General features: G+C 35.7%; 1 protein-coding gene across 3 annotated transcripts; it reads right to left on the bottom strand.

Annotated features, from left to right (window-relative positions):
• Positions 1-4196: 4196 nt before the first annotated feature.
• STPG2 (sperm tail PG-rich repeat containing 2) lies at positions 4197-59015 on the bottom strand. Of its 3 annotated transcripts, none has more exons than XR_012042678.1 (6): positions 58920-59015; positions 36584-36695; positions 13066-13130; positions 10395-10449; positions 6596-6682; positions 4197-5065 (listed from the first exon to the last, which is right to left on the bottom strand). XR_012042678.1 is itself a non-coding variant. In XM_072862584.1 (6 exons), exons 1-4 carry the CDS (start codon positions 58187-58189, stop codon positions 10410-10412), a joined length of 255 nt encoding a protein of 84 aa, XP_072718685.1. In that variant the 5' UTR covers positions 58190-58287; the 3' UTR covers positions 4197-4947; positions 6596-6682; positions 10395-10409. The 3 variants fall into 3 exon arrangements, 2 of the variants coding, with proteins under 2 accessions (XP_072718685.1, XP_072718683.1); XM_072862584.1 differs by lacking the exon at positions 58920-59015 and adding an exon at positions 58152-58287 and having other exon boundaries at positions 4197-4947; XM_072862582.1 differs by lacking the exon at positions 58920-59015 and adding an exon at positions 58152-58287.
• Positions 59016-67833: the final 8818 nt, after the last annotated feature.

Raw genomic sequence — 67833 nt, forward strand, 5'->3', positions numbered from 1 at the left:
TACACAAAATAACCCAGCAAGTCTTAGCTCTTCATTTAACTGGGGCACATGGTGTGCCCTAGTTTTAATATGGCTCCAAAGTGGTTCTATTAACAATTCAGTATGAAAGCTACAATTCTGACAATATACTAAAAATTATTTAGCCTTTAAATAGAAGCCACTTAACTGCTTACGCAAGACATGCTTACAGAGAGAACAGAGCTAGAAGCAATCCAGTTACTAAATCACTCAAAATGCTAGAGACTTTCTATTCTCCTTGGTTTTAATACTCTAACTTTTCACGTGCATTCACCTGAAAATGAAATAAAGTTCAAATTACAGAACAGTTATTTTTAATAAAACAAGGATTTTACTACCATAAAAAAAGTAGTAACACCACTAAAAAACCATAGCGTTTTCAGGATTGTATTTACTACCATTTTGCACGTACATATTTCACACTCAGAATGGTTAAAATCTTCCCATATTGCCACAGGAAAAACATTTTTAAAAACAGTGCTTGGCATTCTGTTTCTCCATTAGTAAAAGAGCTGAAATTCCAAATGACAAAAAATTCAACAATATTTTACATTCCACCTATGTTCTTGATCATTATTAGCACCATTCCTACACCTGCCTTCTTTCAGATTCATAATTAAATATGATCCAAACAGTGCTACTAAAATCATGTAACTCTGTTTTTCATCACTTGATTCCTTCCTGTTTTTCAGTAAATCAAGTCCAATTTTTTTCCTGACTTCCTTTTCTTTCTTCTTCTCCAATCTCATTTCATCCCTAAGGCTGAGTCTTGTATTAAGCTATTCTACATGTCTAGAATATTTCCTCACTAGACACTCTTCTCTCTTTCTCCTTTAAAACCCTTTATCAGCCTTTGCTTTGTTTCTGGTAATTTGTTCTGTCACTTTTTTATTTTATCCCTTATTTATTTGCACAAGAGAGTTTAGCATGCTGCTTGATTTAATCAAGCACTCTAAAATCAGAGTTCTGCAAAACTATGTTCTTCTGCATTTTCATAGACTTCAACTCCGCTACTAATTCAGAGTATCCTCTAGAGCGCTTCGGTTCCTACTGTTGCTTAATTCAAATCAGGCCGCTAGCTCCATAAAGTGGTAGCTAGAATGTTATTTTTCCACTACATTTAAAAAAAAAGTGCGTTGACAGTATTTTCAAATACTAATTACAGTTTTGTTACATCATACACTGTCATACCTAAAGTTATCTTGTTAGTTTCTCTAACTAAAGTAGTTCTAAGATAAAGTCAACCAAAGACAATGAAAAAATGACAGTTGGTTTTAAGATGCTAAAGAAATCTTACTAGAGGATTACTCAGAAAGAGAATACAAAGCTTCAAGACATTTCTGAGCAGCTGGGATCCCTATTTCAATTATCTGGATTTCTAGATGGCGCTCTCTGGAAAAGATCTTAGCATTAAAAAGCTTTATTAGGACTGATGCACATGTTTAGTAGTGATCAGTCTTACCATACCCCTCACATTTAGATAACTCAGATGTTTATTTCACAATTCCCTGAAGGCAGACTTCCAGCAGTGAGAAATGCAACACTTGAATACATTAAAATAAAGTTTTCAGTGTTGATGAAAATATAAAATTGTGTGTTATCAAAAGAAGAATAGGCATATCTAAATAACATCATGTAAGATTTAATTTTAAGGGACAATACAATACAAAGCAGTTTTTATCGTTCAGTTTATAGGGCCTTCTAAAAGTAAAGAAATAAAATAGTTTCAAATTAGGTATAACACCTTGTAAATGCTTTTAATGTTTACTATCTAAAACATATATAGAAAGTCACTACTGAATTCTGTTACTTTTTTTTCCATTTCCTGTAAGTTTTAGTCTATCAAGGATAGAGAGGGAGGATTTGGGTTTGATTTTTTTTTTTCCTCATTTCAGTGAAATAGAAAAGGAATCATGGAGGATACTGTAAAAGGCAAGTGAGAGTCTTATTCCCTACCTCCCAAAAACATTAACATCAGCTACACAGAAAAAATGTAAATGCATATCTTCAGCCTATTAACACATCTTCATATTGTGTTACATAGATTTGACAGACATTTAGACATATAAACAATAAAATGTATCCACATCATTGAAACAAAATAACTCTATGGATTTAAATGTTTTAACACTTTCTAAAGAATTTATTTTACTTTTTTTCTAATCCAAGCAATTTTTATTAATCAATCTCAGTACATTTCAGGTGCATGGAAATTGAAAGATTAAAGGACAGAATCAGCAGTACACTATACTGGTGTATTAGTGGCCATAAAAGACTATATTTAATTAAGTCCTCTTTAGGAGTACTGCATACTATGAATAGCTTAATGGCAGTCTACCAGCAGTTTATATGATTACAGCTTCATAGTGGATTAAACCTGCCATCTTCAGCTTATTTTATAGTTCATACTTTACAGAAGCTTTCTTCTTATCCATGGTAGATTTTAATAACTGGATTAATTTTTAGTTTGCTGAAAGCATTGTGAAGAGAACTGTCCTTTCTAAATAGCTCCAAAATAGACAGAGAGATAAAAAGCACGCATGTTTCCATAGACACAGGTATGATGCATTGAACAGTCACAAATGTATTCTCTTTCTACAGGTTACATCCAGTTATAAGCTAAACTATAATTATCTCACTTGCCCTGTAAGCTAGTGGATGCAAGTATGCCCATGACATATGAAGGAAGGATGTGATTCAGTTTCAGAAGGCAACATGATTCACAAAAAATTTGCAACTGATGAAACTTAGAAGTAGATTATTGGCAAAGAGTAACACGCAGACCCTGAAGTCCTATCCAAGAGAGGCCTTCAGTGTGCTTCACTTTATGAGTAATCCTATTCATTTTAATAGCCTATGCACTCAATAGGCTTAGCATTCTGTTGGGACCACAACATTCATACAAAGAGCTCCTTTTACTAGAGTCGTTCATTTAAACTGGAGAAATGAGGTGAGTTTTCAGGTACAAAAGTAATTCTTAATGGGACCATCCTGGAAAAATATTTCTTTAAACGTCACCTGAAGAAGGGCTCAAGCTCTCAAAAGCTTTTGTTCCCCCTTTCATATCTCCTCACACACATATATACTCTATATCTGTTGTTCTAACAAAAATAATTTTCCTCCTCTTACAAACGTGGCCTCATATATAATCTTAGACAAGTATAACTTGTATCTACAATGCAGATACTTGCTGAGTGAAGGCCCTGCAGCACAAATCCCCACAGCTGTTATAACTCATCCCTACGATTTACATTATTTGGCTGAAAATGAGAAGTAACATTTCCATGTGTCATCCTCAAAGGCTATCTGCATATACAGGGTTATATATTTTCATAATACATAAGAATATGTAGGAGATCACTTGATTAAAAAAAAAAAAACAAAACAAAAACAAAAACACAAGGATCATGTTTGAAGTAGATATGCTGAATTTAAAAGGAGATTTAGAGAATATTTTGATATATCACAGAGTAATTTTGCATTATATTATTTTAATTACATTTGGCATTATTTGCTCCACTGACCCTTCAAAAGAACAAGAATAATATTTTATTAATTTCTTTTTGTATGTGCATACCAGTAATGACAGGGTGAAATAATGTTCTGAAATATTATTGCTCATTCTTCACATTCCTTCCTTCACAAATATCCACATCCACAAATATCCATTCCTTCACAAAATAATGTAATAAAGAATAATTTATCAATGAGGATTACTAACATGTATACTTATTTTAAACTGTTATTATTATAGTGATTTCTTTATTGACATTGGTTTTTAAACATGATTTTATTAAAAAATATTATTGTTGCAACACTGAACTTCATTATATAGACCTGATATACTATGAGATGGCAGTAATACCAACAAAATTATCCACTGCGTATGGCCAAATGTGGTGGGTTTGACCCTGGCTGGACACCAGGTGCCCACCAAAGCCGCTCTATCACTCCCCCTCCTCAGCTGGACAGGGGAGAGAACATATAACGAAACACTCGTGGGTCAAGGTAAGACAGGGAGATTACTCACCGATTACCATCACGGGCAAAACAGGCTTGAAATTAGTTTAAATTTATTGCCAATCAAATCAGAGTAGGGTAATGAGAAATAAAACCAAATGTTAAAACGCCCTCCCCCCACCTTCCCTTCTTCCCAGACTTAACTTCACTCCCGATTTCTCTACCTCCTCCCCCTCAAGCGGCGCAGGGGGACGGGGAATAGGGGTTGTGGACAGCTCATCACATGTTGTCTCTGATGCTCCTTCCACCTCACACTCTTCCCCTGCGCCAGCGTGGGGTCCCTCCCACAGGAGACAGCCCTCCACGAACTTCTCCAACATGGGTCCTTCCTACAAGCTGCAGTTCTTCACAAACTGCTCCAGCGTGGGTCTTTTCCACGCGTCCTTTCCACAGGGTGCAGTCCTTCAGGAACAGACTGCTCCAGCGTGAGCCCCCCATGGGGTCACAAGTCCTGCCAGGAAACCTGCTCCAGCGTGGGCTCCTTTCTCCATGGGGCCACAGGTCCTGCCAGGAGCCTGCTCCAGCGTGGGCTTTCCACAGGGTCACAGCCTTCTTCGGGCATCCACCTGCTCCGGCGTGGGGTCTTCCATGGGCTGCAGGTGGATATCTGCTCCACCCTTAACCTCCATGGGCTGCAGGGGGACAGCCTGCCTCACCATGGTCTTCACCACGGGCTGCAGGGGAATCTCTGCTCTGGTGCCTGGAGCACCTCCTCCTTCTCCTTCTTCACTGGCCTTGGTGTCTGCAGAGCTGTTCCTCTCACACATTCTCACTCCTCTCTCTGGCTGCAGTTGCGCAGTTTTCTTTTTCCCCTTCTAAAATATATTACCCTAGAGGTGCTACCAGCGTCGCTGATGGGCTCGGCCTTGGCCAGCAGCAGGTCCCTCTTGGAGCTGGCTGGCATTGGCTCTGTCGGACATGGGGGAAGCTTCTAGCAGCTCTCACAGAAGCCACCCCTGTAGCCCACCCGCTACCAAAACCTTGCCTCGCAAACCCAGTACACTGCAGACACTTCATTTTTATGCAGCTGTTCAAAATATAAATACAAGTAAGCTGTCTGTTAAAGGTCTGGGATACAAAAAAAGTACTAGAATTTGTCACCCCTACAAAATGCAATCAATAATAAAATACAACACAAGAAAGTGATTCATTGTTTCTCATGCAGTAAAATAATTTTTCTGATTAATAAGCGAGTATACTGAAGCTGTCATATCCAAAATTAGTCAAAAAGGAAGCTAATCTTCCAGTTTCTTGGCTGGCAAACAGGTATGGCAGCGAGAAGTGAGAGAAAAATGCATTTCTATTGGTCTATTCAAAATATGCTTCCCCCCCACGCCCACCCCCAAAAGGCCAAGGTATTCTTCATCATTCTAAAATTATTTTGTTTCTCACTTTCACAGTAACAATCAAAATCTCACAGCAGAAATCTGTTTCCTTCCTGGAAAATATTTGCACAAAAATACACAGTTTTCATGATTAATATGATCTAAGTATTGACATATTTTAAGAAAAAAATAGCAACAGTGCTGCAGCTAGAGCATGTATTTGGATTCCAACTGATATTTGATTCAAATTACCAGAGCTATCTTTATTTTGTGATCAAAAATTTCAGTACTGCTGTTTATTAGAATAATTGGACAAATAACCTCACAGCAGCTACCCAAGGTAGACGTTGTTTCAGACAACAGGCAGCTGAGAATTTAAAAAACTTCAATTTCCCCAAGATGGCCTACTCTGCCCTGCTACATGGCTTCCTATTCCTTTCAGGAGAATAACAGTTGGGCCCCACAGGACCAGAACCAATGGTTCTTGCCCATAAAGCCTTCCCTAGAAACCTGAGTTTCCAGTGACCTACACATTCACAACTCATCCAAGTTTCCATTATTTCCTTCAGATATACCAATGACTTCTTATGATTCCTCACAACTAGTAATCTACCCACTATTACCTTTTCATATTTGCTATCCAGGACTGCTGATAGTGCAGAATATAAAGATACTTAATGTATTTTAATCATCTAGAACAGGAAAACAATTTGTAAGTGTTAGAAATAAAGACAATTCCATATTGAGAGGATGCTGAAGCAACCTGTAGAGATTAAGTGGAGACAGATGAAAAGACTGCAGAATGGAAGCCAATAACATGCTGTGTTAACAAATGCAATGCCATGCCAGAAGGTGCAACTACACAAGTGCAATGCTGCATTCTAAATCAATTGTAAGGAATCAATTGTTCGGAAAAGGACCTTATGATCCCACTGTTCTAAAAACCTGATCAGTGTGCAACAGTGGTTAAAAAAAAAAAAAACACACCACACCACATCACAAAAAATGAAAAAGAAAGTATTTTTAGAAGTACTTCACAGTTTCATGCATTTTGCAAGATGTTATTCTCACAGATATCGAGTAGATAACATAAAAAAGTGTTGGACATTCTTCAAGAATAATTGTTTAATTCAGCTGAGCTAAGATGCACAAGAATTTGTCCCCACCAACCTTTTTCATTCAATAATTTAAAAACCATAAAGGAATTACAGTAATCTGTGAAGTTTTCGTACCATGGCAATTGCTGTTGTTCTTTCTGTTATTGACAAGGCAGATACTGGCTTCTGTAGTTTTTCAGTATTTTCTTTGACCAGAAAGTTCTAGAGCACAGAGAAATGTTAGTCTTTTAAAAATAACTCATGTAAAATTGTCTTTTATAGTTTTAATTTATATAAATCCTGTTAACATTAGAACTAATGATCTAAAGTTAATTTCAAAGTATACTGCTGGTTTCACATACTCTCTACATATCAGGCAAGTTTTACATTATATTGTAAAATTAAGAGCACAAGTTATAGTAATAAAAAAATGAATAATAAAACTCCTGAAAATTAAAGCACTATGGTTATTACAGAAACAGCAACTTAGTTGTATTTCTCAACTTGTGTATTTTATAGAGAACATCTATGTAATAGTTGAAAAAGTAAACACCTACTACAAGAATCAGAAGAGGTCAAAAACTGGAGAGAAAAAACCTCCAAATTTCATTTTAACATTTGTACCTCCACTCTTTAAATTATTTAATGTTATACTAACAATACAAAAACAATTTATCTGAATTTCTGTGAAAGAATACAGAAGACATTTATTGCTGGTTATAATATGCATCTATCATACTTTGTAGCAATGTACAATATAAGCATTTTAAAACATGCACCCTAACAGTCATTTCCACTGAGTTTAACATTGGAAATGTATTTGATACCAGTTTCCTGCATCTTATGTGTTCAAGGAAACACATAAGAACATGTATAAGTCCCAATGACTTAAAACTCTGTTTGTGTTATTATCATGTGAGACTGTTGTGGTTTAGCCCCAGTTGGCAACTAAGCACCACACAGCCACTTGCTCACTCCCCCCTGGTGGGATGGGGAGAGAATCTGAAGAGCAAAAGTAAGAAAACTTGAGATAAGAACAGTTTAATAATTGAAATAAAATAATAATAAAAAATTGTAATGAAAAGGAAAACAACAAAAGACAGAGAGAGGGGAACAAAACCGGCGGGGGGGGGGGGGGGGGGGGAGGGGGGGACGGGACACACGACAAAAACACCACAAGTGATGCAACCGCTCACCACCCACCGACTGATGCCCAGCCAGTCCCCAAGCAGCAATCGCTGCCCCCCAGCCAACTCCCCCAGTTTCTATACTGAGCATGATGCCATATGGTATGGAATAGCCCTTTGGTCAGTTGGGGTCAGCTGTCCTGGCTGTGCCCCCTCACAGCTTCTTGTGCACCTGGCAGAGCATGGGAAGCTGAAAAGTCCTTGACTAGTGTAAGCACTGCTTAGCAACAGCCAAAACATCAGTGTGTTATCACATTATTCTCATGCTAAATGCAAAACACAGCACTATACCAGGTACTAGAAAGAAAATTAACTCTATCCCAGCTGAAACCAGGACAGAGGCTCAAACACCAAAAGGAAAATTGCGGAAGATGCACGCACTGAAATGCCAGCATATCACCATTATTCAGGAAAAGAAGCAGGCAGGCACTCAATTGTACGTACATTCTTCAATCTCAACTTCAGTGCTAAGTGAATATGAGCTTAACTCAACTGGGATGGCTTCCTGAATGAGGGTGTTAATGCACCTTTAACTGTCTTTAGATCTACATGATAACAGTAACACTGCAGGGCTTCCAATATCCAGTGCTACATGTATGTAATTTGTCACAAGAATTGGTATATGACATTAAAAGTTGCTCCTAGACACACACACACACAAAAAACCCACAATACCAAAACAAACAAAAACCCACCACCCAAAACACACCCCACCCAAAAAAACAAGGACAAAAAGAAGCCCTAGGATCAGGACAGAGAAGTCTAAGCAATTGGCTAGAGCCATGACTCTACAAACTCAGAAGTTCTTTCCAAAAAACCAGAACCCATGATGTTAGCAGAGAAAAGAGGAAGTACTCCTGTGGGTGCTAAACCAGCTAAACAGATATACAACTGCTGTAGGGAAGGGTGAAGTTGACTTAGAATAATGTATCCTTCCTTATTTATATTCTTCTACTACTCACAACTTTTATGCAACTTCTTTTTTCCTTCCAAGAAGGTTGTATACAAAGATCTTAATGAAGAAAGAACAAAAACCAGTAATCCTCAGATTACCTCTTGTAAAAAATACTTTTAAATTTTGAAATATTTTAATAATATTGAATAATATTTCCCAATATTGAAATTTTAAAATGTTAACTGCAGACATTTTATTCTTTTTAATTCTTTAGGCATGTTTTTGGCTTAAAGAGATTTTTACATTAAGGCTCAGAACTTCTTAGCAGTCTACTTCAATCAATCAGTAGAATCAGATATCTGTGTGTATGCACATTAGTTAGATGTGTATGCTCCGTTGTCCTGAAAGGCTAAGTAAAAATTTTCAAAATGAAGACAGGAATCATCAATCTTTGCTAGCAACTGGTTTTATTATATAGGCCTGCAAACATGAAGTATCTTCAGTGTACTGTTCCGCCCTTTATTAAACAAGTGTCATCTCTAAATATATCTACAATTAATTGCCATGATAATATAAGTGAGCAGTTTAGTTTGGCTGATTAACACCTGGGGGAACTCACTTATTTCCATTTTTGCAACGCTCAGAAAAATCTATCCCGGCAGCTAATCTATTTGGCAAAATGCAGCCTTTTGCCTTTTAGAAGGATTCTCGGATGGTCACATAATATATTTGATAACAAAGAATCTGTGAGAGAATGAATGGCAGAACACCTTAACCATCTGACAATCGAGGAAAATAGTAATTTTGTAATTTAATTCTTTTTATTTCTTAGCTAAATTTTACATCTTTATTTAAATAGTCATCAAATGTATTCTTCCTTCTGCAAAATGTTATAAAGTAAAATGTACAGAAAAGGGAGGAGTATATTTGAAAATTGATTTTATTGTGTCAAAAACATACTTGAATGAATAATAGAACATCTATAAATACCGTAAGCAGAAAGCAGTACCGAGGATTCTGTTAAACCAGAAGTATGGCATAAAATTACCAACTGTTAAATCAGACAATGTTGTATTACATTTTATCATTGTAAGTGGAGTTGAAAACGCCATGATTAATTATTTTTCTACAAATGGAGGTGGGATTATCACCTAGTGAAGTTTCTCTGAGTAGATGTGTAGAAGTATATTTCTATAAAATTGAAGGGAGTCCCTAGACGCACCTTCTGGCTGCAAAATAATGTACTCTTGACCAAGAACTTTTCAAAGAAAAGCACAGGTGACAATGCTAGCCACTGGTGTGTTCTGCAAGATTGTTACACTTTGCTTAGTTTCTTCTCTTCTCCTTAAAAATACTTTATGAGAAACACATTGAATCGTGTGTCAGGGTATTTGTAGCCATACTTTAAAATTGCAGAACGATTATTCTATGTTAAAATCTAAATGCATCATTTATTATAGGGAATCTGTAACAAAAAGATAAAACAGGAGGTAAAGGAATTTAATATATACCTAAAGAGGACTTAAATGCTAATCTTGAAACTGTGCTGTAAAGGGAAGTAAACTTTATTGTGGCTCTTTTTCTAACTTCGGCACCAGCACAAAAAATACAGCCTAACAGAGTAGACTCTTTTAGCTGAAGGAATAGGATCCTAGCTGCTAGATCTAGAGGTCAATATTCCAACAAGGGATATTTTGTTACACGTGCAAGCATATGAAAGCTAGTAAAAAGTTATACTGCAGTACCACAGAGAGCTAAATTACTAATACGAAGAACAACTCATTCAAGAAAAAAAATCTACACTGTGAGATACATGTGTTTCTACACTTTGGGGTCAAAGCACATTCCTTACCTGCACACTGATTCCTCATCCTGATGTGACTGGGCACAAACCACCATCTTGATTTCTGTGGATGGGAAAACCAGGTATGAAAGGGAACAATGGTCATGGTTTTCATGATCAGAGAATGAGATCCCCTCAGACATCAGCAGCGTAGCACAAACTTAGCCCCTAAACAATAAAGCATTTACTGATTAAGTGTGGTAAATGGAAAGGGACAGAACACCCTCCAACCTCCAGATTTATTCTTTTATAGCAGCTTAATCTTTGCAGGAAACAGATCTTTATGTTGAACATTGAGGTAAAAATTTGTGCTAGTTTTAAGGCTCTTCTTACTGCTAAAGAGGATACAGGGGATTATTGTAAATATATATGATGCTCTAGGTTTTTAAAAATTGTTAATTATGCAGTTACTGTGATCTTTATCTTACCTTCCTAACTCATCCACTTTCTAATCACATTTCTCACATTTTAGCATGTTAAACTACGTCTTTGTACTCTATACTTGAATCAAATTAGATTTAAGTATTCAAACAGGAGCAATGATGAATGACATGATTCTCTTAGAAGTCAGGGCAGAAGGACTAACAATTTAAGTTTATATATTTCAAAAACAATAGGCTATTAATCTGTGAATATAATCAGATGATAATATATTTTGCTTTCAGCTGTGATTCAACATAAACATGTAACTCTAGCAGTGGAACTTTACAATGCTTAGAATTAATCACGTTCTTAAATGCTTCCCTTCAGTAGATGATGATTTAGACAGAACCAGGTTGCAATATAAGACTCTATGACACATTAAAGCAAGTAGTGAATAACATATTTTAAACGGATTATTATTTTGAAGTAGAGATAGGGAAGTTGTGACAAAGAACAGAAAGACTATGCAACAAAAATATAAGTAGGAAAGCTGAAGAGCCTCAAAAATTGTTATTCCAAAAACAACTCATAAAATGTCTAATTCACCACCTTTTTTTTTTTTTTTTGCCATTTTTTCTCTAACGTTTACATAACTTCATAATCATAAGTTGTCCTTTTAACTGCACGAAAAAAACAGATTTAATACCTTGGTGCCTGAGATTTATCATTGGTATGGAGCACAACCCCTGGCCAACTGAATTTACTATAATTAGATGTAAACTAAGCAAAAAAAGTCTCACTGAACACCAATGTCCTCCTAAGTTACGTGACTTTTAAAATCCTATTCAAAACACATGATAAGAACTAATATTCCTCCATGAAAGCATTTTTTAGTCACCAATGCAAACATGAAATTTACCTACATTCACTTGTGCTCACCATCACAGAAAAAACAGGTAAAACAATTTAGGTATGCACACTTGGTTTTAGACTGTTTCATTTGAGTATTCAACCTTGCTTTTTTTTCCTCGTGATATTTATTTTCAGGAAATAAAAGCTTCTGAAGTATAAAGCTGGGGGGTGGGGGGGGAGGGGGGAACCTTTAAAGTTGCTAAAATCTAGAAGCTATAAGCTATTCAAAGCCTGGTTCTATATAACATAACTATGACACGGATTATTTTGGAATTTAAAAATTAAAATTAACCAAGTAAAAATCATACAGCAAATTTTAGTTGAATATAAATTGTGAGAAAAGAAGAACTGCCTTGATGGCATGATAACCCAAACCAGTAACTTTCTGAAGAGAAATTTACTGAAAGTGTTTAAGAAAAGCCAGACATATGCTTACCCAGCTATAATTTCAGAATACATTATTCCTGAGTAAGAATAAAAAAACCCAGAAAGATAATCTAATTGATAGAGACAAAATCAGGTTTTGTCTCAAAAACTGGGGCAAATATCTCATGCTGCTGAAGAGAAATACAGATAGGAGGAAAATAGGCCTTTGGAGCAATAACAAGGAGAGATGAGAAGGAAAGGTTTGTTCTAAGCTATACTCCAGCATATGCATATAGCCAGCTTCTTATTTGCTGAGTATTTCCTGATAATTTTAGAAGTTGTTTCTCACATTTAGTCATAGAGTGGTGAAAACGTCACCTTGAATCACTATCAACTGAAAGCCATTAGTTAGTTTAGTGACACACACATGTATATATACATATGCATACACACACACGCACATATATATAAATTAAAAATACTTTTAAATATCTTTTGTGCTTCAGAAAAGGAGTAAACACCTCAGACATGATGAAATCCAGCATCTGACCTACACTTCAGTGAAAATCTCCTTTGAATATGCAACAGTACCCACTATAAGTGCATATGCTGTACATGTTACACTGGTTTACATACTCAAAAAAGATTTCACTTATTTCTGCCATCATGCTTTCAGAGCACACACCTAAGTATTATGCATTACCTGAATGAAATTTATAACCACTGAAATGCCTGTGAAACCTCCTCCATGCATTGCATGTGGAATAACCGGAGATTCATATTTCTCATTTACATGAGAGTTTTCAAGCGTATACATGAACGCCCATATTTGGTCCACAAATACTTTTATGTCTGAGGTGTATTCATATAGATCTCAAACTTCAGCAGTTAGACTAAACAATGCAAAACCACACAGAAACGATTAATTCAGCAGTCACAGAACACTACAATTATTATTTCTTGACAGTTATCTTACTGTTGTATTATTCAGGTTATTATAATATTTAAGAGTGAAGAAAGAAAAACATATATGGCTTACTTTGGACTGTTTTCCCTCTTCTGAAACTGACTTTTCATTTCATATTGCCCAGGTCCTGGAAAACCCTGAAAAAAATATAACTCATGTCATAACTGTCTATACATATATGTAAGACAACTGCTTAATGTATGTATAAACTTCATGTGAAGTTAAAAGTGAACTCTTACATACATTTCATTTTAAGGTCAAGATAAATGGACTACTAACCAGTCAATTGGAGGATGTGGGGGCTATGGAGTCTTGAGACCTCTCCAAGATGTTATAAAAGTGTATATTCTGTGACTATGTTATTCTCTAAAGGAGCTTAGTACCTTTGCCACAGGCAATAACTACCTTCCCAACATGGTATAAGTTTTAAGTATGTTACCAAGTAAATCACTTGTGTATTTCATTATTTACAAATATAACCACAAAACTACGATTATGTTTTACTTACTAAAATTTTCCAGTTCGTAGTTTGACTCCCTTGTTTGAACACTTTACAGCAAAACTAAGGTTTAATGGAAAGTTCTAAGACATTCTCACATTTTCTCCATAGTTCAAAGCACTCAAATGAGGTATCATGCTTCATAGTGCAGACAGAAATATACTACACAATCTTACATGAACCAAGACAATAACTTGGCAATTTTTGCTCGTGCAAGATTTGTATTAAAGACTACATATAGCCTGCATGAATCTGTTTTGCTTCGGAGAGAACAAGGTCAGAACTTGTGAAACACAGTAATCCTGCAGAACAGCACTGCTTGTTTTATTAGAATATAAATGTAACAAAATAAATTAATAATAAATCTCTATAGTTGAACATCAAATAAAAGGGCAATTTTTCTAACCACCTCCATGCTACATAATACAAATTCCTGCAATACCAAATAATATTTCATGAGGTAATTTATAGACAAAACATTGTGCAGTGCAGGTAGAATAAATTAATCCAAAATTATTTCACCTTTAACAACCAGTGTCTGTCTTGCATGCTGACAAGGTATTGACAAGTTTCTAAAACACTGCTGTTATCACTATTTTTTGAGTCTACAGAAGTGAGAGCATAAACACAGGTGCTTCTTCTCATACAAAAAGAACAATAAATCATATTTAAGTACAATTTTAAGTAAATGCTGGTTGTTTAAAGTATTTTTGGTATGGATCTTCTACCAGCTCAGCATTTTCCTAAATTACTATAGTATTACATGTTCAATAAAAGGAAAAATGCTATTAGAACACAACACTCTAGTGGTTTTTTGTGACCTGTAACTGGTGGTTGATTGTCTAATTCATAGTACATTCTTTCCATCTTACACAACTGCAGAGATTTTGCATCTGCAAAACATCCTCATGCCATTGCAACATAAATTTACATTAACCTGAGTTACCATGTATTCTGTGTTTCAGAAAAAGATCTGTCCTACACAAGCAAACCCAGAAATTTATTAGAAGTCAAACAGCTTTAGATCAAGCAAGCCTCGTACAGAGATCACATGGCTAAAGAAGACAGAAAAACAACTTTAGAGTTGATCTGCAATAGTAAAATGAAAGACACTGTCCTTAAAATTATGTATGTGGAATAAAAACAAAAAACTCCAGAGCAAGACTAAATCACAAGTATTCTATAAATTGTATAAAAATTGCAACAGTACATGCCAACAATTTTTTTAAAATCTAAGAAAAGATAATATTTAATCAAGTGTTTATGCACACAGCTGTGCTAATTTGGCGTCTTCTTAGCTTGACTGTATCACAACAGTTCTGAATTTGAAGAGCAGCAAAAGAACAATATGAGCTCTGTATAGGCATTCCTGTCAACCTAGCCACTCCTCTGTTACAAATGTCAGAGCTTACAACTGGCATTCAAAGCCACTTCCAGCAACTCAAGAGGAAATATGTTTGGAAGATACCTGAATAATAATAATACTAGTTCAACTGAGAGTACGTCACTTATAGTCCTAATGCACCCATTACCTAAAATATTTCATGCAGGTGGGAGCTGAAACATTTTACCTCTTGTTAAGTTACACAGCCTCAGGTTAATAATGCACATGCAACTTTTCCACTCCATCTACAAACCCTAAGACCCATTAGGTTCCCAGCTAGATATTGAAATCTATGAAAAAGTATTCCAGAAATTGTAACATTTATTGTATAATCATTTGCTTTTCCTTTAATTTGGAGAAAAAAATGATTACTACTATTTGTAGTGAATACTAACAAGCAACATCAACTACTGATGATGATATAGCACTCTTACAACGTTCTCTCCCACACTGCAAAAAAAATAGCAATAAAGATCAGTATCTTCATTGCTAAAGTCTACCCAATCATGGGATATGAAACTATGTCCAGTCTCCAAGATAGAAAGTTAACTTAGAAGGTGCAAGTAAAAAAAAAAAAGACACATTTTTCTTCATTTTACAATTTGATAAGTTTACTAATTTTACAGACAACAAAGCCTCTACAAGTATGTAAAACAATGTTATATTAGACAATAGGATCTCAGCCTTCTCAGAAAAAAAAAATTTCAATCAATGATAAACACAATGTTGTAAATTAATGTAGAGATATTGCTTATAATAAAATACTAATATATCAGCCATATTTTCCTAAATTTTAAAAAACAGCATGTTCTATTTTAGTACTATGCATTTACTAAATTTTTACTCCATCTAGTAAGATCTGTTTATATTACAATAGGCTTTTTTATAACGAGTAGAGAAAACTGCTGTATGCAAGTTATTCACTACAGTAGACCAAGAATTAATTTTGTTCTGGGCAACTCTGCTATAAAAAGATATGATTACAATTAATTAAGTTTCACAGATATTAATCTTCATTCTCATATTTTTACCCTTTCATTAAACTGATATCATTAAAATACAAGCTGTCCTATTGAATCATTTATCAGGAAACAGAATACTTGAACTAGCAGAGTATTTTGTAGTCTAGAATGGGTGGGAACACATATCAGACAAACAAATTTAGGGCTATTTAAGCACACAATTACATTTGCTATCAGCTATAGACTTTGTGAGAGTTCAGAAATTGTTTTTATTGTATGCTGTAAGACAAGCAAAACATGAAAGAAACTGCAGATTTTGCTTACAGCTTTTTTAATGATTGACAGATATCTATTAATAGAATTATAAACAGTGGTGGAAATACAAATCAGACAGTCATACCAGTGCTTTTACTTGAATGATTATTATTTTTTTTCCTTACAGGAAGTGTAACTGTATCTTTTGGAAGTATAAGAACATTTAACCAGTCCAACCACGAATTATAATACATTTATTTTGTATAGCAGAAAAATCTATTGTATATTTACACTGCCTTGAATCTAAAAATCTGGAATGTCTGTATATGGATTACTGAAGTAAGTTCTTAATAACTTAACCTATACTTGAAAGCATTTTCATCCCTATTTGAATGAAGAAACAGGAACCTTAATGTAGATTTAATCCTAAACTTAAGCAAAACAGATCACAAACTGGTTTACAAGTTATCCACAAGACGTTTATTTCCTCCCCAAGAACGTAAACAAATACTTCAACAAAACACTGATCCAATCTACTAAACACAAGTATATACATAAATGCTTACAATCTGTTTGACATAAATAGTCCCAGTGGCAGACCCAGAACTTGCAGCACCTCCAAGACTGGTGGGGACAGAGGACACCTTTGTCCCCAGTCCCCAGTACAGCCTCACCTTGCCTGGTAGGTTGAGGAAGAAATGCGAGTCCTGCTGACAGCTTGCAAGCTCCAAGCCCATGGCTCAGTGAAGCTACTAACAGGTCTGGCAAGCAACGAAGCCACCAACTGCTGCATAGCGTCAGGAATGCCTGACAAAGGACATATACCATATAGCTACATCCTAAGAATGAGAATATTTTGATCATTTTTAGTTTCTCTTACCTACAATACCCTGAACTTCAGTCTATTTGTCAGTAACCATGTATAGGGAATGCAGGACAAGTCCCAGTAAGGATCAGCATCAAAAAAAATATCGGGCAGGAAATAGAAAGCACAGAATTAATTTGAAGAGCACCGTGTTTTCCATAACCTCAATTTTGTGGTTCAGCATTTCCTATATAGATCACTTTAAACCAAGAAAACTATTAATTTGCACATGCAGAATCTTTATTTTGCTTTAAAGGGACAAGAGGAGAAAATAGAATGAAAAAGCAGGTAGGTCAAGATAAAGACAGAGATTACTTAGCAATTACCATTATGGGCAAAGCAGACTCAGCTTGGAGAAAATTAACTTTACTTTATTGCCAATTAAAATAGATTCAGGGAGTGAGAAACAAAAAGGCAAACATTAAAACACCACCTTTCCTCCCCACTTTTCCCAGGCTCAACTTCGCTCCTTCATCCAGACTCCTCTACTCACCCCAAAGTGGCATGAGGGGATGGGAGTTACACGTTGATTTCTCTCCTCCACTCGTTCCTTCTCACACTTTTCCTCTAATCCAGCATGGATTCCCCACAGGCTGCAGTCCTTCAGAAAATCTGCTCCAGCATGGGCCCTCCACAGGCCACAACTCCTGTCAAGGAAAAGCTGCTCCAGCATGGACTCTGCATGGGCTACAGTCCTTCTGGAATATCTACCTGCTCCAGCATGGGTTCTCCACAGGCTGCAGGGCAAAATCTGCTCTGATGCCTGGAGCACCTCCTCCTCTGCTGTTTCTCACACTTTTTGTTCCCTCCTCCTTTGCCTGTCTGACATTTTCTGCCTTTTCTTAAGTATGTTTTCACAGAGGCACCAACTTGGCTGATGGGCTCAGCTCTGTCATGTGGTGGATCCATTGCAGAGCCATCTGGAAATGGCTGTGTCTAGCAGGATGCAGTCCCTGGCCTCTTCCCACAGAGGCCACATCTGCAGCCTCCCCACCCTGCTACCAAAACCCTGCCACACATACCCAATACAAGTATTAATTAATGGAAATACAATGACATAAGAAAGTCTTCCTCAGGAGTTTACCTACTGGATAAAAATCAGCTGACTCAACCTGAGTAAGACAGAAGTATATACTTAAAAAATAACAGATAAAGGTAAATAAGGGTGATTTAAAAAAAATATATATATACCTTTACATAGCTATGCTTTCTTATAGCTACACTAACTTAAATTTAACTTGCAGTCAGACTCCAGTTCTGGAAAAAAAAAAAGTAATCCTGAAAAGACACCTATTCTTGACAACACACAACCACTTGCTTTACTTAAAGAGTGTTTAAATCCTACTGCATCATTATCCTGGAAGTTGTCTGTTTGTAGTCAGTATATTTCATTATTTGAAACCCATTTTTCTTATTAAGTCCATTGGCACATGGTAATATTACCTATCTTATAAGAAAAAAAAAATGTTTATCTATAACAGTTACAGTGTAGCTGCATTAATGTTACCTCAAAAACTTTACAGTCAGAAAATTAAAAAGTTACTTTATTTTGAAGAATGCCAACTACATTAGATGATTCTACCTTGTTCAGTCATTGCTCTTTTGTTTTAGTATGTTATAGCTTGATAAATCTTTTACTTGTTAAATATATGTTACTAAATACTCCGCATGAGAATGCAAAGCATGGCCAGGTAACGTTAATGAAAAAGAAAGAAGTTCTTCAAGATGTGTTACTCATTTGTACTCCTTTTTGATGGAGAATCTGATACGCAAGACAGATGCTCAGAATTCCCCCAGCCAGAGAAGGCGCCAATCCACACACCTTTGCAAGATGACCATTTCTTGTGAAAGTATGTACAGTGTTCCTTTGCTTCTTCTTTCCTCATATTCAGATTTTAGGAATGCAATAAATGATACCAGTGATGCAAAACTGTGTAGACTACAGGTAAGATCTGGGAGCCTACAATCATAACATTTCTTAGTGAAACTAATTATCTCAATCAAGTCTTTTACCATTGTCACGTAGTTTAGAAACTTGTTGCTAAAGAACTTACTCCTGACTACCAATCTCAGACTTCGCAATGCTTAAAAAGCCAAGAAAGATGCTGATGGATGCCTCAGATGTGAATATTTACCAGTGGGGATAGTTAAACATGCAGTTCTCCCACGCACAAACTGGAGGGTCCCCAGAGTTTCCCCGTGAAAAATTCAGTAAATCAGATGTAATCCTGTGTCTAACCTCCTGTGCTCACAAATCACTCATTCATTTTCCTTTAGACAGCCACTGGTTAAAAAAAAAAAAAATTAGCAACAATTGGAATACTGGAATAGAGCTAGTCAAGCAATTAGTAGAGTTATGTCTATGTAACCAGCTCATTTTAAAGAGCTAACATTCATCTATTTTTAAAGTTATGTGTCAAAAAGTATCTTATAATTGCTTTAAAATGGTAAATCACCAATTTACTTCACTTTTATACACACACACACACACAAAAAAACCCAAAATACAAACCACCACACAGAACAGACCACGACAACTTTTTTTGATAAAACATTATTTCAGTTGTGGGCAGAAACTAAGAATGGAAAATTTCAGCCAAGCAACAAGTTATTCTGAAAGTCTAAAAAAAAAATTTTTCAAATTATATAAACTGCAGCCGTCATACAATTCCAAGTTTATTTCCAGTCAGAATATACTTTTTTAAAAGCTAAGCTAAAAGACATTGAAATTGAAACAGTGAAGTAATTTTATGTTAATGGATCACATCAGACATAACTGACAATTTTCAAGATAAGAAGTCACTTTATTGATATAAACAGATTGACATTATCAAGGTCAAGAAGTCCGTACAAAATTCCAACATGAAGTAGTATAGCCAACTATATCATATTTCTTGAAATGCTTGTTACAGGAAGTATGGAACAATAGTTTTGTAAGAACCAGGGAAAAAAGGAAAGTGTTAAAGGCAAAGATGGAATGATCACATTCAAAGCTATAAAAGTGCATATTACGATTTGAAAATATCTCACCAGCCACTGAGATTTTAATACATTATTTTTACTTTTAAGGTATGGAAGTCTTTATTGTGGCAACCAAAGCACCAAATATTACATCTGCAGACTTAACGAGATGCCATCATTTAAAAAAGCACACCTCTCAAGATGTAAATCATTACAAATTTCACACTATTTTGTGAAAATTACTTTTCCCTAATGTGTAAATACTGCCTACTGTGAAAATCATGTTCCACACTATGATGATGTTCATTTAAGCACATTATTTCTACTTGTTTGTAGATCTGTACCATTCTGTTGTCCTAGAACTTGAAAACATTTTCTCTCCAAAGTGATAGTTCCCAAAATGCATCACACTGACAGAACTAGAAATTGAAATTCTGTATCTTTTTTCTCTAAGAACTGTCAGATGTCAGTTTTGGTATTAATGGCTTTTACAATACTCTGAGCCTTTAATATTTTCTATACTAAGAAATGTAAATCAGCTCAAGATAACGTCAGTGCCACGTACAGCTGAACTGTTGCTGAAAAGTGTACAAATGCAAATGTAGAAAAAAGCAAGCTACCTTAAACTTACTTCAAAAAGTCTGTTGGAGCTCTGCTGACTGGAGAAGTGTTTTTAAAGGTCTAAAGTACTATCAAATTAGTTGTCCTTAAGTATTAGCAAATACACTAAAACAAAATCCTGATCCAAAAACCACTTAAGCCATGTGGACTACTATATATACACACTGCATCCATTTGTACTTGCTAAAATGAGATTCACTATGCACAGGATAAAGTTAAACTGCACAGCAGTTGTAAGCGTTTTTCCCCAGTTGCTCAAGTGTATCTAGCAACTCAGAGAGAGATGAGGTTCAAAAGAGTCTTCACACAATTGCTTCTCAGCAACCTCTCAACATATTTGTGCCTCATTTACATAAGCATATCTCAGAGCAGAGTTCAGTATTACAGCACTGAAAGAACTTTGTTCAGGCTTCTGCTTTTTTGTTGATGGTATTAACTAGTTACAACTAGTTCAAACTTAAGCACTTCACAATAAAATCTTTATTATTTGAGCACAGAGCATTATTTATGCAGGCAATTTATGCTTTAAAGTAACTGATAAATAAATTTGTACAACAAATTATGGCTTCTCTCTCATCCATATAGATCCACTTATTAGACTTATTCTGGACTTAGACTTAGCTTAATCCAGAGTTCGGCCATCTCTTACACATAGATTAAACAGCCCATATCACAGTCTACCTTTTTTTTTTTTTCCTTCTTTCTTCATTTACTGCCTGATACATCAAAGCACAGAACCCTGAAAGTGGTAGCATTTTTATATTTAAAACAGTCCTGTTATTTTCTGGCTCCCGGATATTTTATTGTACACAACAGGCTTTTTGCAAGTCCTTATCCCCTTACACTTATTTTATGTATTGACTGGAGAAAAGCTCAAGTTCAAAGTGTCTTCATTCAATGCATTTTCAAAAATTGTAAACAGGGGATCCTCCCAGATCTCTCTCTCATTCAATCTATATTTATCTTTGCACCAGACAGAGTATTTCCAATTTTTTTCCAGGTAGTACCCTAATTTCCATAAACCATGTGTTTACAAATGCACAGTGCAAGTCTTGCACTATTCAAATACTCAAGCGATTTGTTCTGTTTGTGGTTAAGACACATGTTATTATCAAATAAAGACAAAGTAGTCCAACTTCCATTAAGTAATGGAACTTTTCCTACTGATTCAATAAGGATTGGATAAAGTACTTAGATTGCCTGCATGAAGTCCAAGTTCCAATCACAATCAAGCCAACGCATCTAACCAGTATTTCAGGACCTTAAAAAACACAAGTTGAATTGTCAAACTTTACTCTCTTGATAGGAAGTGAATTTCTCATGCTTCTGCCATATTAATGTAAGCACAGCCAGTGCTATGCTAAAATACTTTTTGGAGTGGGAAGAGTCACAGGAAGGAACACCTCACTTATGTCCAACTAAATGTATCCTCTGATCACCAGATGGTACAATTTAGCTAGCTCTTTTTAGACAGGGAGCAACCAAGCTTCACTTCTGAGTAATATAAAAGCAGCAAATGCAGATTAATACCACTTTCCTATCTGCCCTGTCCAGAAACAACAAAAGTTATGTCTATGTTCTTTGGAGGGTCACTCCCAGCAGCTGGTAAGTACTAAGGCATAATGCTTAAAGACAAATTGGTCAAAACCTTCCTACCTCCCAAACCAGACTAAAAGTTTACAAGTAACAAAAATTTGCTGTATTAGCATATCACAGATTTTTCTTGGCCTCTGATATTCCAGTTTTTGAGAAGCTTTGATACAAATTACAACATAGCTGCAGATATCAAAAGCTACTTCTATTAAGATTTCTTTATATAATAAACAATCTCTTCTTGAGAAATGATATTAAATACTATTACCAGTATTACCTCGTATCAATACTGCCTCCATCAAATGAATTTAATCTCCAAATAGCTCAACTAACTTGCATATTCTAATTAATATCATGCTGAAAATAGTTAATGATGCTAAATTATAGCAATCTTTTTAAAAGGGTCAAATTTGTTGATCTGCATTTAAGCTATAAACATCAGGCATGAAAATGAATTGGTTTTGAAGTAACACTAATTCTGAAAGGTCCCACTTAAGAAAATTATTTCCTTGCATAATTTTTTTATGTCTAATCAAGCCACCCAGTAAAGGATTATAACTGATAGCAAATTGCAGTGTTGTGTCTCTCTTCCTATTGCTCCAAGCAGACCCCCCCCATTTTCTTCCCTCAACAGTTTTCACAGAGAAGACCATCAGACATAGTCTCCACAAGGATCTATAGAGGTACGCAATACAGTATGGCTTTAAAACTATGTTAAACGCAGGATTGTTTCCTCACTGTTAAGATATATTTTTATTAATGTTTACTTTTATGCCATCATAGATATGATGGCATTATTTCCACAATAACAACTTCACACTATACAGACTGGCATCAGCCATTGCGGAGTACAAATTCTCATCAATTCCTAGAGTGCTAGTTCATTAAAGAGTACTAGTTCATATGCCCCCCACTTCCAATGAATAAATAGCTGTCTTAAAAGGTCACCCCACTACCTGTTGAAATTCAAAAAGGTAATCCAATGAAAAGAAGATCAAGCAGCCATACTGGATTATCTGCAAAGCAGCATTAATTTATCAGCAAAATTATACTTTTGCTGATGCTCTTCAGTTAATACTTATAATATCATATTTTAAATTGAATAAGAAGTGTGTTGATAACTGCATTAATATTTGTATTGTACTTTTCACATTTTATCTAGGTACAAAATTAACTAAATCTAACAACATTCTTGTGAAGAAAACATACAGTTATTTGTGTTTGGATAAAGTTTGGTCATGAACCTGATGGATAGCCACTCTGCTTGCTGTCACACAGAATACACTGCAGAGACAAATAAGGTCATAGATTTCTGCACAAAACACATCAAAGCTTTTTCATTTTGTGTGTTGTTTTCTTTAAGATCCTACAGTCAAAGTGTTCCACTTCAACAACAACAAAAAAACCCACCAAACACACACGCACACACAGAGATACATGAAGTCCATTTCCCTTGACAGTATCTGTTCACCACATGGGTTTCTCAACATGAAAGGGTATCTATGAAAATTCAGGTCACAGAAGATCATTTAGAAGCCTGCTTGTAAATAAGCAAGTCCAACATATTAAAAGAAAAAGCAGTTTGAATCAAGACAAGATTACAGGCCAGAACATGAATTCCACAAGAGGGCCTCATTTACGGCAGTACAAACAATAGGTAGCCTTGATAGGGGATGATAGAAGACTGGACAGTGGGAGGAGATGGCCAAACAAGACTAGTCAGTACAATCATTGGCAGGAGATGTAATTTAATCTACCAAACATCTTCAGAATACTGTACCACAAATCTAATATGCAAGGAACCTGAACTGAAACAGATCGCCCTTGTACAGATTCAGGTAATTTTTTGTCACAAGGAGAGTATTCAAATTAAAAAAAAAAAAAAAAAAAAGGTTTTATGCAGACATAAGAGAATTTTCAGGAAGCTGATAAATCATTTTTCCTCATTTAAAGAAAAAGAAGTCTGAATAAGACCATAATGCAACATAAAATGGTAAAAATAGGCAGAGTGCCACTCAGAACAATGATACAAACACTTCAAGAACACCACATCTGGAGCATATTTCTTGACCAAAAATAGCATGCAATAAAAAAACTGCATAAACAAGTAAAAAAAGATAAGATACTGATACATGGCAGATCAAACATATAAACATGACAGTGGTAGTTCATTTGAACATGCAAGTGCTGTTATCTAACACATTATGTCACCCTATCAAATCTGAGAGAGAACTCAATGAAACAATGATAGAAGAAATTAAATGGCAGCAAACAGTATTCATATGACAACATCTTTTCCAGGAGGTCTTAGGAGCATGTACTTGTATAAACTGACAAATAACAATGTACAAGATAAAGCAAGTTGTCTGATGACTTTCAGTTTCAAATAATCACCATCTGAAAATGACTAGGGTCTACTATTTACAACGCAATAGAAAGTTCATTAATACATAATTATTAGCTTTAGTAACTATATTCATTACAGTTTTACTGTAATGCTGATGCATTTCAGGTTCTATCAAGCATCATTACAAAGCCTTCAGTTTGCCTCCAAATTCCTGTATCTATTTTTCAAATAATCACTGGATATAAAGGCAAAATGTAGACTTTAAAAAAAAATTTAGTAATTACTGTTGCTAATTCTACAGTGCATAAAAAAAGTTCTGGTGATATAAACAATAATTAACAGAACTGTATCAAACAGTCACTTAAAATCAGTGTTGTTTGTCAAATACAGGTATCTTCACAGAATATGTGATTTTTCCATTTCTTAAACACTGAAAGGTAACTCTGCATTTGAACATGCCATTATGAAGCCACTTGAAAAGTATTTATCATTCCACTATTCCTTAACTATGAACCACCATGCTCCATTTTCAGGTGCTAAATGTAAAATTATTCGTGTCGTCAACACAGTAGCAAAACACTGCCATTCTTTCTAGTGATATTAAGACATCATAACACAGAATCAGTGGATTTATTCAACATAGAGAAGTTTCAAAAGAGCATATCCATTTTCACATATTCAAAGATAAGCAGCAGAATGAAAATGACTCATGTAATTTTGGTCTATATGAGGAAAGCTGGCTGTTTTAAGGGAAAAAAAAAAAAAAACAGTTTTTAATGCGAGAACAGAGGATCAGAGATGCACAAAGGATGGGTGTAAGAATGAAAAAGGTGTAATGCAAGTTACCAAAAAAAAAAAGAACAAAAGGACAGCAGCAGTGAGAATGAACATGACTGGGAGTCAAAGAAAGATAGCACATTTTATGCTTGTAGACAGGTTAAGAAACCTCTACAACAAGCAGCAGATCAATGGTAGAAAGGAAATTAATCACCTACATTTCAGAACATGGTAAAGAGAACATGCAATATATAGCATGGAGTTCACGCAGAATGAGGAAGGTAATAAAGAAATAAAGAAAAAACACTTCACTCAGTGAACGCTATCTATTCTGTATACCCTAAGGCAAGATCCTGTGGAAAACAGTGTCATCGTGTAATTAAAGATTGTATCACAAACTATAGATACAATAAGGCCATATTGAGGTTACCTGGGCAATCCTAAATCAAAGCCTCTCAGACCATTTTAATGGCTTCTGTAAACAATGTAAATACATGCAAATATTCTAGATGGATGCTGTATGTGATCTTTACTGCTGGGTAATCTGAGATCATAAATACGTAGAACATGCTAACACAGTATGCTATTTCTCAAAAACTGAGAGGAGGAATAAATTTTAGTATTTTCCTTAAGTTACAGCAACAAGCTTCTGCCATCTTTTTATCATGCACAACAGCAAAATACATCTCAACCAAAAAAAATGATAAAATATAGCAACAGCAACAAGATATTGCACTTCTCACAAGACAAACTATTAATGCTCCCTTCCATGTGCCAAGCAGAATTAACTATCATAAATCATCTCTACTGCAAGTAGAAAGCATGTTTTTTGTTTGCTGTCCAATTCATCTGTTGTACATACAACTTCAAATGTTACAGTTTTATCATTCGTGAGTGTATTACTTCTGACAACCTCACTAATGGTATTTTTCACTAAATACACAAAATCTATTCTATTCTAAAATCTATTCAACAAAAGTTGTTCCTAGTTTTTAGCCAAAGAAGATGACCACATTATTTTTGGTTGGTTTTTGGGTTGTTTTTTTTTTTTTAAGTATAAACAGAATAGACAATTCTTCTTACATGAAATGTAACTAGGGGACAAGGTCATACCTTCCTAAGGAGAATGGTCTCCATTTGTTACTAAAACACGCACAAGCTCCAAAATACTTTTGCCTTTAAATTCTTCTTCAAGTGTCACACCACTTACAACAAAGCATATATTTACACACATTCACATGGAATGAACATTTTCATACAGAAATAAAGTATCACAAAAGTTTAGTAAAAGAAATACAGTTTATAAAAAAAAATTCACTCAACACTAGAAAAAGAACTGGACAAAAATAGTATCTGTTCTAAATTATGAAGAGAGAAACAACATACTTATTTCAATACAGCAAACAACTTCCAGGTGGATGACAACTTGTTACAAAAAGCTAAAGAAACAAAAATCCTTTTATAATACTTAAAGTCCCTTTATAATAATTACACTTAAATGAATGGTAAGGTTTGTCCAGTAAAGGAGAGAAGAACACCTTGTTTGGTTTTTTGGTTTTTTGTTTGTTTTTTTTTTTTAATTCAGTGACACCTTCTTGAAGTGGAAAGGGGTGCCCTTCTTCACTGGTAAAGATAGTTCTTGTTCCATTCGGGATAACTTCCCAGGGGAAAAGCTAGTGTCGTAATCAGGCTCTCTATCTGAAATCAGTTTACCTCACATTTAAGAGTGCTTTACATTAAACTCATTGACTAAAGGAATTTTCTCCAAAAAGCACTGAAGTGGAATATCAATTATAGCACCGCTAACATTGAAAGTACATGCTTAACTACTCCATAGTTTTGACAGAAGGCAACCTGTAGTGAATAATTGAAACATAGTTGTTGGTCTGTTTTTTTTTTTTTTTTTTCAAAAATGTTTTCAACCATGGTGTAGAACAGGATTTAAACTCATGCAGCGTAAACAGCAATGCTGAAGCAATAAGGAAACAAGGCTTTTACTTTCCTCTCCTGGCAACAGGATTATGAATGCATTATCTTCAACTTTACTTCACAGAATTCTTTCAAAAAAAAAAAAAATCTTAATTTGTACAGAAAATATTCCAGTTGTAGAAAAAGAAAACGATATGGTAAAACTGGCACCTAGAGTTTGAATGAAAATACTGATTAACAGTTCAGCATTGCTATATGTTATACTCTATAATTTTTTTTTAAGAAATGCTCATCAATAATCAAGTCTCTGTTTTAGCCATACTTTCACATTCTCAAAGTTGGTATCAGACAGAATAAATAATAATAAAAATAAAACCACTAAGTATAAGTTAGCTAGTCTGAGGAAAAGGCCTGATGTTATTAGACTTATCAAAAATATCTTGCCCCACTTCTATGAAGTAAATATGCATCTGTGTCCTGTATCGGACGACTTTGCCCGTCCTCCAGGTATGCCCAGAGGGCAATGTAGGCTATAATGACCCATCTGTTCACTACTGGCAAGTAGCAAACTTCTAATGAAGACAGATGTGGGTCACCCTGTACAAGAAGGCTGCAGGGTGCTAATGAATCCACCTAATGGTCACTACCTGCCACTGCTGACTGATTGATGAGCAAAAGGGTTAAGCTTCAAAAGCAAAGACAAGTATTTCAGGTAATCATTAGTCTTACTAGGATATCACTGTCACATTCCCTAATACACACACACACACTTACTTTAATGTTGCTTCTCCCATTTAAAAAAAAAAAAAAAAATGCTTCTATTATTTTTCTTTGGACAACCGGAAATAACCCGAAAAGCTGAAACAAAGATCCTATGAGAAATTCATTACTTCCATTGCCCAGAGAAATAAAAGTTCCCAATATTCATAGTAATTTATAAACACATGACCTCTGACACTAACAGTAAAACCAAAAATCTGAAAGGAAATAGCTAGCAGTTGCAAAACTCTACATTTATTCATATTTTCTAAATACTACAATCTGACAGTAGTATAGGAAGGAACTTTTTACAGTAAACTCCATTCACACAGACTACAAGTTAATAGATTTCTTTTTTTTTTTTCTTTTTAAAATAATGATTACCACAGAAGCTAGTGAGGATTTGACTCAGGGAAGTGTCTCTAGAGAAAAAGGAAAGAAAAAAAAAAAAACACAAAAAACTCCAAAACAAAACCATCCTATAGTGAAAAATGTTATGACTTTGAGCTAGTGTGGGGTGAAACCTGCAGAGAACATTACCATCTGCCAGGATTCACCAAGATTTTGTTAATAAACAGCTGCAACAAAGCAAAGTCACAGCACTATCCAAAAGTATAGAGACGTAATAAAATGATATGTAAAGTTAAAAACAGAAAGAAGTTTTTTTATGTAACAGCTTTTGAGGAGAAGTAGATCTCTTGCTTTTAGAATTAATTCATTTATTTTCAAAACACTACAAAAGAATCCACCAACTTAATTTCTGATGTAACTCTACTAACAGGAGATAGGAAACCCAAATATACTAAGTGCTGCAAATCACCCACTGGGCAGATATAACAGGTAACGGTATATCAAAACATCAATCCTGTAGTAACATTAAACCAATAATATGTTGCATCAGTAGCTGGTCTCATAAAAGTGAGGAAGACATCCTTACCAGAAGACAACATTTTATTCCTTGCCATGCTCATCTGTTGAATAACCCTTAATACGCCCTGTAACCTCATTAGGCCTCTACATTCCTAACTGTAAACTGAACATCAGGATCCCAGCACATTCATTTTGCAAGGCTCAATACATTCATACAGGGGAGGATGGGAGATGAAGGGGGGAGGCACTTCCATTTTAGGATAAAAAGTATTTGAGAGGTAAAGAGTATTGTTACATCCTTATCCTAGGCTAAAAACAAAAGTGAATTTTTGGCTTGATAGAAGTCATGTCATTTTTATCCAAGTCATAACTTAGTAAAAACTCTCAAAGTTTTGATAAACAAAAAGGCAACACCAAACAACTTTTAATTCTCAGTATTATAAGACAAAAACCAGCCTTTTCAACTTTTAAATCACAATGCTATTTTTGAACAGAATTGGAAATATTTGTTGTTAACCTTGTGTATGTATTGAACCTGCTTTTTCATCCATATTTTTAAAAAAATCTATATAAAACTAATGAGTCAGTGACACTCGAAAACTTACCTTGCATATAAGCAATGATTTCTAGTAAATATAAAGAAATTTATGCCTACTCTGTGGGGGTATAAATTGCAGTTTTGCCTAATATATGCCAAGAGAGACTCCAGTGTAAGTTACCTTTTCAAACTGATTTAAATTCACAGATGATTTACTGTTGTTCCCAGAACTGAAATGATTAAGCAGCCTCAGTCTTTTGCCTGAGGCAACAGAAGCTCTTCAAGATCCAGTAACTCCAGCCTATATGATCCTGAGAATTCTCTTTTGCAAGAAGCTACTAACATTATGTACAAGATGAAACTAACTATATATGGTCGACTGATTCATAACAGAGGCTTTCACTGATTTATCCTATGAGAACAAACAAAGAGTAGTGAGGTTAGGGGAGAAGGAAAAAAAAAAAACACCCCAAAAGAAACCTCTGGGCGTGATGGGTATCAAACATAGGTGAAGTGTAGCAAAAACAAAGTAATTGCATACTCACGGGATTATTCACAATGTCATTGGCAAACAAAAGCTATCAAAACCTAGAAATATGCCCTTAGCATTTAAAAAGAAACTCAAGTGTTAATATCATCATAATAGCATGTGTACAGAACATTCTGAAGGGGACTGCTTTGTTTTTCAGTTAGCTCATTTGCCTATTGAGGACCTGCAATTTATTAATGAGACAGACTTACAATTCCAGTAAAATCTGGTTGTTAGGCACACATTAATGTGTTCTATTTTTATCCATAATATCCACTTTCCTTTAAATGTGTAATTACAATTGAGAAAGTAGAGTGTAGCTTTAAAAACTTATAGTCCATACAGAGAAGACATTCCTACCTGTTAAAATTAAAGATGACAGTACATGGAAGTCTAATAGTGCCTACCAATTAAGTCCTCCCATCATCACACTTTTTTTTAAAGGTCTTTTGGACAGAATCTCATTTCCCTATATACGCATGCTTCACTCATGCGTCATTCTGTTTGCAGAAAAGACAGACTCCCGAGTAAAAAAAGATGCTGTTGTGTACTTAATAGTGCAGCATAGCCGTTAAACAAGCACTGAAGGTTAGGACTGTTTAGGGAAAATTGCTGTTAGTATTCACAGGTTCAGATTAACTAGCAAACTGATTTAAATGTATAATTCCGAGGTAAAACCTGTAGACATTTTGAAAAGGAAGACTGATAAAAAAGTACCATGCACAAAACTTCCGATACATGTGTTCACACATCATCTGAAAACAAGCGATAGTTCAAAGGACGCAGCTAGCCATCAACTAGTTAGACATATGATGGGGGAGGAGAAAATGCTTTTTCCAAATCTTGCTTTATTTCCTTACATTCTATCCTCAACTCACATAGAAGTTGTTACACATATCCTACCCTGCTTTCTCAAAGATGCCCATCTTCATAGATCAGGAGGAAGATCATTAACTTGTGTCACCAATAGTAACACAGTGCATCCACAAGCTCCTACTTTTTTTTCCATTATTTTATTTTGAGAAAATGAATCAGATATATCTTTTGCCAGTCTAGTAAATATCTCCAACACAGAGTCAGTAGTGTTGTTTTACTTAGTACAGCAAGCAAATATATTTTTAACCTCAGGATGTCCCAAATTTCATAGGACTATGTATACGCTGCAAGTTCAATACATACATATGCATAAACACAGTAATGAAATGGGAACTGAACTGACAACAAGCTTCAAGTTTTTAATCATTTTCTATTCAGGCATTAGAGCTAATCAAATACTAAGTCAGAATTTGCTTTTGTTTTTGCTATTGACAAAGTATAACCCTCCTCACCTGAAATGTTCTTTGTTGTCAAAAATAAAGGAATCTATTCTACTAAAACCTTCCAGAAATCTGAGTCTGAAAAAAATCCAGCCAAAATCTGCATGGAGAACAGAAGTTGATCAAATTTACAAGCCTTTGATAACAACTCTTTCAAAAGAAGCACATTTACACAAATCTGCGCTAGGCCAAAGCTTTTCTCTTCTCATCTTGATTATAGATGGATTTAGAAACCACATTATTTGTGTGGTTTATTATCTTGACATCTCTCTTCAACAAGTTTTTGCATAGTTGAAGATTACTACAGTAAGTCCCCCTTTGTTCTTTACATTAACTAATACAGCTAATTTATTTTTTCTATCTAGGAACATTCTCCAAATCTCTCATTAGTCTCATTATTTTCCTCTGAACTGGCTCTGATTGGACTCCACATTTTTTTACTGTAAATACGCTAGATATGACACCATACTCCAGATAAAGTCTGCTCTGTGTAGCACAGCTAGCAAGGATTATTTCACGTGCCTTGCAGGCTATACTTCTCTGTACGCATCCTAATATGGCATCTGGCATTTCCCTTGTTCACAACAATGCTACAATTTTGACACACATTCAGCTTAAGAGACTGTTGTTCCTTGGCATTCTTCAAGGTATTCGGAACAAAGCTATCTAAAGTCATCAGTATTAAGGAAGAAATAAGAAAGTGAGAAGCTGTGCTCATTTTTGTTCATACTATATTAGTAGCACTACCAAGTGAAATCTGGGTCTCCAGTCCTTTCTCTGAAATTATTCAAGAAAATATTATTTTGTACTTGTTCAGTGGAAGTTATTACATGAAGTATCTTTAAAAGCCTAACTTTCCTAAGATAAAGTATCTTAATGATACTAATATAATTGAAGAAACAGTTTTATGGACTTCTCCCCACAAAATGGGAATGTAGTAAATTTTTAAAAGTATTCAGATCAATGCTTCACATTTTTAGATCAACTCCTCCCCTTTTCTGAAATGGTATGAGCCCCTTGCTTCCTTTCCTGCTTCCCAGTTTAAGAACAGCCTACACATGCTTTTGAATTTATAAGCTACTTCACAGATTCCAAGGTCATAGTACTCGATATTAAGTACATCTTTAACAATACAAAAAATTGGCTATAAATACGTTAGAATCAGCAAACTATTCACATATTGATTGAAGTACCCACAATAAACTTCTACAATAAACAGGTACATACCTGCTTCATTACATAATGATTACTTTTCCGTAATGCAAATAAATCATTTATACCTCATAAAATGCCAAAACTAGTTATCTATTGAAGTTTTATTTACATTCTGTATATATAAGTACTTATTTTACCTAACACTACACAGAAATCCTCTGGCATAGCCAGCTTGTGTGCCTCTGCTCTCTCAGTCCTGCACATGGTTTCAGTGACCAAAGTTTGCAATAACCACTCATTCCTCTACCTGGGGTGCTAACTCTGTTTATGGGGAAGGGCTCTGCATAACTGGCTCTGTGGAACCAGGCTATCTTCAGCGCAATACTGAAGCTAGCACGAAGCAAGTGGCATGTTCAAAGATTTCTACAGCAGCCTACTGACAAGCTCTAACCTGGTATTTTATAACGCCACTTCTCCGGAGCTTTTACTTCAGCCACATCAGAAGGGGTGTTCGCTGGGACAAGGCATTCTCTGCCAAGCTCAACTCTAGGCTTTAAAACATGGTAGCGGTCTTCAAAGAAACATTATTTAACAAGGGTAAACTACCTGTATCTTACTTAATTCTTCTTCAGAAATACCTAGCCTATTTGTATTGAAGCTTAAAAAAAGTCAAGGCAATACATTTGCAACTATTTCACCTTAAAGAACTGAAGTCAGGTAGTTACTACAAGCCAGCAATCCCACTAGGATGCTGCCAATTCTGTCATACACTGTAATGGAACGCAGACCATCTTTGTTCCCCTAAATTTCTATTATTTTTCTATACTATGTCACAAGATCCTGTTTCATGGCATTATGTAGCCCCCTGTTTCATCATGTAATCATGATGCACAGCTGCAATTAACTTCAGTATAAGTACCAGAATTACAAATTTTCAGAAACATAGCAGATAAATACTTTGCATGTAATAGTTGTACCTATTCTTAGAACTGCAAAATACATTAAAGTATATTCATAAACCATTTTTTTTTTTAGTCCTATTTACTTTTTACCAAAAAAATCTTTTTTGTATTGGGGATGTATTAAAGAAAAAAAAAAAAAAATCTGTTGTCTGCTCTTTTTAAATACATCTGATTTTCTTTGCTCACAATAACACCCTGTACAGAGAGCCAGACAAAGCAAGAAGATGAGTAGATAGAAGACACTGCAAAACTTTCTACAGTTGGTGTGTGTTTGCTTGATTTCATTAACTTTTCACTTTAAATACAAGCAAAACAAAATTTACAAGTCCCTCCATACTTCCAGAGATTTTTTTCCTGCACTTTCAGCAAGACTGTTACAATGTTACCCATTGATGACCTTTTCCCTCCCCAACAGTCCGATTTTATTTTGCATCTGCTTTGGCTAAAAGATCCAGTTCCTTATAAAATTTGAATTTTTTTTTTCCTTAAAAAAGCAGTTCATGATGAAACAAGATCATCATACAAACTTATAGTTAGCAGTAATCACATTCTAAAATCAGGGACCAATCCCACAAACTTCACTGTCTCCTTTTATTATTTACTCATAAAACTACTTATACAAATTTCTACATCAAAAAAGGAGGCAGGGGAGAATAACTGTTGACCCTAAAAAAAATTTCAATTAAAATGCATCATACAGATATTACACCAAAACCAAACATTCTAAGCCCTGGGAATCCTAATTAAAAAGTGCAGCTTAAAAAAAATCCAAATATTTTAAGACATGAAAACTCTCAATAAGGTAATTTAGAAAACCCTTGTCTTCCCCAGAAGGGACACTATGACAAATACACAGTTACAGCTGAACATTTTAATATTTGTGAACCTAAATTAGAATGAACCTAAATTCTCACCAGCTTTGTGAGGAAGAGTACTGTGGAAAGATACTGTTCTGATTAATAGGCTGCATTGTAAGTTCAAGTCTTATCAGAAATCTGTGGATCCACAGGAAAGTAAGTGTTATGAATGGCTTTGCAATAGAAAAAACACAGATTAGCATGTAATCTTTCCTGGTCACCAGCAAATCCAATCCGAAAGCTCAGGGTTAAGTTCGGTTGCAAGACTAAGGTTTCCAGTTACTGCATTCAATCCCAAAGCACAGGGCTGAGTTCAGCTAACTGTTCATGTGACTATTTCCCACACACCCCCTTTAACTGTGTGTATCATCCTAGCTAAGGACAAAAAGATGTTTTTTACCTGGTTAGTTGTGCTTTCCATACCCTAAAGAACTGAAATCTCTTTAAGGTAATTACAACACACTGTTCATCAACTTAAATTACTGGGATGTACTCTCAACTTTAATTCTCACTTAACGCATCTTTTATCTGATAATTTTATTTTTCTAATAAATTTTTATGCATTAGTACTTACCAGAAACCTGAAGAGAATATTGTCATCAGACATTTAATGTAATTTGAAAATATGAAGCAACATTCATTCATCAATTCTTCCTGAACTTTAAAGCCAGATAAGAAAAAAAAAACAAAAACAAACCAAAAAAACCCACAAACCACACATTCTCTGCCTCTACCAACATGCAAAAACAGTCATCTTTCTTTTTTTTATCACTTCCTGCCTACAAACACAAGTCTTCCTCTCCTTCCTGAATCTATCTAGTTTTCTGCACTGCTTCTTCCTCAGTAAAAGGAGTGCTAGGTTCTCTCAACTATTCTCTTTTTTACACACTTCTGTGTATCCCTTCATGTCATTGTTTCTATATTCCTCTTACATCAAGGGCAGCTTTACACACCCAAGGAAGACTGAACTAGTTTATTAGGAGTTAAGGGATGAAGCATAAAAGAGCTAAGAAGGTACAATCTCACATTTAGACCTCTTAGCATGGCACATGTCTGATCATATGCCAAGAGAACAGCTGCCTCCCACTAATGCAGTTCCACCCATTCATGTCACTGCTTGGTCCTTTGGCCTTTACGTGAGATAAGGTATTAACTTCCTCATTAATTATCACCTGAGAATATTCCAAATAAGAAACCGTGGTTCACAGTAAATATTGGCAAGACAACCTCATTATTTCAAGATATCTCATCAGACAGCTTTTGCAAGTTTCTGCTATACTAAAACAAATAGTTTCAGGATTCTCTGTATATTGATACAACAGTCTTAGTTATAATAGCCTTCAGTTGAAAGGTTGTGTGCTAAAAATAATATTTTTTTCCTCAGCTTTGCATCTACATACAAAGACTTTCAAATTTCAGAAGTCCCATAGCTATACTTAAGTTTAAGTTCCTTTAGTTTTAACAAAACTTTTCACAGGCACAATATTAATTATTTGCAGCTTTCTCTCAAAACTATAAACGTTTCTGTCCTTTGATCCAGTAATGGCAGTTACTTGTTTAATGAAAATCCAATTAGTTACTCCTAGCGCTCACAACTTTGAAAAATGATACTTGGTGTACTTCTATCACTTATCACCTCAAACTGGTAGTATCTATCCCATTTACCTTGCAATTCTTTATAGTGACACTGAGTGAAAGTAGAAAAAACTAAGAACGTACAATGACAAGAGGCTTCATGCCTCAAACATTTTGATGGAGACATGGAAAACTCAGTCAAAAGAGAAAATGCAGTTGGATCTGGTGAAGCACTGATTTTTAATTTTTTTTTTAAGCACAATCTCTAAAAACATAAATATACAAAACAAATGTAAAAATAAAGTATTTTTACATAAGAAAAAAATATATAGAAGTTAATGCACTTGCCTGTAGCTTAAGCCTTCTCTCTGCATGCATGCCTAAAGGCTCCAAAATTCTGCCATGTTATCTAAAACATCTGAAATATTCCATTTATTCAGTTTAAAACATACTTTAAACCAAAACAATAGCACAGGTAATTTATTCTAAATATAGTTTGATGTATATTTATTCAATCTTGATGAATTCTGAGAGGAATTATGATTATGATTCATTTGATTTCAATTTTGACATACCATTCCAAAAGTGTGTGAAAATACTCAGCTTCACAATTTCTACAAAGTATAAAAAGCTTATGCTCTTAAATTATTTCACAGGACTCACAGTGAAGCAGGAGAGGAGAAAAAAAAAGCTCATGAATTTTCAGTCTTAATTAGTTTTTTTCATTTTCAATATCAGCTGCAGTGTTTTTTTCATCCTGCATATAAGAGCCTTACACCTGAAATCCAGGTATAAATTAGTTTTCAAATAGTAGGAAAAAGCTGAAGTGCCTTTACCTCCTTTTCTTCCTGTAATTCTATTACTTCATGGTACCGTGGGATGAAGAGTTCATATTTTTTCTTGCCTTCTTTTTTGTTGTTGACGTTTTCATAATGCAGTGCAGTTTCCCTTTAGGAAGTTAAAGGAAAGATTTATGAGTCTTCATTTTTAAATGCTTATCTAAATACATTTAGTGAAAGCCTATTCTCCTATTACAAACAGCTGCTGTTTGCAATAACTAATGAAAGCCTAGATTACTCACTAATGGGAGGGGTCCCACAGTATTGTACAATTATGCTGTAAACCCAAAGAAGCAACACAAATCATGTTTCAATAATGGCAAAATCATGTAGTTATTATCACAGGACGACTCTAACAACCACTCAATGGAAAAAAAATAAAAAGCATACAGAAAAGACAACATAGAATTTTTGAGATATGTTACCTTAACACATGTAAAACAAAGTTTCAAGTGAGTTATGATGCTCTAACTATAATTATGAGACTTAACACTGAAATTAGCCAAAACAGACCTATCTATATCACAAATTTTGAAAACTCTCTTGGTAGCAGCAACTGTCTAGAGAGCCCTTTTATGACTAATTTTAGGAAAAAGACTTCAAAGGAAATCACTTTAAATACACAAATAATTTTTATGACAACTTCAAATGACATTCCAATAACTCTGGCCAAGACACTGGAAAGGATTTTAACCATGACAGATGCTTGCACAGCAAATTAAGACCAACCAGGCTACAGATAACAAATGCTGAAGTTTATTTTTAATTTATTTTTTAATTTCTCTCTCCAACATCTAATGAACATACAGTCTGCAAACTTAGGCCTTAATCAGCTGATTACTTAAGTATATGGACATAAGTAATCTTTATTTTTAACTTTATTCAAAAGTTCCATAGCCCCAGACCTCTGAAATACATGTAGAAACCCATCTGTTCAGGCACAAACGTCAACCTTAACTAACATTACATAAAACAAAAGCACCTACAAGGCTTAAGAGCCTATACCAGGAATCGACAATTTAGACATTTAAGATCAGAATCACAAAGATGCAAACTGGCAATGCTCTGCAGTCATAGGCTTGGAATTTACAGGCCAGAGTCACATGCTTAAGTGCCTTTTATAACAGACACAGATTGTTACTTGCCTACAAACACAATTGACATCAGGCAACGTATTGATCATATTGCTTCTTAAGCCAGCCAGCAGAGTCACTGAAAGAGATTCTAAAATCTTGTCTTTCCCAAACTTTTCATACTAACTTCCTATTTCAGTTTGAGAATAGGATGCACAATCTGAAACCTAAAGTCTTTTTTTTGTTGTTGTTTTTAAAAGAAATTAGAGCCAGTCATTTATACTTGTAAGACACACAGAGGAGGAAGTAATGGTCATACCCACATTTTCTAGTATCTTAATGAGCACTTGTACAGTAGTAGAAATATATAGTCTACAGTATCTTAATGAGCACCTCTACAGGAAGTTACAGACACAAATTGTGTTAAGAGGTGCCTTCCTCTTAACACAAGGCTATAAGCTCAACTAGGAAAAAATACTTCCCTACATCCTTTCTGACAATGAACCATTTGGAAGTCAAGAGAAGAGGCTAAATTAAGGATTAGTCAAATAAATATTAATTTCACTATTTACCTTGCACACTTCTCTCAGGATCTTAAATTCCACCATCACTTTGACCTTCACATCCCCAAATAATTCATCCTTTTTCATCAGTAACAATCCTGGCAAAGCACCTCTCCTATCTTTGACTTGCTCAGGGATCTGCTTGACTGTATCCCACAGGGCATGGCTCTGAATGGCCAAGGGGCTCAGGAGAGCTGAGCTGATTGATATTCAGGAACACTTTCCTCAAAGCACATTCTAATGTGCAAAAAGGCTATCAAGTGTGGCAGATGAGTCAAAAGCTCAACCATGTTACTGAAAGTAGATCATATTTTTTACAAGCCGTCAAGTATAAAGTAAATTGGCTTTCAGTAAAATAAACCTTTAAAAATGTGTTCACTGCGCTGAAACCACAGCAAAATTAATAACTGTAAGGATTACGTTTCCAGTGAAACAAGCATAAATGTCTGCATATGTGAAAGGAAAGTCTTCATGAAGTGTCAGAGCTCAGGAACAGCAAATGAGCCTGACTGCTGCAAACAGAAAGGCTAAACATATAAGACAATTAAAATATATTAGTATAACGCAGATAAAACTGAAAAATATAACAAAATAATTCTAAAGAATAAACATAACAATTTTCAAATAAACAGATAAAAAAAAGATCCTGGCATATTGTTATTTACTGAGTTACATCATATTGCCCAGGTCCTGGCCCTTCTTGAGGTTTAAACTCACAGCGTTTTCCAGTTAAATTACTAAAATGTATTGCTTTATATTTCAGGGCAGAATAAGTAACATTCTAATGTAAAGGGAAGAAAAAAAAATTTAAGTTGAAGAATCTTCCAATTTCTTGGTCACATTTTTGCCCTATCTACAAAGCACAGCTAAAATATAATAGCTACCAGCCAAAAATAAAGTATAAACATTACTTACATGCTCATAGCGAATCTTATACAGAGGGAGGTTTTTTGCTAGATATACCATAATTACAATATAAACCATGCAGTGGTTTAATTTTATTACATTGCAAAGGCCTCCAAGCAGGTTTTCACCTCATTTCCTGACTCACACGATCTCCACCCTCAACCCGCTCAGTCTCACTGTTCTCTACAAATAGCAGTTGTGAAGCTAACAATTCCCCAATAACACTGGTTTGTTTCACTAATGGCATTGTGATGGGTAATGCTGAAACTACAGAGAACAATAACTTCAGTTATCACCTAAGAGAGCTCTGAGGATTTACAACTCCAGTGCAGTCCAGCAGGTAGGTAGCTTGTGATTCCAGACAGCATATTTCACTGTAGAAACAAATTTTTTTTAAAATGTTTATCACTTATTCAAGTTAGATTTTTCACTTTAATTTCTACACAGAGCTGCTTCCTAAATCATACACAACACATCAAGCAGAGCACAGATATCTCTCCCAGAAATGCAGTGATGATCACCATAAAAAAGAAAGTACTGATTAAAAATTTAGCTTCAGACTACATAGACCAGAATATAGACCATATATGTATAAAATATAGACCAGAATGCATAACAATGACAAATATAACAAAATTCAGATTATCATTGTCCACATCAAGCAGTTACAGACCTCAGCTCTACAACCTTGCTCAATGGACCACTCATCTGTCCATTTACACTTTCTGCACACATCTACAAATTCATCTTTCAAGCTGTCAAATGCATGTCCAGTTATGTTCTATTCAATAGGTTTTGTGGAAGGTAGACCAGAAGCAACAGTTCCATGAATATTAGGCGTATCAAAAAGTTTCAAAATTTTATGTTCATATAATGTCATTTTGTTCTACTATGTGCTTGTGTCCTACTTCACCCCCCCTCCCCAAGCTGGGCCTAAATTGCTGGTTTCCAACATGAATACATTTATATAGTAGTCATGAGTTGTAAATGGCCGAAGGAAATGTACAAAGCTGGATAGAACACACCTACTTTGACTCACAAAGGTCTGTACAAATATATGCTTTCACTTCATTACTAACTTTTCAGCTTCATGTTCAACTCTATGCATATATATATATATATATATATGAAATTCAGTCTAGACTATTAACGGTCACACTGCATTAGTTAAAATCATGCAAAAAACACAAACAGTAAACTATTGGAATTTGTAGCAGAGCTTATAGGTGAAAATCGATAGGTAGAGTACTTTAATCCAGAAAGTTCAGTGCAAACCTTCAACTCAAAAATAAAAATATTTTTATGATTAAAAAAGTGAAAAATCAGAGACTCCTAATGAAGAACTAACTAGGACATGCATGTTCCCCAGCAAAAGCTGCTTTTACTAGAATGGTACAAAGAAATACCAATGAAAAATACCTCACGGACATAATATTATCTCACCTACCTGAAGTTACTCTCCAAATTGAATTATTACTTGCTTAAAGAATCAAAACCATGCTAAATACACCACACAAACTGAATTAACATGGCCTGTAGACTCAATGTGTCTTTAGAGATCCGAAAACAACCAGTTCAGCAAATACATTATGTATCTAAAATTCGACTCGCTAATTCTAAACCTATCAACATAATTCACAGCAATTTTTACATGATTTCTAACCAATCTGAGGTATGGACCACAGAGAGAACATGCTTGAGGGGACACAAACTGGGAATAAGACTGGCCATCCATACTCAGCTTCTGTTCAGAGAGCATCATCTTTGTAGTACTTTGAAAAGAAACACTTTGCTACCATTAACAGAATGTGCACCCAGGATAAGCATGCATGTTTTTGTAATTCAATAATTTTAGCATTGGAGTCAGCCCCATCTCAGAAAAACAACTCAGTCATATTTTTCCTTCATTATGCACAAATAACTTCAGAATGCTGAAAATATCACTTAGTGTCTTCCTCACATTAGATTCCTTTTTTACACATGTGTATCATCTCTACACCCAGTGTATACATTCTCACTATAGAAATTCACAGGCTTACAGATTTCTTTCTTAACATGTCAACTTTTCCTGGCAAGAAAGAAAAAAGAAAAGAAAAAGAAAGGAAAACAAAAATCTTTTCCTTGCTTGTACAATTCCTCCTCCTTCACCATTTAAAGCAGTTCAAGACGATCGTTATAAAGGAAGCATAAGAGTCAAACTGAATTTTCAGAGTAAAAGGGTGACAGCACCATCAAGTGGCTCTGTAAGGCACTATTTACTACTGGTTTAATGTGCAATATAAAAAAATTATTATTGTCCAGATATGTACAGAATGGACTTCTTAAAATTAGTTTAAATTGTGACAGATTAGATCCTGTAGAAATCTAATTTATTTTTAAGTCTACAATAAGGGTAAGTATATTCAATTTTTTGTATGGTTAATTTTGTAGAATTACCTACATTTTATTATGATACTAATAAAGGAATAGCACAATATTATTATTAACAGAACAGAACCTTTGCATGGCAGGAAAAGTCTTGTACATTCTAACCACACTGGTGGGGGTCTTCAGGAGTTGGATGGCCCTGGTCTCCAACATATCCTCTATGATCTGGGAGAATGTTGAGCCGATAGCAACCTTGCATCGGTTAGACTTAATTTCTCTGGCAGCTAAAAATGTGAAATGAACTCCAAACTGAATCCCACTCAGGGACATCAGCTGTAAAAAAGAGAAGTCAGCTTGTATGTCTAGAGGAATGAGATTAAATTACTAATAATAAACTGTAAAAATATAAAGGCGTGTTAAGGAGAATAAAATGTGCAGACTGTCATCTTAACTATGAGATTATTTAATCTGTACACGTTTGCCTCTTTTCTGGGGGCAACACTTGACAAGTAAATGAGCTTTACATAGAACAAAAGTAGTACATTTAGAAACATATATTAAACATTTTTAATACCATACTATTAGCCTCTGTGATAATGAAAAGTATGTATTTCCACAAGGTATAAAATCTTCCGTGTTTTGCAAATTCAAATTTAAAAAAAACCACCACAAAACAAACAAAGTCAAACACAGTCATTCTCTCACTTTACGCAGATGCTGCTTTTTTGTAGATGTACCCTACTTACAAAGTAGTGAGCCTTACATGATTGAAAAAACATTTCAAAATTATGAGCAACTTCAAATACCACAGCTGACTGCACTGAAGAGCGAGGACTTTCTGATGAAAAACTGAAATCCTGAACAAAACATTAGAAGTGATCTCCGCTTTTAAAACACTAGGCACACTATGTAGTCTTCAGGAAAATAATTTATTCCAATCCCTTGCTAATTCAAATGAGCATATATTTCCAAATAAAAATAATATGAAAGAAAACTTTGCTATAGAAATATGTCATCCAATCAGATCACTGGTGCTTCTAGCCATATTCTAACAACTACAGAAGAATGCTCAGAACCATTTATTTACTGTAAAATTGAAAAGTGATTTTAAAAGGCATTTTTAATACAAAGAGATAATAATAATAATTTGTATACTTATGTATACGATTGTGTATCTTGAACTGAAATCTGTGCTTGCTACTCCCTAGGAAGCTATATATATGTGTGCGTGTATATACACACACACACACACACTATTATTCAACATTTCAATATTCGAAAGATCTTAGGCACCTCACAATCTCTAGATTGAACAGCCCAAAGCCTGTGTGATATTTTATCAGGCATGATGTAGAAACCGAGAACAGAGATTTAGGGTTAAGAAAGAAACGGGTTACAGTAATTAGATCATACGGTTTCTCAGTTACGGTATATGCACATAATGATGACTCCATTAAAGTCAATTTTAATGGCATAGTAACTCAAATCTTGAAGGCAAAACAAAAGGACTATACTCCTAAAAGATCTGCTTGAGGAAAGATGGTAGTTTGATCACTGTTTTTAAAATGGCATGCAGCAAGTAGTATTTTCAGCATATGGAACGATATCCTTAACAAGTAAAATATAATACAATTAAATGCATCAAATCAGAACATGCACCTTAATATACAATATTTTTTAAAGTAGCAATATCTACTTCCTTCTAAACTCACCAAGGTTCTTTTTTTTTTTTCCCTTGAAGATAGGTATGATTTAATAGAAAAGTGTGAGGAAACAGGAATTAATGATAGTTCCCAGCAAATAATGTGCATGAATTGGCAGTATGATTATGTACGCATCTAGATTAAGATGACACGCAACGTCAGCTTCCAAAAGGAGAAATTATAAAAACAACAAATTGAGAAGTTCAGGAATATTTTTAGTGACAAAACAGAGTTCATTACTGCACTCATTTGTGTTAAATATTGCAATTGCCTAAAACGTTCAAACTAGCCCACTGTAAATTACATCTAAAGGCACAGGTGTTTTGTGTTATTACTAAACTGTAATTATGAGGTTCTAAACATTTCTAAACTATATAAATGTAATTTTATTATTCATCTTCATTTTAAGTTACCAAGAAGCATTCATAAAGAATTAAAATCTTATTCTGTTCAATTATACTAGCACCCTTTTTTAACATACAGTGAAATAAATTAGACCATGATAAAGTATAACTTCTGAAACAGTGAAATTCAGTATCTAAATATTTATAAATGTATTTATATAAGTAACTTACAGCCAACAGAAATGTAACAATAATAAATTGCATTTGTAGTGATTAAAGCTACTCAATTGTAAAGATGACCCAGTTTCGTAAATTTTTTCAAACTCAAGAACAATAAAAGTGTTGCCTTATATATACAGTCTTTAAAATCTGCAGTAAAAACAATATAAATTGACTGTTACTTAACTTACTAACCTGTACATTATTCAGGTAAAGTATCCTATCTATAATGGAATTAAAAAGCTTTTTAAAAATACTGACAAAGACTGAAGAATAAATTGATGCACTCTTAATAACTCTAAATCATCTAGCTCTTTATGCCAAGAAGTGTTGACAATACCAACTTCAAGGTCATTGTCAACTTGGTAAGTCATTAGCAAATAAAATATGGCTTAATTGGAGCAAACTCAGCAAGGAGCTGCATTATTTTAAGTGAACACTGCAATATAACTTGAAAAAGAATTACTGGTCGCCACTCCCGTTGACAATGAAATGGATGAAGAAGGTGCTTTGTAACTTTTTTCTATGACTTTCCCGTAATTAAATATGGAAATAGATTCTGTGAAGAATTAAAAGTCCCTGAGTGCATTAATTCAGGCACTAATGGACTGCCTTCCAGTGTTACAGCACACAGGTAGTTCCCAGTATGTTACCAACATTAGCTAATATATCAGTGTCAGACTCCAGCAGTACCCTTTAGTTTGAATACCCAACTCTGTAAAGCAGACTTAGGCTGATTACACATGCTGTTTTAAAAGGACATATTTTTCATATTTTGAAATATTACCTGAAACTTTATGTGTGTTGATGAAACAGCTTGAGTAAGACCCAAGATCCAGTTGCCTGAAGATGTATGCAGATGTATAACATACATACAGTGCCTTTATAGCCACCTCACTAACTTCTAGCATAACAATTGTCAATGATTTGGGTTTTTAATTATTTTTTTAAATAAAACACCTTTCAAAAAGAACCCTATCTGCATATTTTTCATCTTTCCCAGCACAATATATCACAAACTCCCTAACACAATTATACCATTGAGGGTTATAACATTTAAATTAAGGGAATTCCTCTCAGCATAGACCTCTTGATACTGCTGCTCTGTTCAAACACTCCATTTTCTCACTTTATGCCACAGAATTATTCACTTCCTCCAGCTCCCCCTCCAAACCACATTTTATGGGCAAGCAGCCTTAAATCTGCAGAGCTCCCTAGGTCCCAGCCTGATACACCAGTCCTTACACGTTTTTAAAGCAACTGCCAATCTATCAAAGCATCGTAATGCTCACCATAAGAGCAAGTGAAAATGAACAACTGTTTTTTTGAACTGTGATATTTATAGAGTGCATATGTTTAAATAGCTAAAATATTTGCATTATAAAATAGGATTTCTTTTTTAATTGAAGACTTCGCAGATCTGTATCTGTATCAGAGGGCCTAGCTCTGTAACAAAATGCAAGTTTGTTGCTCTTCCTTGGCATTACATGCAGGCACCAACCCACTAAAGCACTTCAGTAAGTCCATAGCTTAAAATATGTAAGCAGTCCTACTGCAGTTGAATGCAACAGTTACATGTTAAGAGTTAAATACATAGTTAAGTGCTTTGCTGGACTGAGGCCTACCTTTGCTTGACAGTGAAAATGTGCTTTGGGAATTCATCGCTTATGCAAAATATATACCCGTAGTAAGAAAAAAGCAGCAACTTGAGGAACATTAGATGCGTGGATTGGGCTTTGAGGCCCAATGAGGGAGCTCTGACCTAAAAATAGTGGTTGTGAAAAATAAAAATAAAGATTCAACCCAACAATTACTACACAGACTCTGTCACTTCTCTAAGGAAAAGACAAGGCCAAAACAGCTGTTGCAAGTGCTGAAAGAACACTCAAAATAGTTTATTATCCACTTAACTTACGTATCGTATCTGTTTTTCATGTTGTTTCTTGTTGTGCTATAATATTTTAACTGTGAACACTCATTAAATTATTAAAGCTTATGTACTGTTTTTCTTTAAGCAAGTTTATATTAAACAAATAATCGGGTATTTTTTGCTAACAAGAAAGCACTGTCAAAAACCCCAGAAGACAGAATTGTTTTCAGAGTATTTGAAAGTCCTTTCTCTCCTGAGGATCATAATGCTTTCATTTTATGTTGTTGATATGTGTCCCTGATACACTTGATGGCTATTATTGCTCATATATATCCACACACAAAGTATTAACTCATCCCACTGATCCCGTAATAAGTATTAAGAGAAACATGCATCTGCAGCAGGTTTTCTGCTATGAAGTATAACCTTGCAAACAAGTCCTTAGAACTAATGAAAAATTGTCCAATTCTAAGTGAAAAAGGAAGATGACAAGACTCAGGCACGATTACCTCTATGCACAGCAGAATCAGAAATATATCAAGAAAAATAAAATAATTTATTAAAACCAAAAAATAGATACAGAACTAGAGGTTCAACTTATGAATGAATAGCCTCCAATGAATCACTTGAATGTTTTCCCCTCTAACCCTTAGTTTTGACTACTTTAAAAGTATAATTTCAAACTGTGATCAGTATTTCTATGCTGTATCCAAGTCCAAAACCCAACTAAAACAATGCAATGAAATCCGAGATGCCAAAAAAAAAAAAAATCTCTGACCAGAAACCAAGAGGAACTAAACAAGAAACACAGACAAATCAAAACCAAACAGGACCACACTACAAAATTTCTATAACATATTCATAATAAAGAATAGTAGTTAGAGATAGGGGAATGACTGCTAAACTAATCTACAGTAAGGACTGGACTTAGAAAAGTACTGAGCCACTCAAACACTTTGCTCTGGTTATGGGTCAGTTACTTAAACAGAAACTCATAATTACACTCTTGAAAGACACCTATCTTTTCCCATGAAGGTGTTCATTATTTCCCTTAACAGACAGAAACAAAGCTCCTCTTTGTCCTCAAAAGTCTTATTTTTTCCAACAAATTCAAGATACAAATATAGTAGACAAATTAAAATCCAAGTCCTTAAGGAGTTCTATGATTTATTTTTTTTTTAACTACCTCAGAAGTAGCCAACCTTCTTTAAATACCACGTCTTGAAAACAAATTAAATGAAAGCTGTCATGGTGAAAGATCAAGATATCTTAGAGTCTCTAGGATGCCAGATCTGACAGAAGTTTCCTGCTCTTCTTACACAGTTTCTTTAAGCTCCATTGTACCAGTATTTGGTAACATTTCTTCTATAACAACAGTAATAGTTGGTATTTACACAGGAATTTGGTGGAGAGTTCTGTATGGATGCAGACTTCTGAAATGCTTGTGCACTCACACCAGAATACAGAACAAAATATTCCAGTTGTTAGATTTTAACAGGGATGAAATGGTCAACATTCCTTAAAACACAAAAACATTTTAAATTCTCATGAAAAGGTGTCTTAACACCATCAGTTAAATCTAGAATTCAAAAATTGTTTCTGAATAAATTATGTAAAATAAATACAAATTTTGAATAAAAACTTCAGTTGTGCATTCTATGAGTTCTCTTGATCTTTTGTCTCTTCCTTGCTAAAAGCTAAAGCATACAGGTAGCTAAAATACTACATGAAATAATCCAAATCTAGAAATCAGAAGCTTACTTCAGATTGAAATTCTCACATTCCCAAACACCTTTTCAGTATACCATTTAATCTCCTTGCCTTAGTTCTCCATTTGTAGAACTACAAAAATTACAGATAACTACACAGATTCTACATATGATTACCTGTAGACTATTCATTTTGCTTATTCAGTGTTTAGAAACGTGATGCCTTATATTTGCGCAACAGCATTCACAGAAAATGTGATTCCTAACAAAAATGCTGAACACTGAAGTGCTAGCATGAAATACTTAGAAATGGTTGCAAACTGGATCAACTAAATGACTCTGCTGCCCCCTAATGCACTTCCTGGATAAATAATTACAGGGGAAAATAGTAACCGAAAAGTAGTAATTAATTGTTCTCTTTTTTATTTTGGGTAATTACGAACTATAGTTCACTCTACGTAATTAGTATTGCTCAAGCATCCCCTTCGTCATAAGTGCTATATATAGCTGATGTTGCTACTTCAGAATCACCTGTAATAAGGAACAGCGAGCAGTAGCTATTGAGGCCTTTCAAATGGAAGACATCTTTAATCTGCAATTTGTTTGAGAAGATGTGACAGAAACATTAAAGAACACACTGTTTACTACAATATTGTAAAAATTTACATCTCGCAACAGAACACAAGAGTTATAACCCACGTGACAGAATTTGAATCCGTCATGTCTCAGAATGGTTTTAAAGTAGAACGGCTAATCTGTAAAAGTCATCTCATAATTAAAAGAACATCTCTTTTTGCAATGTAGATTTGATAGCAGATTTACAGCCTTTCTGCTCTACAAGTGATTTAACGGTATGAAAATTTTTAAAAACATAATTAATTCTTTGAATAAGCAGTAAGCTGAGCTAGAACTAAAAAATACAGACAGTACAAAAAGACTTCAGAGTAAAAATAAAGTCGTAATCCACACACTTCAAAATTTGCATTTTTTTGCCACAGACTGATCTAGATCTGTCAACTATTCTGTTAGCAGGAGTCACACAATTAAATTCCAAGTACCTTCTGGAAAAAAAAAAAAAACTTAATACATCACTATCCTGACCTACAATGATACCCTTTTAATTAAAAGACAAAAATGTCAAGAATTAAGAGATAAACGTTATAAACAGGAAATGGAAATACTGCAGCCAAAAACCTATCAGTGATAAAAACTACTCAGCAGGCACATTTCTTTGCCAGATGCTTTAGATTTGGGAGTCATATTTTTAATATTAAAGCTGCCAGATTTTACTGTAATGTCTGATACTTTGAGAATAATTACAAATAACACAACTTATTAAGATCCTGAAAACACAGCAGAAGTATCAAAGCTCATTACTTAAGTCATTACTTTCCTAAAATAACAAAATTATCAGAAAATTTATTCAAGAATTCAAGAATGTCTTTGATTCAACAGGTCTTACATACTGAAATCTTACATGAAATACGAGAACTTCAAGAGTTTTCTGCAATAGTCCCCCTGTACTTTAGAAAGCACTATGAAAGAACTGCATGACTTTAAAAGAATATTTGTTTCCTATGTATTATATATATACTTACTTGTATTTTATATTTTACTCCCCTTCTTATGAAGGGAGTAAAGGGGGAAAAAAAAAAAAAAATCTCTTTCTTTGGAAATTTTGTGTGACCTATAGTTAAGAAAAAAATTTTGCCAAAACCCAGGAAATTTATCTGCAATATTTGCAAATAAAAACAAAACAGTGACAAAGATGTATTTTTAGGGTAGCACTCAGGTTATGCACTATATTAGAATCACATTCTTTCAATCTAGTTGTTTTTCCTGTGATTTAAAAAAGAAATCAGACATACTTCAATTCTTTGAATCAATTTTCTCATAGTTCCGTTATTTTAAAAAAGTAATGACTGTAAAAAAGCATAAGCAGGTTTCTTTGCAGCCTCTACGCCCTAAGCTTCTCTAGTATCACTTGCAGAATTGTTGTATGCTTTTACATTACTTCTCTGTCCAAGCAGAAAAGGAAGTGATAACTCTCTTTCAGAGGTGCAGGTTTTTTCCTAGTCCTTTAGCTATAGTGAAGCAGGCACTGCATAAGACTTCATTACATTTGTGTCCATATCCTCCAGAAACATCCTACTACAGAGTCAAGAATCTAGTGGTACCAGTTTTATTTTTGTTATTCTAGGAGAAAATAGAACAGGACAATCTTTTGTGGTTGTTGGGGGGGCAGGGTGTGTTTGTTTGGGGTTTTTTTAATAAAAAAAAAAAAAACCACCACATTATTTCATTGTTTTATCTTCAGTGATGTGGGAGCTATTAAAAGTTACTTACAAATAGTATCTGAATGTAAGCTGGACCCAGTGTTACGTCTCTGAGGTGTGTACTGTTTTATAAGAGTGCAGTCCTCACCTTCCTCATATCCAAGAGCCTGACCAGGAGAAGGAATAGAGGGATCATCCTCCTTTTGGCAGATTTTTAGGGAGTGTACAGCTCGCTTTAAAAAAAAAAATAATTAAAAAAAACCCACTTCAAAAAAAAATAAAGCTATGTTAAAAATATATATACATTTTAAAATAGATTATCCACACATCTTTACTCACAGTAAATAAACTGAAAATGGAATCTAAACTGGGTATCCCTGAAGTAACCAAATGCCCTACAATATTTAAAAAAAATAAAAAACCCACACAAAAAACCCACACCCAAAAAAAAAAAAACCAAACACCCACACTTTCACTTTACAGTTGCAGGTGCAAGATCTCAGAATGCTACAAAACCAATAGGTAATCCCACAGCAGTGGTAACTTAACATCACATGCACAGACAAATGACATCAATTTTAGTTACTTGTGTCACATTGTTGCACAAGCATAAACCAATTAAATTGTGGAGGGGTATGGCTAATAGGATTACTAATATTCCCTCTAAGCCAACTGAAAAATGGCAATGTTACCTTCTGGGTTCTCCATCATATTCAAGAATGCCTAACAGCATTAGGGCATGTGTAACCACTAGATGGTATCAGTATCCTGGCCCTACCTGCCATTTGGTAATATGAAAAATCTCAGCCACTTATTTAGCTTCCATATCTACTGCAAATTAAACTCCCAAGATCCATTTCTCTATAAAGTTCAAAAACTTCTTTATAAGTTAGCATTAATGGCTAGATTTTTGTTTGAATCTGTTGGGTTACAGATGACATACAAAGCAAAGTACATTTCAGTATCTTTAAAAACTGTTTTTTAAAAAAAAAAAGCGGGGTTTTGCTTACTGTGGACACAAGCTTGAATGTGCAAATGTTCAATCATTTTTGCACTTGGTATGGCAAAAATACTTTTCAGAATATTAGCATAACAAAACATCATCACAAGTATTCAGTAATACGCTTGATCATTGTTTAAAAAGGGAATTAACATTACACAGACATTTAAAATTAGCATACCAACTGACTGTGCTCTCTAGACTCTCTCTGTTTTTTGCTCTTTCTAGCCAACTCTATTGTAGGAGCTTGGTTATAGCTGCCAGGTCCTGGAGTAATTGCATTGATCTCTGAAGCACTTCTCTTCTTTGGCAGACTCTTGCCACCTTTGATGTTTTAAATTATATTTAAAAAAATAAAAACAAACCACATTACCATGAATTAACTACAAACCTGATAACAATTTTATTAAAATAATTCTGATACCTAAATGCATCTATTAAAAAAAAAAAAAACAAACCACCACACAAACACCACACTGTGGCCAGTAATATTAAAAGCACTGTAGATAATGATTACTTTTTTCAAAGTTGTTTTACTTGATTTCAATTAGGAAAAGTCATCACACAAAGAAGCTAAAAATCATTATTTCTCATCTGCATCCTCCAATGAATTACTGTTTCCAAAATTCTGACATATTCTAGTTTGTATCCCAAAGAGTTTCAATAAAGTAAAATATTGAATAAAATTGTAGAGTAAAAACCAAAAGCAAAATTTCACTATTTACTCTATAATGGTAAAGACCCTGCCATTGATGAAGACCTCAGCAAGCCAGGTTCTAAACAGTAATCTAATCAGTACCAGTTCCTTCACTTCAAACATTTTAGTGTCCTAAACATTTTAGTTATAATTGAGCTTTATGTACAGAAACCTCTATACTTAAGTGCATCAAACTAGAACTAGAAGACTGTGGTTTTCTTAATAACTAAGAAGCTACAGCATTCTTTTTTTTTTTTTTTTTCCCATACATTCTGGAGGATTTATATGGTTTTACAAGTGAGCTCCATGGTAATTCTTAAAACAGTAGAGATAGCCTGTTGTAGACATCAGGAAAAAATGTAATCATCTGCCAAGAAAATTAATTAGAAAACAAGACTGAAGTACTTGACTTCCTACTACTCTAAATGGGACATAAGACAAGAACTGTGAGGAAAACCTTAGATTTCCAAACAACTTCATCATTAGTGCTGCTACTGTAACTGCAAACATTGAAAATGCATTTTCTGCATACTTTTAAAATTAGCATCTTTACTAAATGTAAGTTTTCAGATATAGCTTGCTTTATTTTTGACCAATGATATCTCTCATTGTAACACATTATTTATGCAGTATTATAGCAGGTGTGATGGAAAACAGTGTAGCACAAGAATAAATTAATAGAAGTACATAACATGATGTATCTCAGTTGAAACGTGAAGATGCCATTCCGCAAAGCCTGCCATCTGCCACCTTTTGTAGCATATTGTTCTCACCACTACACTCTCATAAAACACAATAGTGATCCACAGCTTCCACAATGAACAACCAATAATCAAATAGAAGTGCCAAAGATAAGTGTCTAATTACATCACTAATTTCAAACTATTATGTCTAAAAACAGAGTAAAGGTTCTCATATGGAACATCATTACTTAATGAGTTATTTGATCTTTTTCCATTATAGTTTAAGCTGGAGGAAGATTCCGGAAAAAGAAGATAAACAAGGAAGAGCAGTAAAGACACTTTATGATACTCTATGACTGTGATTTTATCATTCTAGTACAAAATTTAATGCAACAAACAGCATTATCACCTTTTCCCACTTGGGAACGTATATAGCAGTTGGTCTGTCCTAAATGATTGTACGGTAAGGAAAAAAAAAAAAAATCACCACTAAAAGTAAGTACACTACATAACATACACAACTATAACATGGATTTTTTCACTGTCGGTTAGCCCCATGCTTTAGACAGTCTAATTCTTTCCGTAGTTGCATTGTTTTATGTATTTTGTAGCTGCTGGTACTGATACTACTTCAGTCATACTATGCTCTTGTTGTATAAAGTTTACCCTACATATTAAAGCTTAAAAAGCTGAATTTACATTTTTGTTCTTGACATAAGGACTTAATTATACATCTAAAGATGGGTTCCATTTCAAGTTATAAGCATCACTCTTCTTTAAGATTAATAGGAAGTACTGCCTCAGGCAAACAGCATCCCTGATCAGCTCCCAGTAGTGAGAGACACTACTCCCACACATTTATCTTTGCTAGCAGACAGGAGAGGGAAAAAAAAAAAAAGTTAAAAACTCTCCCTACAATGCCTAGAAGTACTCAAGAAAGCATTAGGAAGATCAGACTTCTGCATTCCAAGGACAACAGGCACAAGAGTCATGTCCAATTCTGATTTTTTCACCTGACCCCCGCTTCATGCTCCCTAGCTAAAATACCAGCAGTCTATGTGGCACCAACTTAAAACCATAGCCCCCCCTCCAGCTTTGAGACCTCACACAATTGCAACAGGCAGGTCAGGTTCCAGAGCAGGAGAGGGGGAAACCACCATGCAGCAGCCACGGTGGCAGCCTCCCCTGCTGCATGCACAGCAGTTGTACTAGAAGGTATACAAACACCTGCTGCAGTCTCTGCCACACTTTGTTCCCATCACATAAAAACACAAGAACGACAACATTGGATCAAACTAAACTTCCACCTTGGCCAGTATTACCATCTTGCTTGCTGATCTGCCGTAGAAGGGTAAGCATGCGGCAATATTTCTCCTAATACTCACTGCCAGATTCTAGCAATCTGCAGCTAAAGAACTTCCTACAAAAGTACATTTAATACCTTTTCAGAATTTCTGCTTCCACCAATTTGTCTAATCTTTGACCACATAACTATGTACCATTTTGTTCTGAACATTTCACTGGATAATTTCACATGATACCCCTCATTTTTTGCATTAGGAAGAAAAAAGAAATAAACAGTCACTTCTCATCCATCTGTTCTATGAAAGTCAACACTACATAGGCTTCTATCATCTTGGTTGTAACTCTTCCAGGATGAAGAACCCTAATCTATCTAATGACTCCTTAAGAAAATGTCTCTTCATATCTATGATCATCCCTGTATGTATTTTAATTTTATAATACACTTTCAGAGAGGGGTAACCAGAACTTCAGGTAACAATGAATCTGAAGACAAACTGTGGCATTTATGCAAGGGCATAATAAGGTTTTATGGTTTGTTTTCTATCCCTTTTCTAATAATTCCTAATAGTTTAGTTGCCTTTTTTTTCCTGACTGCTACTGTGCTTTGAGCTAGCATTTGCTTCGAATGAAGTGTTATAATTTTAAGATCTCTCGTGCTGTATGTAATTTCAGCATCCTTGGTTTTAATGTGGAAAATTAAGATTGGTTTTCCCAAGTTCATTTATCTGCACTGAATCTCCCATGCCATTTTGTCACTCCATCATGCAGTATCACAAAGTCTTTGTTCAGCTCTTTGTAACAAGATTTCATTTTTACTACCTTGAATAAATCAGTGCAGTGAGCAAACTTTACCACCTTGCTCATCCCTTTTTTCCAGATCACTTATGGGATATTAGATAGCAGAGACCCTAGAACAAATTCCTGTGAGACTCCCTTACATAAGAAAGCCAGCAATTATTTCTCATCTTGGTTTCTGTTTATTGACAATTACTAAACCTTGATACATGGAAGTTCAATTTCTTTAAACTCATTTGGTGACACCATTCAAAGTCTTTCTGTAAACTCTTGTAGAATACATCAATTAAATCAAAATTACTGCTTGTTTACTGGCCCTTTCAAAGACCTGTAATAGGTTTGTACGGCACCTTACAAGTTGCACAGAGTCTTTCCCATTATATCAATCTTATCCACATGCCTACAGCTCTATCCTTTACCACGTCATTTGGTGGAATTTACTTCACACAGAAGCCAGACTTACCAGCCCTACAGTTCCCAATGTTTCTGTTAAAACTCTTCAAAAATGTATCATGTACACTACCACCTGTTCTCTCAGTACTAACAAAACTGTAAGTAATAGTTTGCACACCATGGTTAGTCAGTCAGTGGTTTCATACATGAGTTTCATTAAAACTCTTTGGTGAACACAATCTTGCTCAGGGATCTTATCTAGGCAATTTTTTCACCCAACAACCCAATTCTAAGAAAGCTCCTCCAAAACGCATACAAAGAGAGACTGCACTGTGGGAACCTCCTTCAGCTCTTTTCCAGTCAACGAGGACAACATTCAGCTTTCAGCTTTTTTTCCTATGTCTTTGTTTTCTTTGGATAATCCTTTTATACCTGTAAAAGGATCAGCTGTTTGCCCTGTAAATTCTCCAGCAGGCTTCCTACCTGTGATGTATTTGTACAAGGATTCTTAGTAGTTTCTATTTCTTTGAAAACTCATTCCTCATAATCATTTTTACCTACCCTATTGTCTTTTTATATTCAATTTGTGAGTTTAAGAGTTTCATCTTACTCTCAATAAATAATTTTACCCAGATTTTGTGTACACTAGTTCATTTTAATTGTTCTAGAATCCAGCTGATAAGTGACAGGTATTTGCCCTACCATTCTAGTATAATTTTTGTTAACAGGGTCCATGCCACTTGCAAGCATTTCACCCATTTGGCTGAGCCCTTCCACTTCTTTGTGAAAAGCTTTATCATTCTACATAATTCCCTTTTTTGAAATTAAAACACACTTACCATTTGCTATGAGTTGTTTTCTATTCTTTCAAGAATGCAAAATTTAAGTACTTTATAGCCACTCTGAGACTAGCTAGACAGTAGTAACATTCTGAAACATGCTGCTCAGAAGGTCAAAATTGGCTCTCCTCTTCTGCAATCCACGAATCATTTCTTTATTGTGTCTAAAGAGTGCTGGCCCACTCTCAGCACACTGCCAAGCCTGAGATCCCAACTCAAAGTGTAGAGGGGTAACCAAAACCTTCCCTGTAATTCTGTTTTTGTCACCACAGGCCTCTTGATAGTCCTTGCTACACCACCACTCCTACCCGTCTAACATTGTATTTTGCTACTGAGAGATGGAATTTCAGTTCAGTTTAAAATTGTTGTTGACAAAATACCAGCTTACTTGTATATGACTTTAAGGGGACTCAGGTAGGAATAGTTTGTTTGGGTTTGGGGATTTGTTTTGTTTTACTGCAACTAACTGCAACTAACACAAAATATGCTGTTGCTCTTAAAGAATTTGTATACTGACAAAGACCAGTTGATTGTTTTCTTTCCACCGGTTTCTGGTATATTTTATGTCTCTAAAACTGAGCAGTCCAGTTCTCTTTTCCTATTTTTTACACTTACAACACCTAGAAAAAATCATGAATACTTAGTTCAGCTTCCTATTTACCTAATGAGTTTTATTAACATCTGTTTTATCTTTATTTGAGGTTTCTACAACTTCACTAACAAGAGCATATGCCATAACAAATTCTGTAATCTTGCACACACGCCACTTTTGCCCCTAGTCCCAGTTTAAGCAATAAGGTCATAATGCACAGTTGGGTTATATGTTCTCATGGGAAGCATGAACACCTCAGCCATAAGGCCTGCCAATCTCCTGCTCGCTCTCATGCATGGATTAAGATGACATGATCCCAGACCTGCAAAATCTTCAAACTGTTACATTTCTAGTTCAGTAAACACAACATTAATCAACAAAAATAACTACTAAACATACAGAAAATAATGTCATTCAATCAAACTACAAGTTCTCCGTTTTGTTATTATTATTTAACAATAAATGTATGTGTAAAATAAAGCAATAAAAATCTGCCCACCTTGGGAAGGTCTCTACCTTTGCTCTCAACATCAACTGAATTCACTTTTCTCTTTCAGAGACAAGTATTTAACAAAACTAATGCACAATTCTTTTCCTTTAGAAGCTGTTGTCTTGTTAGTTCATTAGGCTACAAACACATTTTTAGCTACAGCACAATCTGTAACTTCAAATAAGTAAAAAAAAAAAACCCACATGCAAACAAAAAAAACACCACAAACAACAACAAAAAAAGTTTAGGAAATATGACAACTACCTAAAAAGACGAAGGGAAAACTGAGGTTTTTAAACATCAGATAGCATTCACCTTCAGGGGCTACATTATAAGAATCTTACTACAGAAAAAAAAAGAAACTAGGGGAAACAGAGAGGACACATGAGATTAAATAATAATCATAACAAATAGTATCTTCCTGTATTTTCTTCCATTGTTGGCCAACTTACTTGTAAGAAGAGGTTATTCTATTCAGATCTGTTATAAGAATACTGCTGATTGTTGGCATCCTAAGAACAAGGTTTCAAACTTTAGATGGTAAAAGATGCATGGAGATGGCTAATCTCCAACTCCACCCTCCCCTATTGTTTACCCCTAAAATTGCTACAGAACTTAGATATTTTAAACTGGGATCATTATGATCATGTACCCTAATAAATACAGTAAGTAGAAAGCACTGGATCAATAAAAGCACATTGAAAACAATTTTAAGATTGAATCTATTTCTCTGTGAGTAAAGCAATGCCTAACTGCCAATTTATTTTCAGCAGAGATTTTATTGTGCTCAAATGCATTACTGTCTTCATGGTCACTGGAGCAGTTTTCAATCTACTTGTCACTTTATTTCTAAACTGCAGCAATATCGAAGTAAAGGCAAAAAAAACCCAAGAAAATAATATATCATTGTTTTATATACTTTTGACCATTGTTGATTTTTTTTTTCAGTAAGCCAAAGTAAAAAGTAAAAATCTTAAAACTTTTTAAATTTATTTAAAGCATAAAGTTTCTCACTTAACCCTAAATATGAGTCTTATGGACTTCAGTGTTTTTATGATTATAAACTGTATCTTTAATCCCACCGTTACTGGAAAGCAAAGAATACTATACTTTCAGAATGGCTTTCTAAGTAATCTGCTGTAATGGGGTTTAAAGCAGTACATAGACTCATCACTTATCCTAGTAGTTGCAAATCTGAAGATAGGGAAAGGACCAATATTTGTATGTTTTGGTAATATTTTTAGAAATACACAGAGCTCTGGCAAAAAAAAAAAAAAGTTAATGCAACCAAATAGAAAAGTGTATGTGCTACAAATAGAAAAGTCATTGAAAAGTTCTCAAGTCATTTTAAGGCTTAGTGGAGATGGAAAAATTGAACTGGCTTCATACTATCATATTATTTATATGCTAAACTACATCATCTTAGTCTCCATAAAAAAAAAATTAGAAAACCTTCTTACAAAGATATTCTTGTAACATTCACAGTCTAGTCACAAAATAACATCCACAGTAAAACATATTTATACCTCACTGTACACTAACTTCTATTTGAGATTCACTTCTACTTTAGGCCGTACTAGACTTCTTAAACAATTTTTAACCTTAAATAAAAGATACTATTACCTCACTACTCTAAAAGGGCACACCTACTTCACTAGAGTGCAGCCTAGTGAGAGGGAAAAAAAATATGCTTTTATACTTTTTATGCAAAGCACGGTGATCTCCAAGCTAAGGTAAATACCTGAGACAATCTCGCTGAAGAACGGAGCACAGGTACATTCACACTGTTGAGAAACTGCGCAGCGTCGATCTATGCGTTACAAACTCAGAGGCACCTCTCAAATCACTAGCTCTGCACCACCTTAACACCTCTCCCGTTCACGCCCCGCCCGTTGGCGGCTAACGAAACGTATTACTGCTTCTTCACGTATGTTTTTATTACGTTCAGCCCTCTACGCGCCTAACAAATTGAAGAGCCGACCCTCGCTCTACGCCGGCAACGCGCCTCAGGGGCCGGCGCGGTCCCTCAGCGCTGCTGCACCCGGCCCCGCGGCCGCGCTCGTGCCCCTCGGAAGGGCCGAGCGCCGCTTGCACGCAGGCGGCTGGGAGCAGGCGCGGCCAGAGCAGCCCCGCTCAGGCCCGACAGGCTGCTCCGTACGGGACCGGTAACCGCAGCGCCCAGCCGCGGGCACTGCGGCGGAGAGGGCGGACGCTGTGAGGAAAGCGACTGCCCGCCGAGCCGCAGGGGCTTGGCCCACAGCGGAGAGGAGGGGAGCCTGCCAGGCGCCCGCCCTCCGCCATTGCCTGCCGTTCGCCGCGTCTCCAGCCCCAGGCGGGAGAGGCCGGGCCCTCCGCAGGAGCCGGCCCCGCCCGTCGCCGTCGCAGCGAGGGCCGGTGGCGGCCCCGCCGGGCAGCGCCGCTCCTCAGCCGGGGGCCGCGGCTGCCACCGCCTTCTTTCCCTCTTCCCCACCCCAGCCTCCCCGCGCCGCCTCCCGCGGTCGGGCCTTACGGGTTTGCGGTGAAGGTCTTCACAGCTCGGGGGCCGTGGCACGGCAGGTAGCCGCCGCCGCCTGTCCCGACCCGGGCCGTAGCGGCTTTCCCAGGCACCGAGTCAGACTGAGGAAGCATGCCCATAAAGGAGTTACTCCCTCCCATTTAATTGCTTCATCCGTTAAAGTGGTACTTGGCCTGCAGCAGAGCTTTTTTTCACGTTCATCTTGCAGTAGTGGCTGCTACCATTCAGTCTCCTCCCAGAGTCACGGTAAACCAGAAACAAGTATGGTGATGGTGCTTTTGAACGGCCTCATTCTGTTTATTTTACTGGGTCCTAACCCGGTTCTGTGTCCTCGTTAATGACTAGGGAGTAGTAACAATAGCGGGAATCCCTCAGCTACAGTACCCATATCCTACAGAAACTGTAGGAGACGTGAGGAGACAACAAAGACATTTGGGAAATAAGTAGCACGTCTCGAAAACAGGCGGCAAAGCTTTCCTCCAGCAAGCTTCAAACAAGGCTAAACTAGGCCCTGAAATGATTATTGCTAATAAATATTATTACATGTTGTGCGGCTTCCATCTTTGTTTCCCAAAAACTCTCAAGTGACAAATGCTGATCACAACTTTTTGCTCCCACACCCCAGTGACTGAGCTACATGCATAGTTTCTAGCCTTTTGTCCATACGTAGCGCTGATTTCCAAACTGCTGATGACTGGCCTCAATGTTTGCTTTCAAAATGCAGCGCTCTGTTCAAACGTGCCCTCTTTCTGCTTGGAGCCCAGGAGCAGCTAGATTACTTGTTTCTTTGCACCAAGCTTACAACCAAAGAGTACAGGTGATTTTCTGAAGACACTTGATACCACATCTTGGTACATCCACTCAAACCACAAAGAAATGCAGGAAGACCAATGAAGGAGCACGTTTTCTCCCTTGACGTGTGCATTCAGATGGGAGATGATACATCAGGTATTTCCCATTGCTGAAAAAGGACAAGCATAGGTAAAGCAGTTACCTCCAAGCAGGCAATCATTCTGTCGTGATTTAGCTTCAGTCAGCAACTAAGCACCACACAGCCGCTCACTCTCCCTCCCCTGCCTCCCCAGTCGGACGGGGGAGAGAATCTGAAGAGTAAAAGTAAGAAGACTCGTGGGCTGGGATAAGAACAGTTTAATAATTAAAATAACAACAACAAATTGTAATGAAAAGGAAAACGATGAGAGACAGAGAAACAAAACCCAGGAAAAAACAACAACAAAAAACCAAGAGATGCAACCGCTCACCACCCGCTGACTGATGCCAAGCCCGTCCCCGAGCAGCGATCACTGCTCTCCAGCCAACTCCTCCCAGTTTATATACTGAGCATGACGCCATATGGTATGGCATAGCCCTTTGGCCAGTTTGGGTCAGCTGTCCTGGCTGTGCCCTCTCCCAGCTTCTTGTGCACCTGGCAGAGCATGGGAACCTGAAAAGTCCTTGACTGGTGCAAACATTACTTAACACATTGATGTTTTAATAGTTGCTATCATCATTATTCTCATACTAAATCCAAGACACAGCACTATACCAGCTACTAGGAAGAAAATTAACTCTATATCCCAGCTGAAACCAGGACACATTCACACCCTATTGTTTCCATCAACCTACACCTTTTATTAGAATTGTATTTACTGAGGGCATGTTAAGGTTCTGAGTCTCCTATTTAAACATACCTCAGCCTTTCTGGGAACATCTTACATTCACATGGAGCATTTGTATAAAACTGGTGCAGATTCCTCGTGACCACAGCTGGCTGTGCAGGCAGCTAATTTAGCCCCCAACCTGAAAAACTAAAAATACGCTAATAAAATTTAAACTCAAGAGGGATTTAATTCTCAAGAGAATTATTTTTTTTCTTAACATTAGGCCTGCATATGTGAAAAAAATGGAAATATACACAAAGTTTAAAATATTTACTCACCTTCATTGGTACTAATAGGCAGAATTTCTTGATATGGTTTTCAACAATAGCTTTGTAGAAAAGACATTAAAAAAAGAAACACACGACGGCAAGAAAAGAAATACTACAGAGGTAGCTGTAGATGGCGCGTTTCCCCAATTTTCCTCAGGTTATATGCGGTATAACTGAACTCTGCCCATTTCACCATTGCAAACGTGATGCAGCAGAAAGCTTTCCAATTTCCAGTACTTTCACCAAAAAAAGTATTTATAAATATCTTCAGGCTACTACAGCTCTGACATTAAACATATCCATACCGTACTATCTGTTCACATTAAGAAATCATACTTCATCAACAGCCATTCCAGAATTATAGGGTCACTTTAAAAAGCTGCTACAAGTGGAAATCAATAATGAAACTCTTCTATAATAAGTGATATTCTTCCTGTTTAGGTAAAGTATTCATGATTTTTATTCAGGTTGTGTATGTGAAATGCTAATGGAGCTCTCACATAAGCAAAGTCTTAAATATGCATGACAAGGATCAGAGGTCACCTGACTATGGGCCTCTAACCCAGGACTGACAGTGACCCCTGGGCCAATACCCGCATTCAGTATACAGGAGTCTCTGCTTCTCTAATCATTTCTGGAGCAGGCTTCATGCAGCAAAAACTGCAGGCTTCTGCTCCTCTCTTTTTCTGGTATCATCCCTGTTTGAATTTGATGTAGTCATATGTTCCTATCTGAGGTTGGAAAGAAATTGCTATAGTATAAAATCTTGTAAGGAGAGGAAGCCAATAAAAATAGATGTGTTTTACATCTCCAAATAAAATTTAGAAGACTCACACAGGCATCCCCATAAAAAACAATTTCACAACATGAAACTAGCAGATAAGCAGTTTGCCAAAATACCGGGGGGGGGGGGAAGAGATGTATTTTGGGGTGGTTCACATGAGACGTCCCAGGCTTAAAATGCAGTATGAGAGACAAAGCCATTAGACATGAAGGAAAGCTTCCTAGTGAAGAGTGTTTCATGAAACTTGTAGAAATTAAACAATGTAAATAGACACTTTTAAAATAAAAATGTAAATATTCAAAATACAAAGCATTAAATATATTTAAAAGAAAAGAGTTGCCCAAGCAGCGTGAAAAGGTGCTTTAATAATGCTCTGCTCTTATTTCTGGTACACCTAAGATCATTTAGATTCTGAAATTCATCTAGTCTGAATTACACTATACAAAGGTGCTGTATAAAAGGTGCAATAAATCCTCAAGACAACATAGCAGTGAGAGAGGACTACATTTTACAAAAGGCGGGGGGGGGGGGGGGGAGGAAAAATGGGCTTATTACAAAAGAAACAGCGAGCAGGGAAGCTGAAGATCACCAAGAGGATAAATTATAAATGTTTCAAGATAATTCAGATGAAATAGTCCAGATTTCTAATCCCAGGCCAGATGTCTTTCTGTTGGGAATATTCCCAAGAGATGATTCTCCTTACCCTAGCATTTCTTTCTACATTCTGCTGCAAATTCTGCATCTGTTTCATTTTTAAAGCCTGTCACGTGAGAATATCTAACCATAGTTTTCTACCAGGGTTCTTTCTGTGGCTCAGACCTCACTCTGCTCACATTATCATCTTCCAATCTACTGTGAGATTTGTTGATTCATTTCCTTTTCCCATTTCCAAATAGCTATACAGGCAGCAAGTTGCAGCTGAAACTACTGCACCAATTGGGTTACTGCATGGACAAATTGTACATAGAATGGATAAAAGGGAACACTGGTCTGGCTGAGGAGAGCTCTGATATAAAGACATACTTGTTGTTCCAATTTTTTTCCCTAGTTCCAATACTGTCCTCTAATTCTTCATGCATGTTTTCTATTTATCATTATTTTTATATATTTCAGTTGCATCCAAAACACCAAATCCAGGATTAAATGCTCAAGTACAGTCCATACACATGAATACAAAGACTTCTGCAGATGAAGAAATGCCAATGCCATCACCACAATAATTTTAAAAATAAACAAGTTGCATTGGTAAATATGGTCCTGGATTTGCACTTCGTACTGCCACAATATGTTAGAAACAATTGCACAACATTCAAGACATGCTGTAGATTGAGAAAGGTAGCATGTTGCATTACATACTGAAGCTGAATATTGGATTTCTAAACAGTGGAAAAAAGCTAAAGAAGTGGGGTTTTGGGTTTTCTTTGCTTGTTTTAAAGAAGAGGATATTATAAATAAGAGCATCATATTGCAACTGTGATTCAGGAGAAGTTCTGAGCTTTCACACCATGCAATATAAACACATTATATATTACAATTCTCCTCTCCAAAAGGGTGATTATTACAGATAAAATGCTTTAGAATGCATAAAGTTGTCTTTACTCTAACCGCTTAGTATTTTCTGTTAACATCTGTAGCGCATGCATCTATCCACCTTTGCTATCAATCCAGCGTCTCTTGACAGGAGCTGGTTAAAAGCTGGCTTCATTAAGAACAACCATCTTCTGCTACAGAACATCATTATAGCAGGCTTGGTCCTTTAGAAACAAATTCCATCAACTATCTCAAGAAGCAGAACAGTGAGCACTATGGACCATGGATATATTTTTAGTAGCTCAAAGTTTCTAGTTATACCCTCTGTATTCAACCATGCATATGAAAGAAAGAATTGCAGGGCTTTTTGTTAATTTCTAATAATGCCCATGTGATGAGAGAATAGCAATCTGTGACTATAAACCATGGAGTCTCTGATAAAAAGTACTGGACCTGGAGTTGTATTCAGTAGGGAAAAAAATATGCTTAGTGGTGTCCGAGACTGTGGCAAGCAGGCACTTCTCAAAATAAAACTACTTAAAACAGCATAATCTACACAGCTGGCTGAATTTAGTATGTTCTATCTGTTGTTGTCATTAGGAAGTGGATAAGCGAACACATACTGCTGATATATATGTGGCACCAGAGTAATCTCATCTGTAACATATTTTCCTTTGTTAATAAACTGGTGGTATTTTTTCACTTGGCAGCTGAGAAGCTTCTTTTTCAAGTTAAGTTCCATAATCTTACAGATCAGATACAGTGATATTTAAAAAACACCTTTTTAATATATTTTATTTAGTATGTGAGAATTTATTAAAAACTTTTTTCATTATTATGTTAAAGACATAGTCATTCCAAAAGAAAAATAAATCTATTCTGTCAAATACAACTATCACTGAGTTTTATTAGGCACAAAGAGGTTGAATAAGACCTACTGAAGTATACCATGGAGGCTACACAAATATAATATTTAAGACTTCATCAAGGTTGAATAGTATTGGGGGCAAGGGGGAAGTCAGTCTTGTCTCATTTGTGATGCTATTAAGTGAAAAGCAAGTGTGATGAAATCAATGTGTAATTCCAAATTAGTTGTTATAAATGAGACCAGGATCTAGCATCAGCAGTTGCAAAGAACTGGTAACTGAATACAAAGTTGTTTACAATTCAAATGCAGTCAGGAAAAGTAGTTAATGGCAGTTAGCTTCCCCTTGACAACTGTTCAGCAGCTTGTGGGAACTGAGAGTGCAGTGCTCTTACTCCAGTTGCCAGTGAACAGCTGCCTGGCTCAGAAAAAAGCAGCATCATAAACTGACAGTGAGACAAATCAGCAGACTCGGCAGTTTTGTCCATATTCTGCACTGGCCAAAGCCATGTGGTTGTACTTAGCATCACACCAGCCCTAACAAGCCCTCCTGACATTTCAGTGTTAGCTTCAGCTCAGGACCACAGTGGTACAGTCACATAACTTCAGGTTGGCTTTAAGAGCAAGTTGTGCTTGCCCATTTCTGCCTGCAACATACCTTATGAGTATATATGGTGCATGGGCCATTCTTGCCCTTCAAAGCCCTTCATCACCTTCCATCAAGAAATCAGTGAAGTATATAGAACATTTTGTTCGTTAACCCTTCTGATAAATGGGCATCCCCAAAGTCCTAGATAACAAAGTCCTGTCTCCTGTTAAATCAAAGTTACCAAACTGAGCCTTTAGAAAATCCAGCAAAATGGGCGTCTTCCTAGTAACATCTTACCACTGGAGAAACTTAAACCTGAGAGCAACACAGGAGACAGAAGGAAAGAGACTCAAGCTTCCAGCTCCTCAGTGTTCTGGGCACACAGTGGTATTGCTTCAATGCCACCCAAAATCCCACCCATGTTCAGAAGCAAAAAGGATTGCTGAGGCTAAGCTTGGATGTCAGATGAGTTTCTGCTACATTTACCAGCTGCAGGTTTGCCCAGCTGCAGCTTTCACCAGCCTATGTCTTTGACTCACACATTATGTGATCATTCACACCATCTCTATAGATTGCTATCAGAGCAGAATACCTGTGCTTAACATTCACATTGCCCAGCTGAAAACAATAACCCAGACTCTAAAGCTGCAGAAAAATTAGTATCACCTCTTTTCAAAGGAAAAATTGGATTTTGTCTCAGAACTGAAGCAAGCTGAATTCAGTCTTGTTCACCAGGCCAAAAAATTCTCTTGCACAAGTGCAAATGCAAAGGAGAGCAAGAGCTCCCCCTATTAAAATAAGATCAAAGCATCCTACAACCTTTCTGTTTCAACTGTTGTGACTCTGAGGTATTTTATGGCACAAAAACTTTACCAGCTGCCATAACAGCTTGCCCAGTCACAGGTCAGTTTGGGAACATGATGACCCCCCCCATGGCAGTGAGAGAAGAACAGCTGGGCTGGAGCGATGCATACATTTCCTTGAATAATAAATATTATTTGAATGCTACTGTACAGCACCACCAGAATTCATACTTTGCTGGGTGTGCATCCTGGACAATTAGAGTGAGATTTGTTCTCAGCCCTACACTTATCATTCTATTTTAGGAAATAAAAGGCTTATCCCTTCCTCCTTGCCTCATCAGTGGCTTTACGCAGCCTGTGGCCAGTTTCTATGGTAACTATAAGTACAGGTGGAAATATACAGATGCCACATAGAACTGCACTTCCAGCAGCAGTCAGGAAGGGGTCAAGGCAAAAGGACTTCATGGATATATTTTTCTCAAAGCTTTTAGAAGTTAGAAGTTCACTCCGGGGGTGAAGCTTTAGAAGTTCACTCCAGGGGTGAAGGGAAAAGGGAGGGTCAAAAGCTAAACACAAAGTGATTACAAGAAGAAAAAGGAGACCCAAAAAATGTGAAAGACCACAAAACTGAAAAACTAGTTGGAGTAGTAAGCTGGAAAGATGTGAACTATCTCTAGGAACAATATTTGCATCAGAAAAGCCTTGCTCTACAAAGACATGTACATACTGAAATAAGAGACAGATGTGCACAATTGGGTTTTTGTTAGGTTCTTCCCCTCTACTTAGTGCTGGATAAGTTTAAATAAAACCAGCACTGGTTATTAAACACAGAGGCTTTTACTAAAATCCCACTGCTAATACCCTTTTGGATATTTGATAGCATGCCAGCTGTATTGTGAGCTCAGAGGCAAGCAATGTAGGCATTTTAAACAGCAGGCACTATAGGCTCCAGAGCAGCATTGCCTAACCTTTTTTTCCCCCCACTCTAATATGCAGATGGCACTTTAGGAGACTCCTTTTCCTGTGGATGCATCCCTCTCCCACCTCACTTGTAAATTCTGGGCTTCTCATTCCCATTTGCAAGTGTGTAATGCCATTTGGTAATTCAGTCCTTAAGTACAGGCAAAAGTTACATTAGAAATTTTTCGTGTATTTTTTTTGAAAAGTAATAGGAAAGAAACAGCAAGCCAGCACAACTTGCCTGTTCACCGCGAACAAGAGCTTGTGAGGCTCTAAAAGCTTTTGGTGTGTTCCAGCTAGCAGCCATGTGCACATCTAATGGTAAAAGAGTCTCTATTAGAGTGGGCAGGAAAATGGAAATAGCGCTGGGGTGAATCCAGTGGAACAGCAAAAGGCTGACATTGTTCCTCTGAGCTCCTAAGTGTTGCCCTGCCCACACTTACTTCCATCCCTCCCCTTCCCCTGGGAAATAAAGTCTAAATCCTCCTTTTGTCTTCCAGTTTAGCTCAGCTGTCTCCCAGACAAACCATTCTTCAATATTAACAAATATAGAAATAAAACTGTAATACACTGTGGATCTAACAGAACACTTGCCAAATAATATACTTTGCTATTCCGCTAATATATATACACATAAATTACATGTAAATATGTTATATCCTCCTTTCCACCTTTAGAAATGTAAATTCTTCAGGAATGGATTATTACGATGTATTTGTGCAGTATCTAGCACCTTGATCGTAGCTAGACTCTATATGCTGCTAAAATACCTGCTTTGTAAACAAAGATGAAGACACAGCAGTGACACAGAATTTAAGATCTCTAACCTACATGCCTGAAGGTTGCTGATGAAAAGGGAAAGGAGTTTTTCTTGTTTTAAACCACACTGTTATACAGACAGTTTAAGTGTAAAATCTGAGGAATGACTGATTACTCCTATCAGCACTTTCCAGAAGTAATGACTGTTCCCAAAATGCTAAGCAACATTGTGCACTTCTATTGTTATGCTTGAAAAAATATATTATGTAAATATATCCTCTGACATGACAGCAAAATACTACAAATATTTTCTTAATTATTAATGTTTTCTACAAAATACATATTTTTTCAGGGTGCCTGACTTCATACGATAAAAACTTTTCTGGATTCTTCTGGGGTTTTTTATTTCAATCTTAAATCATACCTACAGCTATTGGATTTGTTTCACTTATTTAGTTTTCAGTAAAATGTATGGATTTCTACAGTCATCTTCACAAACATATCCAAATTAGTTCTGCTTCATTTTGTTAAAAAAAACCCCACAATATAAAGTCTTTTCAAATTCAAGCATAAAAAGAGAGTAATTTTAAACATTGGGTAAAAAGGAGAGGACACATTAATCCTGGAATGTCTGAGCAGTTAAATATGCATTCATGCTCATGACTTCTTCTCCTCTACTTCTTGTTTA

Source organism: Ciconia boyciana, chromosome 5, assembly GCF_034638445.1.
Source record: "Ciconia boyciana chromosome 5, ASM3463844v1, whole genome shotgun sequence".
NCBI lineage: Eukaryota > Metazoa > Chordata > Aves > Ciconiiformes > Ciconiidae > Ciconia > Ciconia boyciana.

Excerpts from the sequence above, each read along its gene's own strand:
- STPG2 (XM_072862584.1), bottom strand. The coding sequence starts at position 58,189 with ATGTACCTGTGCTCCGTTCTTCAGCGAGATTGTCTCAG. Across the intron at positions 36,696-58,151 it reads CTTCAGCGAGATTGTCTCAG|GGAAACTGCACTGCATTATG; the intron begins GTATTTACCTTA and ends AACTTCCTAAAG. Across the intron at positions 10,450-13,065 it reads AAGAGGGAAAACAGTCCAAA|AAATCAAGATGGTGGTTTGT; the intron begins GTAAGCCATATA and ends TCCCATCCACAG.